The sequence below is a fragment of the Hordeum vulgare genome, chromosome 7H (genome assembly GCF_904849725.1).
Source record: "Hordeum vulgare subsp. vulgare chromosome 7H, MorexV3_pseudomolecules_assembly, whole genome shotgun sequence".
Classification (NCBI taxonomy): domain Eukaryota; kingdom Viridiplantae; phylum Streptophyta; class Magnoliopsida; order Poales; family Poaceae; genus Hordeum; species Hordeum vulgare.
In genome coordinates, this window is record NC_058524.1 from 82384044 (window position 1) to 82456132 (window position 72089).

Here is a 72089-nt window from a genome sequence, read left to right on the forward strand (position 1 = left end):
CAATATGTCCATACGGTTTTATAAACAAAGGTACACAGAGAGATATGTTATGTCACTAGGTAAGAAACATCCTCTGGGAGAATAGTTAATTTATAAGTTCCCTTTCCCAGGATATCATGTTGACCATGATCGTGAAACCTCAACTCCGATTAATGCGAGAGGAAAATATTGAGGGTTTAGTTCAAGGAATGTTCCCAAACTCTGTGGTCTTTAATGAACTGAAATTTTCACTTGTGTCGTTGCCGACCAATTATATTCTTAAGATGGCTAGCTTTCGACTTCACCAAGTCTGAGGTACTAACCCGGATGACCCGGAAGTAACAATCACAGAGGTGCCCCCTTTACCCCCTAGCTGAACAATCAGGAACGTAGGGGGTAAGCATAGGAGCGAGGCAACCGAGCTTGGCCAAAATCTTAAGTCAAATTGATGAATATTTATGGCTTTATAACGATGATTACGAAAGGCGGCACTCACATATTGAGTACAGATGTTTTTATGCTATATGCTATTTTGACTCCATTGCGACTTTTTATAATCTCAAAGTGGCCCATCGCCGGCTTCCACCCCTTTGTAGATACTACACAGGGTGTTCCCGTACTAACAAGACAACCCTTAGCCGACGTCTCGATGCCCACAGGCGGTTGTGTTTAGTGGAAATGAATCAATCAGATATTCTGGCATTATAAATTTCACTTAGTCATAGGAGCTTTTAAGTAAGGAGGCAAGTTACTAGCCCCCGGTTAGTGTTCGGCGCCAGCCAAGGTCAAGCCATTAACACTTTGGCTAATTTTATGTAAGGCCCTCGGTGTAACCTCTATCGGTCTATAGATTGATAGAGTCATCGGGTCACGGACCAGCTTGCGCTCATTGTGGCAGTCAGCTTTTGGCTTTCTCCACTCACGTACTTGACGAGTCAAATTGGAAGTACAATCGAGTAGTCCTCCCTTTGCACACCTAGCCGGTTGATACGTCCCAAACGTATCTATAATTTCTGCTTGTTCCATGATCTTTTGGGTGACATTGTTATATGTTTTGCCACACTTTTGTATCATTTTACATATATTTGGACTAACCTACTAACTCAGTGCACCCAGTGCCAGTTTCTGTCTGCTGATGTCTATTTTGCAAGGGATTTTACCCAATTTTCCGAAGCCCGAAAAATTCTAGAATTATTTTTTATAAAAAATCAGCGAAACAGAAGCTTCCGGATCACCGAAGATGGGCTAGAAGGGAGCCACGGGCCTCCGAGGCGGCCTACTAGCGCGGCCAGGCCCTAGGCCGCGCCAGGAGGTCGCCTGGGTGGGTCCCACCTCCTCCGGTGCCCTCCTTTGGACTTTATTTATAGTCTCGAGAGGAAACCCTTAAACAACTTCTGGAATCGTGAATTTCTCCATCGTTCCACCGCCGCAGCGCTTCCGAGATCGAGGCATGAGGAGACCTCTTCCCAGCATCCTGTCGGAGGGAGGACTGACCTCCGGGAGCTTCTCCACCGCCATGGACGCCTCCCGGACATGCCGTGAGTAGTCCTCCTTGGACCATGATTCCATGACCAGTAGCTATGTGATGTCTTCTCTCCAATCTTGTGCTTCAATGGTTAGTCCTTGTGAGCTGCCCTACATGATCAAGGCATCTATGTAATTCTCTTGCTATTGCTATGCTCGGTTTGTTGGGATCCGATGGATTATGAGATTATGTTCAGATTTTTATGAGTTATATATTTGATTATCCTTTTATATTACGTTCCTTAGTGATTCATGCATGTTCTCTGTTGCTATTTATTGCTTTGGCCGAGTAATAGATTGTAACTCCAAGAGGGAGCGTTATGCATGATTGTGGGTTCATGCCCCTCGATGTCTAGCTTGAGTGACAGAAACATGAGACTAGGGGATGTGCTTGTTGCCACCAGGGAGAAAGCAACGGTGCTTGTGACCACGGTTGCAAGGATGGTTTACCTTACGCATAGTTCGTTAATGCACTGGTCCGTTGCTTTGAGTTTACACTTTGGGTGGGGCTCGCAACTTAATACCGACGAGATGTTTTGGATAGATATCTCAAGGTGGATGATTAGTAAGTAGATGTTGATGAATAAACGGTCTACTTGTCTTGGCTTACTGCCCATTACTATTGAACCTCTAACTATCAAGTAGCATAATTAGCATTGCGGTGCGATCATAATTCTGTCAATTGCTCAACTATGATTTGTTTACCCAAGCATAGTTGTTTATCGTCTTTTGGGAGAGAGACATCACTAGTGAACATCATGTGACTCCGGTCCATATCACCATCATTGTTTACACCTCCACCATTTACTGCTTTCATTTACTTTTCCATTGCAATCACTATTACTATTCCCGCTTGTGTTTTGATCCTTTGCAAACTACAAGGCCGGAGAGATTGACAACCTCTCTATACCCATTGGGAGCAAAGTTATTTGTTGTGTGTGCAGGTCCACGTCTTCTGCTAGCGCTAGGGTGGAAGACACCTACTTGTTGAGCCTAGGAGTCCTCCTGGTTCGATAAACCTTACAGTCTCCATGTAAAGGAAATCTATTGCTGACTACATCTCCACCTTTCACTTGGGGTAACCAACAAGGGGCGAGAAGTATATCCATCAACCCGTCATCAAGCAAATTTCTGGCGCCATTGTCGGGGACTCCAGTCTTCAAGATAGGGAAGTTGCATACTATCCTTTACCTTTGCTTTTTAGTCTTGTTAGTTTGCTTTCTAGTTTTTGCTTTAGAGTCTTATACCAAAAAACACAAAAAAAAATAGTTACTTTGGTTTTAGTTGTCAAGCATGTTAACGTTTGATGCTTGGAAGGAATCTGAGGTCCTAGATTTCCATCAAAGGAATGGAGAAAATATGAAGGGAGCATGGGGTAGAATTTCTGAAGCACACAAAAGAATTATGCCTTGGATACCTATCAAAATTGTGCTTGGAAATTTTTATCATGGTCTCTTTATATGGTGCAGACACTCTCTTGATATTATAGCTAAAGGAGATTTTTTAGAGTGTGACGAGGCAAGAGCTCTTGATATTATACATGGTCTATCTAATAATCTTGTTTATAATCATGGTTATGACACTATTATAGATAGACTTGCTACTATTGAAGGGAAAATAGATGCTCTAGACTTAAGAGAAAGAGAGAAACCCATGGTTGATAAGGAACAAATTTTGAAAATAGATGATGACTGGGAACCTTTTGTTAGAATTAGCATCTCTAACCAAGACTTCCTTGCTTATTGTGATATTGGATCCATGGTTTCTACAATGCCAAAAGTTGTTTATGATTCTCTCTGGTTAGCCATGGAAACTTTTTCATCTTATCATGAACATGCTAATGGTAATATTTCTGAAATCCAGGGAAAGGTAAAAGATGTCCAGGTTACATTCTCTAAAATGAATGTAACGGTTGATTTCTTCATAATGGAGCCCAACAAAGGGAATATAGTGCTTGGAAGGGACTTCCACCGAGCCATGAGAGGCTTCATTGATGTAGGTAAAGGACACATACGCTTATGTGGGAAAGCGAAAGGTACGTACCCGTTCCCTAGGAAAAATAAGGATGAACTTGTTGAGGATCCGTTTGAAGGTTTTTATAATTCCGATGACCTCGGAGAGTCTTGATCCTCCTTCTTGCATTATGCCTAGCTCAAAGGCATAAAAGAAAGTGCTTGTTGGGAGGCAACCCAATTTGTTTTTACTTTCTATTTTAGTGGTTTTTATGCTTATAACTATTGTAGCAACATCATTGTATCTTTATTTTTAAGCTTTGTGCCAAGTTATAGCCTCCGATTGCAAGAAAGTTAAAAAATTGTGACATGCTGTCCACAAACAGATTTTGTCTGCTTGACGAACAAATTCGCCAATAATCACCAGATCATCTTTTTGATCTGATTTTTTTATAGCATGCTATATATAATTGCGTTTCTGGCATCTATTATGAGTTTTTTTTATTTGAGTTGCATAAGTGCCTCGAATAAATTATTTACTACCTTATTTACTACCCGTTGTTCTGTTTTTCAAAGATTCTGCCATGTTTTGCGTTTTCATTGTTTTGCAAATCCTAAGCTTACTTTTTATTTGCAAAAACCTTTTGGAATTCATAAGAAGCAGTAGATTTTCATGAAAATCTTTATTTCCAGCGAGTAATGAATTATTTTATTAAGGGAACTAACCACCCGAATCAGCTTATGATGAGTTTTGTATGAAGGGAGTTTTCAAGTATGCGATGGGAGATGATGAAAGAAGATACATGAGTGTCAAGCGCTCAAGCTTGGGATTCCCCCATGCACCCCAAGATATAATCAAAGGAGACTCAAGCGTCTAAGCTTGGGGATGCCCCCGTGCATCCCCTTCTCTATCAACAATCATCAGTTCGTCCATCTCCATGCTATATTTTTATCACTTCATATGATATGTGATATGCTTGGAGCGTCCTAATATTTACTTTTTAGTTTGTTTTAGTTTTTCTTGCTGTTCATAACAAGTCGGAACCTAGCCTACCTTGTTTGGGAGAGAGACATGCTCCATTCCACTCTAGAACACAACATAGGTTTTCATGCTTATCTTTTTTGTGTGTTCTTCATCTTTTCGTAGCTACTGTCATGCTTAGCTCTTAGTTTTCATGCTTATCTTTTTAAGAGCTATTATTTAGGTTGCTTCTGGAACTCTCTTGAGTTATCATGCTTATCTTGTTTAGAGAGTTGGCTCGTTGCACCGTGTTGTGTGTCTTGCATGAGTAGGTAATTGAGGTTGCTATTTAAGTATAGTAGTAACTTGCAATAGTTTTGAGGTATTGATTTGAGTAATGTTTGTACTATTGGTGCCAAGAGCTCTAGCCTAAAACAACTGCGAGAGTCTACGGAGGGCTCCACCCATAAGGTGTCCATGAAGAAGCGGCCTTGTCTATTCCACTACGGCTTCCATCCACACAGTACTAGGCTCACTCACGGTAGATCTTCACGAAGTAGGCGATCTCCTTGCCCTTACAAACTTCTTGGTTCAACTCCACAACATGAAGTAGGAGGCTCCCAAGTGACACCTAACCAATCTAGGAGGCACCACCCTTCAAAAGGTAATATATGCGGTAGAACGATGAACTCCTTGCTCTTGTGCTTCAATGATAGTCTCCTCAACACTCTATCACTCTCTCACAAATTTGGCATGGGTAGGAGAGATTGATTTTGTGGAAAGCAACTTGGGAAGGATAGAAATCAAGGTTCAAATGGTTGGAACGGAATCTCTTGATCTCAACACATTAGTAGGTGGCTCTCTCAGAAAAATGAACCTGGCAAGTGTAAGTGTATTCCGAGTGCTTGCTCTATGAATGAGAGGTGGGTGCAGGGGTATATATAGGCACTCCCCCCCCCCCAAATACAACCGTTACAACATTATTGCCCAACTCGATGACACCAAAAGGAATCTTGGTGGTACCAAGTTGCACTAAATGTGGCAACTTTGAATTCTTGTGAGACCGATATAGGAATCTCGGTGGTACCGATACGATGACCTAGACCAGTTTCCAAATCTCGGTGAGACCGATTACAAACTCGGAAATTCCGATTCTTGAAATCTTCTCAACAGAAAGTTGGTCACTCAATCTCGGTGACACCGATGTGAAAGTTGGTGGTACCGAGATGGTATGGTTTGACATAGGATATGTCAAGTGTAAAATTGGTAGGGCCGAATGGAAATAGTTGGTGGCACCGATATTGTTGGTTTGGCTTTGGACATAGATATTTTGTGGGAGAATGGCTGAGTATGTTTGGTGGCTACCTCTAAGCACTTCAGCAACCAATTCATCATAATACCTCACCCCCTTTTAATAGTATTGGCTTTCCTATGGACTCAAAATTATTTCTCGCAAATGTAAAATGAGGAGTCTTCTTGCTTGAAGCTTGAGCCAATCCTATTCCTTCCTTGCATCAAGGGGATTCTCCTCACAATCCTATAGCCAAGGCATCTTTGGTCTTTTCTAAAATATACTTGGATAAGATCGTTTGTCTAATGATGCATATGTTGTGATTGATTAATAAAACCACCTTAGGGAGCAATTGTGCTTTCAGCTTTCCGAGAATGCTTGGGGTATAGATTGTATGCACCGGAAGTGCAAGAACTGTCCATTTGCTTGGCGAGGGTGGTACACGGGGCTGTTAAATATTGCACTGTCATACTAGAAGCCGTGGCCTCACAATATCTTTGGGTATGACACTCTTTCCTTGGAATGAGAGGTTCTCGCAATGATATCAACGTGCTTCAGCGTTCTCTTGCAAGGCTCGCAAAAGTCCACTGCCCGGATGTTAACTTTGAGGTCAATGGTCTTTATTATAACAAGGGATACTACCTAGCTGATGGTATTTATCCTCAATGGTGAAGACAATATGCAACCGAGAAGGAGAGAAGAAGCAAACATTTGCCCAAGCACAAGAGAGTGTCACGAAGGTCGTGGAGCATGCTTTTGTTGTGTTTCAATTTTGATGGGATATCATTTGACACCCTTAACTCGCATGGAGCACCAAGAAGTTTTAGGAGGTGATGATTCCTTGTGTAATCATGCACAACATGATCGTGGAGGGTGAGCGTGCTAACAACATATACAACAAATGATTTGAATATCAGGGTAAAAATGTTGTGCATGAGCACCAAGAACCGGCAACGTTTAAAAAGTTCAGTCAATCCCATCGTAAAATGCATGATTGGCATATTCATATGCAACCCCAAAATAACTTGATTGAGCACATATGGAATCACATTAACAACCAGTAGAGTATCGGTTTATTTCCTTTTCATGCATTCAAGACAATTTTAATTGTTTTGTAAAACTATTTGCAATTTGTTATTATTCACATGTAAGACCATTTGATTGTAAAACTACTTGCAATGTTTTGATTTATTTCGTTGTGAAACTATTTTTACAATGAGTATAGTTCAAGAAAACTATACATAGGGCCTCCAGCCGAGCGTGGCGGACCATATTTGTCATCCGCGTTGGACATAGTGCTAGCGCATCGAGAAAAACAACCGAACGCTATTTTTTTCTTAATTTAAATAAATAAAATACGGACAAAATAGATGTCTGCTTTGGGGTCAATCCTTTCGAGTTGGCCTAGAGAAAATACAATGCAAGGATTAATCCTTCGAGTTGCTAGATGTATTCGAACTGCGCAGAATCACGTGGCGTTTTGCACTTTTCTATTTTCTCCAGCCAGGTTTTTTTTTTCGTTGTGAGTTTCTTCATGACCGATTTTTTTGTTTTGTTTTCTCCTTTCTATTTATTTTTTCCTTCATTTTTTCTTTTTATTAAGTTTTTTAAATGCACATTTTTTTCCAAATTGATGAACTTTTTAAAATGTTGATGCACCTTTAAATAATTTGACTTTTTTTTCAACATTGATTAACTTTTTACAAATCCGATGACCTTTTAAAAAAATTTGATGATTTCCCCCAAATCGACGAGCCTTTTAAATTTTGATGAACTTTTAAAAATTGATGAACCTTTTCAAATTCATGATTTTTTGGCGCATTTTTTGTTTTATTTTAAATGCAATCGAGTGACTAGAGGGAAATAAAAATGCAAAATCCACATGGGTTGGCCCACCAGCGTCGCCGCATGGGCACTAGGATCTCGGGCCCGTGAAGCGTCGAATAGGAGCTCCCGAATCACCTTGTGGAGCCATGATGGGCCATGGTGGCCTCGGTCGGTGGATGTCATCGGGCTTGCCGGCTTGGGGTAGGCATTCGAACAGTGTCCCGACACCCCTTGACAAGGACTTCTCAAACCTAAACCATGATCGAATGAGTTCAGGCAAGTGCGACTCCATGATCGGGTTGTCTATGTCGAGCACGGCGGTGGCCGGCGGCAGAGTGTTGTGGCAACACATAGTAGAACCGCGATTCGAACTGGGACAGGGTTGCGGTTTTCCAGATGGTACCGACACGATGGTCTGCTATGGAGGTGGAGCGGGGGTCGAGCTCCTTCTTGGTAGTTGCGGCCCTCAAGCATCGCCCTTGACGTTTCACGAACCGGACAGTGCAGGTTGGCTTGTCCAGGTCCTGCAGAAAGACGAAAATAGTAAAAGGCTTCGATTGATTCATCATGACGATGGCAATCGAGTCGGAGAGGGCGGGCTTTGGAACGGAGATAGTGGCGGGAATGTGAAAATGTGCGGGCTCTAGGTGAGGTTTTGGGTAGAATATATGTATGAGAGTCCGATGTGGCGAACATGCGAACTCTCTGAGAGCTCTTCTAATTTGAGACCGACTTTCATGATTTTAAAAGTTCAAACCGAGCCGACCTGGTTTGAATGATCAACGTTGTGGGCTTTAAAGTGTCCGGACCATTTGATCCGAATATATGCAAACGGTTTTATGATCCGCGTTGAAAGTGTCCTAACAAATTCGTTGCCAAAATCCATCGTTGTTCGGCACTGAAATAATAGGTGTATGCGGTCTTCGCCCTCGTTCATGGTTTCTTTTCAAGGAAACATCATTGTTGGCACTTGAAGTAAGGTCTTCGCCATCTAGTCCTTCGTCCCCCCGTACACTGCTTTCCTTTTCTCCGCAAATAGCAGTACACTTAGTAGGGAGATAGGTGCAGGAATCATTTAAAATTCTGCTGGTAAACAGTCATGTTCGTGGAGCAAAGAAACACCGCGCGTCTTGTTTTAAAATGCCTCAAAACCAACTCCGTTCAACAGCTGTACCACTGAACGCTCCGTACAAAGCCAGGTGATAGCCGAACGGACAACTAGCGAAAAGAAATCAGGAAGTGTGAAAAAAAAAGGGGGGGCAGGTCAGAATTGCTCCGTAGAGCCGAGCTGGAGATGGTTGCTCGGTTGGATATCCTTTGGGAGCGGCAGCATTGCTCGCGACGAACCATTCCGGATCCCAGCGCGCGTCGGATCGGTGCTTAGGCGTTAAGCTGGATCAAAGTACTGGCGAAGAAGTGCGTTCAAATGAATTCGGCACGCTTTGCGTGGTGGTCCAACAAAGCAAAGACTACTAACGACCCAGGCATCACCAATAATGCCCTTGTTAACATCCATCCATTCCAAGAGACATCTAATCGAACCCGCACGCTCTGACAGCAGGCCATTCCGAAACCGCGAGCCATTTTTTTTCAATCAAACAGAAAGAAAAGGATCGATGGAAAGCTCGGGAACCATGCATCCAGATGCTGGCTCCCGCGCTAGATACGAGTACAAAAACGCACGGACAAACCAAACCAAGGAACCAGTACACCCCGCGCACCTGCTCGCGCCAGCGCTGGCACGCGCGCGCATGCACGCCCTTTGCGGAGCACCGGCACGAGCACGACCAGGCCATCAGCCGCCCCTACCTCGCTTTAAGCAGCTCATGCCGCGCCGCCCTGTACGCGCCCACCCTCGGGCACGGGGCGCTCTGGCTCTGCCGCTGCCCGAGCGACAGGGGGACACGGACGCGCTGGAAAGCGCCCGTCCCAGACCGCCTGCCGGCCGGGTCCTGATCAGGCGTGCGGAGCGCGCACTGTTGGCCGGTCGTTCCTCGACGACGACCCGTGAAAGATGAAAGAAAGGGTGCGTAGGTGCGTCAGTGGGTGGTTGGGCCGGGCGGGGTCGCGGGTCTCGCGACCGGTGGTCCGACGGCGGCGACGACGGCAAACGGAGCATCCATGCACGCAGTCACGCACGTGTACACAGAGACGTGCCGCCCCATGTCAGCGCTGCTATATCCGCTGTGCGTTGGCGTGGCCTGGGCGCGAGGGGACACCGTACGCGCGCCGGGCGGCGCTTTCTTTATCGCCAACAGGCGAGGCGACCGTCCCTCGAAGCGTTTTTTCTGACTCCCAGGTGCCAGCGAGCGTGCCGTGAACGGCGTGAGGGAAATAACGTGCATGTGTGTGAGTTCAGGTGACGCGGAACGCGGGCGTGCCCGGGGTGGAGTGGAGATGTGTGATGCTACGAGCGCCACGATGATCTGTACCCGTGCACACCACGCATGGGACTTTGGGTCCTCTGTACGGCTGCGCCCGTCGGTTCCGACGAGGACCCATCGACCTGCCTTCGTTCTATGCACACACACCTTCTTCTTTTGCGGGGAGTTGCACGAACGCCTTGCAAGTTGGTGATTTGCTACTAGTATCTGAGAATGCTGGGTTTCCACAAATGGGATTAACTAACCCCATCCCACTTACTACCTCCGTCACGCCTTGCAAGTTGGTGATTTGCTATTTTTTTTATAAAGACCATATATGTTAATATTGCGAAGATATCAACTACACACGACCTCTGCAACAACGCAATGTCCTACTGACATGACGGATGTACACAACCAAAAATAGAAGAAAATGCTAAAACAAAAAAGTCATGCTATAGAGTTTCAGTACTTGCAGCAGCAGCACAACGACCACCAAGACAACACGTGACGTCCAAGTACTTCAAAAAACGACGCCTCCAAAAAAGAAACAGCGCATTAGCACCGTAGTCGCCCGATCGAAAATCTTGATTTTTCATCGTGAAGATAATTCCCACTCTCAAAACAATGTCTTGAACAAGGTCATTGCCAGACACAACCAAATAAGGTTAGACCTTGGATTTTCATCCTAAAAGAAAGGACCTTAAACTTCACCTATGATGTTTCTCCCACTTACATACCACTGCTACAAATCTCAAAACTCCAAGCAAATTCCTCAACGACGTAGGCTATAATCACGGTTACTAGTCCTTCAACCTCGCCTTTCATGACATTCTTCCTCTTTGACTTTATCATAGAGTAAAATATCTCCTGATGAAAACAAATAGCACAGCTTCGCGCCTCTCCCTCCTTAATGGAGAATCAATGGACACGATCAAATTCCAGCCGATCCAGCAATCTCCAGGCATAACACGCACATGGGAGTCCGCCAACGAAGCCTTCCGAAACCCACCACTCCGACCATATCAGAAGTATGGACATCAGGCAGATCTTTGTCTTGGTGATTTGCTACTATCTGAGAATGCTAGGTATCTAGGTAACCTATGCACGACACACACAAAAAAAGACTTTGCTCCTATGTAGTATCACTGATGTGCCGTGGCTTCCAATGCTGGGTTTTATTTTACGTTGGGAAACATTTTTGGACGGCGCGTCGGCCGATCGCTTCGGCCGCCCCTGCGTGCGTCGTGCGATCCTGCGCGTGGGACGTTCCTTCCTTTTTGATGCGAGACGTTATTTTTATGTAACTGTTTTTTTTTTGCTACTACCAATAGAATTTTTGTTACATTTTGTTCATAAAAAAAGCTACATCCATGTTTAGTTGCAACCCGAGTTCGTCGAATTTTTTTCTACAATACGTGTTAATTTTTGCTATAATCGGTATTATTTTTTGGTACAATCGTTTACTAAAAAAGTTGCATACACGTTCGAGAGAGTTGTAACCCGAGTTCACCGGATTGTTTTGCTATCACGCTTCATCAGCGTTGTTTTTTTTACTACGACCACATTGATATTTTTTTGCTACAACCATATTTTTACGGGAGCTGCTACGAATGAACCGATTGATTTCCCTAGGAAATCAGTCAGGTCGCATGCCGTTGGATCCATCCTGTTAGAGCCGTTCGATCAGTCAACGCTAAGACCGGCCCTTCTCATATCGGCAGCCCCTTCCCCTTGCTGGCAGCACAACGATCCTTCACCGTCGGCGTCGGCGACGCAACACCGCGCGCAACGCCACCCCGCTCTCCATCGCAGCACCCAACCCCGCCGGCCAAGCTCTCCACTGCATCGCAACTCCAGGCTGCCGGTGAAGCTTCAATGCAGCCGCCGCTGAAAGTTCCATCGCAGCCTCTAGTGAAGCTCCATTGCATCACCGGCCCGTGCATCACAGCTTCGTGCCATCGGTGAAGCTTCGATGCAGACGTCGCAAAAGCTCCATTCCAACACCGCCCGCTGCATGGCAGCTCCGGCTGGACGGTGAAGCTTCATTGCAGCCGCTGGCGAGGCTCTAGTGCAGTAGCCAATGAAGCATCATTGCAGCAAATGCGCGCTGCATCGCAGCTCCCGGCTGCCGGCGAGCGCTCCATCGCAGTACATAAGGAGCCGCCCGACGAGAGCTCAGCACCACCGCCCGCGCGACCGCCATTAATTGCAGCGCCAGTGCCCCCCTTGCTCCCAGCGTCCACGACGGCTTGCAGCAGGATGCTTTGATTTGGGGAGAGCTGCGATGCAAGTCAAGAGTCAGCTGGTGCTTGTGTGGGTGGGGCATCCCGTGTGGGGATAGGGACGAAGCGGTGTGCGGACCGGAGCGGGACACGTGCCGTCCGCTAGAAGAGGCTTACGCCGCGCTAGAATCAACCGGCTGTTTTTAATCGATTTCCTATTTTTACTGCATCCGTGATCGAAATTTGCTGCATCAAGGATTTTTTTGCTGCATGGGTAAATCTAACGGTCAAATCAGATTAATCCGACAGATCGGACGGCTGGCAGACCACTGCCCTTTTACGTTTGCCATTGCACGAACCGTTTGCAAGATTTGTTTTTTTACGGTTAAACAGAACTGTGCAATTCAAACACATTCTCTTGACCGCAGCCGACTGCCGCGCTGAACCGAACCAATCATCCGCCAAATGCCCATACTCTACTACCCAATCACACACACACACGCGCCCCCACTCCCCGCTCACCCCCACCATCCGATCGCCCACGCCCCGCGGGCACCGTACGGCGCCCAACGCGGCCCGCTCCCCGGCACCAGCCGCGAAGCTCCCTGCTGCCGGAACGGCCAATAAATAGGACGATTGCACACGCCCGCATCGCCACCACCACGCGCACGCGCACACGCACACGGCCACCATTAGTTTTCTAGGAGTAGCATACACTCCGAGCTAAGCAAGCCGTCATGGCCGCGGCGGGCAAGTCCAAGGAGGCGGACGCGGCGCGGTGCAGGAGGCACCCGAGCCACCGGCACGCGGCGGGCGTGTGCCCCTTCTGCCTCAGCGACCGCCTCTCGCGCATCTCCGCCGCCAACGACGCCTCCGGGTCGTCGGCGGCGTCCTCGCCGCGCTCGTCCGGGGACGCGAGCGTCGCGTCGGCCCAGACGGCGCCGCCGCCCTGCCGCGAGGCCCGGCGGGCGAGGCTCGGCATGCTGATGCGGCAGGACCAGCCGGGGGCGGCCGCGGGCGGCCGCCACGGCAAGCAGGAGGCGGCGGAGGCGGAGGAGGAGAAGAAGAAGCCGGCGAAGAGGGGCAACTTCTGGACCCGGCTGCAGCAGGCGAGCTGGTACAGGAGGGACGGCTGCTCGGTGGCGCACTCCAAGGCGGCGGCCGGGAAGAAGGGGGGCGCCGCCGCGCCGCCGCACAAGCGGGCGGCGTCGCTGTTCTGAAGCCCCGGCGGGCAGGAGGCCGCGCGGCCGGTCAGTTGAGCGACATTGGCCCGGTTGGTTGGTTGGTCGGATGGATTCCGGGTCGTGTGTGTGCTGTTCCAAACTCCATAGCCTACGTGGCCGGATGGATGGATGGATCACCTGCTCGTCTGGCTGGCTGGCTGGCGTCTTCCTCGCTGTTTCTTTCTCTCGGGTTTGTGCCCTGTGGCTGTGGGTTTGGTGCGCGGTTGTTGGAAGGGTACTGGTAGCCGTGTTGGATTGGATGGAAGGACAGCCTAATGGCTTGTCCATTTTTGTACAGATCGGTCTCCAATGAAAGAGCTTGCGTTCGACTCGATCGCGCTGTTTGTTTGTTCGTTTCCCCGTCGCGATCGAACCGGTGGATGTGTTTCTTGTCGTTGATGGTGAGATTCACTAGCTCCGTAGGTTGCAATCTGACAGCGAGTCCGTCGCAATTTATAGTTTTTTTCTTTCTTTTTTGCTCAGAGGCAGGCACATGGGAAACAAAAACGATGAACTCCTAGAGCTCCGAAACATCAAAACTGTTTGCAACCGTCCTGTTTTCTTGAACACCAGGGACGAGCCATCATCGGCATTTTCGAGACCATCGCAGAGCTGGTTCAAGTTCGATGTTTAGTTGAGGCGAATCTGTGACCTATATACAATTCTACTACGACCCCTTCGTTTTCCCTTTGGGAATCCTGTATACCGTACCTAGGTTTTCCTACACCTTCTGTAACAACATTTCCGAGGGACTATACATCCTGTACCTCCCTTCTATCCATACTCTTAGCTTCGGACATGTCACAGTTCCAAAACAAGAAAAACTTTGGACATGTCAATTTGTCAAACCACCTGGTCGATCATCGAATGGCTCGATCCGTTTCGAGGGCGCTGTCATCCTCGTCAAGGTACTCCACATCAACCCGCGGGTTGCTCGAGTGCCGTTTCAGCCCCCGGAAGATCTCGTCCAGCGAGTCCGAAGTCGACGAGCTCGTGCGCGACAGGCTCGAAGGAAGCAGCCTCTTGGAGCTCATGCTCGACCTGAAGCTCCGAAACCCCGCCTTCATCGAGGCCCATCGCGACGCGGTTCCGGCCGATGGGTCTGGTGCCACGCTGGCAGGAGGAGATGGGTTTTCAGAGTCCCCTGCTTCGAGGAAAACAGAGGCGGGATGCGTCTCCTCTTTCACTTGTTTAACTGATAACTGTTGACTGGTGGGTTGTCGTTCTGTAATGGATGAGTATTTGTGGTCAGCGTTGACACCGTATTTCGCCTGGGCTCCTCCTTCCCTCTTGGGTGAATGTGGAGCTGCTTTTATCACCACCACCTTTTCTATACCCTGTGGAGAAACAGATAGAAGAATGAGATAAGATTAAGGTCTCCAAACACCCCTAAGATTTAACAATCATGTTTAGAGAATAAATCGTACCTGCAGCATGTTTCCAGATTCGACGTCTTCGCTTACAGAACTGAAGTTTCTTGCCAATGGGGTGGCCTGCTCGCCGAGCTTGCGCGCCTGTTCAATCCAAGATCTTTCTGCAAACGAAACAAGCATATTCAGGCAAAATATCATCAGATAGGAAAAGCTAGTGACTGAGCAACAACAGGCTTGACTGAAAAGAGGATTGATTAAAGATTCGATCAGTCAAACGGGAAACAACAGATTGTTTATGTTGCTTCCCTTGTCGGAAAAAGAACAGCATGTTGCTACCAGTCCAGTTGCAAATTTATTTGCTGAAGAATACCGTATTGAAATCCGTCAAGATACACGAGCGTCTTACCTTTCTGTAGAATCATCACTCCAGATGGATCAAATCCGTTTGTATCCTCTTCTTCCTCAGTCCAGAATTTGAACCGTTTCCAGCTTCCAAATATTTCAAACAGATATCCAAAGAAATTGCCCGCGACCAGTATAGTGTAAACAACCATAATGAGTGGATATATTCTGTTGAAGTTTCTCCCAAAGAAAGGAACTGCATCATCAATGCTCCCCATCCTCTGCATAATAGTACAAGAGATTATTAATGCAGCAGTTAACTACCTAGCAGATGAATTTCCAGCAGTTAAACAGTAAGCTTGTAGAATAGGGAAGTAGCAGAACTTTTCCATCAAATTCAAATATGAACCAATACTGTGTTATCACCTAGACACAAGAATATCACAACTACTTACTGCGTATTAAGGTAAACAGTAGCCAAACCTTTTTTTTTCTTCCCATGCGCAGTTTTTTTAGTAAAATGAAAGCTAATGGGACTATGGAAGTACTGTTGAATGGAAAGTCTGGCCGTCTGGGTACGATTTGCGCTATAGCAGGTGTATTTTTTAGTGTTACTCATTTGTACTGCTCAGATTTGTGCCATAGGGGACAAGGGGCTTAGGGTAGTTTTGCCCCCATCCTGGGATGTCCACTGAATTGCGTGTAATCTGTTGTAACCGTCTCCTCTGAGACTGACTCTCTACCTTTTCAATACAAAGAAACGCACTCTCTGCGTTTTCTCGAAAAAAAAGATTTGTGCCATAGGTGGAATTTGCCAGAAACAGCTGCATGTCCCCGTAATTTTCTTGGTTAGAGTTTCCCTTTTCTCCAACAAAATGGGAAACATTCAAAGACTATTGCTACTTTTGTATTCCCTACACATCGACAAAACCTATTCATGAGGAAGATTGGTTAAAATCTACAAATTCGAGTTATAGCTATTACTACAAAAGAGTGTGGTAAAAATCAATGCAGCAAAGGAACATATAAAAACTATTACCTTCTCAAAAGTAGTTCTAACATCACCACCAAGATGAACGAGATTCAGAAAGTTGTAAGAAATAGCAGGTGCGTATCTTGCAACCATTCTGAAAAAAAGACATTTGATGCAAAACTTATGATAGTGTGCAAAAAAAGGTTGGACTGACGTGCTTGAAACATCGAATAGCAGGAAAGGAAGACTTACGAGCAGATCATAAGCAGGCTCACAGGGCTAGTTTGTCCTGGAGTCAGTGAATAAACCACCATCATCCCTATCCTAAAGAGCGGATAATATGTGCAAATGCACATATACATCAATGGAGCAAATGCAACAACCTGTTAAGTGGTATTAGCAGGCAAGGCGTTAAATTAGTATTTTAAAGGTCGTTTCTTGGATGATGAATTACAAGCAAGTAAAAGGTATATGCATGTGGTAAACAGTCTTGCAAAAGAAGTATGTGGTCATTGCGTGTTTTTTCTTCCAAATTAATGACAAGTGCACCTTCTACAAATTTGTTTTATTTTCCTGCATAGGTACACCTTTTCCCCCAAAAGATGCACCTAAATGTGTTTCATTTTGTTGCATAGGTACAGCTAAAACAATAGAAAAAAATGGTGATTATCGGTGATCATAGATAACAAACTTCCCATAATTTGGCTGCTCGCTGGGGGAAATATTTCAGATTCTACTTCAAACACAAGGAGGCAATGCTACACACTCAAATTAATCAATTTCTTACCTGGACTAAAACTTCTTGCTTTCCTGCAGCATTTATAAGAACGGAAAAAAGTGACAAATGGACACCAGTTGGCAGCAAAGTGGCCTCAGCCAACAGTATGGCAGCTGAGATGCAACCAAGGAGAACGGAAAGAACTTTCAGGAGTCGGTTTAACAGTATACAGCGCCAAATGAACTCTGAAAATGTGAAGGTGTCCGCAAGTCAGTTCCATGAATTTTGGACAGGCCAGGGAGATTAACATAAAATTACTGCTGTGTAGGAAAGCACTGTGAAATATCCATTGGTATTGGACCTATGATAACTTGCGTGCGGTTCAAGCTTTATTATGTGAAATTTACATGCTATGAAGATTGCCAGGGACAATGGAGGTGTGGCAGGGAGGGTGGCGCTTGCTTGATCATCTCCTTTTCGCCTCTCTCTTGCCTCACTTTTTAGGTAGTTCCTTGGTGTATCTTCTCCCTGTCATCTGTGAACTATGATGATGTTTGCCTAAAACTATGCTTAGTAATTAGTACTCCCTCTATCTCCAAATGTAAGACGTTTTTTAACACTATTATAATGTCAAAAACGTCTTACATTTTAAGACAGAGGGAGTTGTTGGTAGCTTTTGCTGGGGTTGATACTCTGTCTTCCCTCACGTGTTGTAATAATGTCACTCAGTATGGTTTCATTTCTATGGAATGGAGTCAGAGACCTTTTCCTTTAATTTTTGTTTATGTGCTAAGGGGCTTTTCTCGGTGCAATCTGTGTATGCGTATCTAATCAATTCCAACTTTCACTTCCATCGCAAACAAATTTGAAAATTTAAACTCCCTCTGAAAGTTAAAATATTCTTGTGGTACTTGAGTAGGGTAGTCATAATAACAAATGGTAACTTGGATAAAAACAATTGGATTGGTAGTAATTACTTCTATCAAGAGGAAGATTATATTCAACACCTCTTCTTTGTAATGATTGCCCTCAGCTTGTTTTGCATGGCTTTTAACATTGCTTCAACTGGTACTGTAGTTCATATTTTTGAGGATTGGCTAAGAGGGCAAAGTGGGGTCTTGAATTCTCCTATTTTGCTCATCATTTGACTAAAAGAAATTATCTAATCCTGTGAAGGTCGGAAATTGCTAATGAAGCTCGGGCTCGAGACTGAATTTTGAAAAATTAAAAAATCAACCTTTTAAGTTTCAAAAATTCTGAAAGAAATTGCACATGTTTATAGGGATGTATACTACATGTTTGCCATGTTTCATGATGAAATACGTGTTCATGTGAGCTGCACACAAAGAAAACAAAGCCATGAATTTCTAGCACATGTACTATTCACTATAAAAGTTCATGATTTGTTTGGTAGATCACGCCAAAAGTATTTCATCATGAAAATTTAGATACATGAAGTATATATCCCTATTTATATGTGTACTTTTAAAAAAAATATGAGACTTTTTTTTTTCAATTTCCGCAAAATTTTGAGCTCCTTGGAGCTTGGAAGCCAAAATTCTCACTCACGTACGGCATTTTCAATTGGTACACTGGTAAAGAGTAACACAAGATGTTCCAAATCTAGATTGTAGGAATATACCTATATGGTCAAGGAAGGATCCTAGTGTGCCTGTTCGACTTTCCCTTAAATCTGATACATATTTCCTGTAAAAACAAACAGAAAGTATGCATGCTGATTAATGTGGTGAGGGTAATATTAACAAATATATTCTGCCGACATTTTAAGAATGTCTACAAAATGACACACAATTGGGTGTGTGTCCGAGAAAATACAAGTATAGGTTATTATATTATTTACTGCTTTCTCCTACATGATAGCAAAGCCAACCAAACTTGCTTCATATATATGCAACAGTGCAATACCCACTAGGCCACTATCATCATCCTCAATGCAGCAAGTAATCGAATCAACTGACAATTTAGCGGCGGTGCAAATAGCACAACAATCTCTCCAACATAGGCTACCACAGTATATGGTTGAACAGAGCAAAACAAACATCAAATATTTGAAAGATTTCTCTGTATCAAGACATTAACTACCAATTTTATGCACAAATTGACAGTCTGACACAACCATTTATCTGTAAAGTAGAAGTCAATACACACCATGCATCTGCATCATGTTGTTCATAATTTGTCACTGTGTCTTCCAGTTCAAGGGCTTCCATGACAGAAGTCGTATATTTGCTGCAAAACAATCAAGTACAGTTAAATCGTTACAATTAACAGCAGCAAAAATATGGTCCGGAGGGTTGTAACCAAACTTGCTCTCCTAGGAGGGTTGTAACCAAACTCTATCTGTTCAATGCAACGAAACGCAAAATCTCTTGCGTTTTCTCGAAAAAAAAAATATGGTCCGGAATTCTACAGAAAATGAGACTCTACAGGGATGTGAATTTTTATTTTCGAACTTCAGCAGTTATTTACAAGAATTTACTCATAAATGCACAGTAAAAGATACTAAGATGTACTAGATTAGCGTATTGTACCTTTTACACCTACAGTACTCCTCATGAGCTATCCTAAGTCTACGTCGAAGTGCAGCCATTGTTTTTTCGTCAGTATCATAATCCATATCATTTTCTGCTAGTTTGTTTCCACCAGAAAGCTTGAACAGTGGGTCATCTCTCAGCTGAGGAAATATATTTGAGCCTGTGAGTTGTTATGTAATTAAAATATGTAAATATCAATTTGTAGCGGTACCTGGGCATCCATACCATTTGAGCCAGCATATTATCAATAATATCCATAAAAGGCTTTAGTGGGTCACGCTTGGACATTTGACTCGATGTGGCTTGAACAACCTTAGACAAGGAAAGGAGCATGCCTTAAGCAGAATGCAATGGTCATGAGATGACAATTTTAAGAACCCAGAGAAGTACATACAGAGATTGTGTTGCAATATTCTTGGCGAGCATTATCAAGTTTTACAGCCATCTTTGCAATCATGTGAGAGAGAATTTTTTGGCGTCGAGTCCAATCAGCATTTCTCCATATATCCTTTGGAATTTCGCTCAAGCCAAAACCAAGAAGAAAGGCACCTGTCACTAGTCCAAAGGTATTTGAGCATGCCATCGCAAAGCCCAAGATAGCACCACCCCTGCAAACAATAGCATTTTTTCAACTTCACACATCACACAGTGAAGAAAAAGTTGAACCTATTCTCTGAAGATCACAAATTGGAGTTAGGACATGAAAACAATGGGCGAGAAGGATTGAAATAGTTCAAACTGGATAAAGTTCAGACAGACAGAAGTTCTAACAGAGTGCCTATTTGTTCCACTAGAGCACACCCAAACAGATCAAATCAAAAATCACACACATGAATGAAGTACATAGAAATATTGGATGGGTCGTACAATATGTAAGTTCAGTTCAAACTCGAAACATGAGTACATACCAATCATGATGCATGATTATGATCAGAACTATTCCAGAAAAGCCGATAGCTCCCACAATTTCATAATAGAGCAAGTTCGCTCGGATACTGGTCTTAAGCCTTTCTTTAACTGTGAAATCTCCAGCATCCTCATAGCCTTTAATGGTAGGAATGATAGCCCTGTTCAGATGAACATAATTTGACATGAGAATGGTGTAGAATTTAGACAAACAACATAACTACTGGAAAGAGAGTTCCGTAAGAAAAAGGGGTTCTACCCGAAAAATCATTGGGGGATTAGGGAGATTTGGTAAGTACCTATAATAGGAAATCACGCAATTAAGAAAAAAAGCAACATCAACAAAAGGATGACATGATTTTTTATTTCATGCTGCCTACAATATACTCCAATAAGACCAGCTCCAAAAGAATTTAAGGGATGCCCAATAGTCAATATAATATGCAGTCATGTTCAGATAAGGATGTAATATAGTTAAGCTGACCGAAATGTTTGGTCAAATCATTAAACTATACAAACCAATGAAGCAGCATGGGCTCAAGAAGGCTAAGCAAATGTGCCATTGACCGATTCGGCAATTGAAAACCAAGGCAGCAGTTTCAGACGTTACATGTTATGAAAAGGACATTTAAAGTTTTCACCTCATTGTTTTCTCGAAAACGTTTTCACCTCATCATTACCAGTTAACACATGAATCAACACAAGTTATCGTGATCAGTAGCATACCATGCTAAGACAAATGTGCTCCAATAAGACCAGCTCCAAAAGAATCCGACGTCGCCCTTTTGGTTGCCGGTAATTGTCTGTAGTTGAGGTAATGGAATGGGAGATCAGAACACGGAACAATGGTAGTACAATAGAAGAGTCTACATCAGTAACCATCCATAAGTACAATGTAACAACAGTACAGCACTTTGTCGAACGGATTCACGCACGCTGGCATGCGGCTCATCAAAATCTCTGTTCTACAGCGCACCACGATCCCCCCAATCCCATGCCGCTTCCCAGGCCGGCAGTTGTTGATGCCGAATCCGCACGCACAGGGAGGAACAACCTAGTAGCTTCTCGATACGCCGAAATGACAATTATACTACTGTACCAACTAGTAGTAATCGCACAGGCACAGCAACAGTGCAACACCGAGAGCGAGGAGCAGCAAGCAAGCAAACCGAGATAGAGGGGGCGGTGCCGCCGGGATCGCACCGTGTAGATGTCGGTGGGGACGAGGATGACGAAGGAGAGGGAGCAGAGCCAGGCGTAGCCGACGGTGGCGAGGACGTGGAGCGGCACGGCGGGGCCGGCGAAGTAGCGGAGCGTGGCCGCCACCATCCCCACCGTCAGAGGCAGCGCTATCAGGTAGAAGACCCACATCTCTCCGCCCCGCTCCGGTCACCGGCCGCCGCCTCGTCTCGTGTCGCGTGCCTGCGTGTGGATGGGCGGAGAGCGGAGAGGCCGAGCGGGACGAGCTGGTGCGGCGTGGCCGTGGCCGCGCGCCACCGGTTAAAAAGCGTGGGCGCGGAGGCAGCTCGGGAGGGAGGGAGGAGTTGGTGGGGCCGGACCCGTTCAGCGGCTTACGTGGCCCGGCGTGGGCCCGTTTCCTCGGCCCGCTGAGGTAAGCACGCTGCTGCACGCAGCCCGCCCTTTCCTTTTGGACTTGGACCGCTTCCCAGTCTTCACACCGGCGGGCTGTGTCCAAAAGAAAGCTACTGACGGGCAAAATGTCTTGGCCCAATCAAGCTCGCAGGAAGAACCACACTGACGCAGTCAGTCATCATAATAAGTACGTACGGTCGTTTTCGGGTAATTTGGCAGAGCGATTAACAAGCGTTTTTGCAGATACAGAACGCGTCAAGAGAAGCATGGCAGCTGCTGCTGCTGTGCAGGATGGACGCACGCACGCACGCATCATCATTCGTTCATCGCCCCCGCGTTAGTTGACAATCGAAACGCGTGCTCGGCTGCAGACTGAATCAACATGTACACAGATATAGTACTATTGTCTGTCTAAAAAAAAAGATATACTAACCGCAAAAAAAAGATATACTAACCGAAAAAAAAGATAGACTGTTGTCAAGTTGGTTGGTTTCACCTACCTGTTATTAGCAAGAAGAAGAAAAATTAAGAGATGACTTTGGATCGTCTGGTCTCGAGTCTTGAGGACAAAACTGCAGCCATCAGAAACATCGGTTGATTTGTGAATGCGGGTGCGGGAATTGGATGGCCAGACGCGCTCCTAGGCATCGTTTGGCGGTTTTGTTTGTAGTTCAGATTAGTAAAGGTGCCTCTAGCTAAACACGCTTGCCCATAGTTTTTTACACGACTCTGGTTCATGGTTTGTAGCATGGTGACACTAGACGGATCTTAACATATGAAGGCTTAAGGCTTTGACCTGGGTTTGGGCTAATCTCCCTTGTTTTCTTATTCTATTGCAACTTTGTGGCGGTTTTAACCAGGCCCGCCAAATGAATGCAACATTCTTCCTTGCGAGCAAGGGTTCTCCTGTTTGGCGTGCAGGACGGCCATCTCATATTTAGCGCTGTAAGAGCCAAATGCAACATGCTTCCTACGTCCTAAAATAAATGTCGTTAATTTAACACAAAGTCGGTATAATTTTATAGTAAATCGGCGATACTTACTTTGGGACAGAGTAAGTATTTGGTAGCGGGCGCATCCCCCTCGCTTTGCTAGTTGCAGTGGGCCGGCCCATCCGTCCATTTTTCTTGTTAACCTTTTGTAAAACTGATGCGATGTAAGTGAATTGAACCCGCGTCGTGCTAGTTTGGTATAAGCTGCGATAAGCAACAAGCCAATCTCATCTCTAGGAATAATTACAACTTTTATTTCTTTTGTTTATGTCCCAAAACGTTTTTTCCCAGTTCGCTGGATGGTTCTTATACAGTTTCCCCTTTTATTTTTGTATCAAATAAGTGTTTTTTAATTGGACCAATTTTAAATCCAGCAATATTTGTCAATTTTTTTCTTCTTCTGAAATTCAATTTTTTTTATAGAATTGATGAACTTTTAATTTTTATAATTTATTCTAAAAATCAATGAACCTTTTCCAAGTTTGTGATTATTTAGAAAATTATAACAACCTTTTTCAAGTCTGTGATTTTTTTTCCGAATTAATGATCTGTTTTTCAAACTTGTGTGATTTTTGAAAAATTGAATAACATTTTTCAGACTTGTCAATTATTTTTCTTAATCAGAAAACCTTTTTGAAAATATCATTGGAATTTTCCTGATAATATGATTTTTTTTAATATCCGTGAACATTTTTTCAATTTTCATGAAATATTTCGAAATTCTAAACTTTTGTGAAATTCTTGAGCCGGCTTTCATTTTTTACAAAAATATTCAAATTCACGTACTTTTTGAGATTGGTGAACTATTTTTAGATTCGTCAACTTCTTGAATTTATGTACTTTTTAAAAAAGTATATATTTTTAATTTTCATGAAATTTCTTTTGGAAAAGCCAACTGTTCAGCTGGTTAATCGGTGAACAGCAGGAAACCGGTGGAGTTAGCTAGGAAACCCGATGGAGCGAGTCAACCGCGAGCGAGCAGGGAGCCAGGGACAAACCGATCGAGCGAAAACAAGCTAGTTGGCTAGTAGGGCGCTGATTAGGAACTCCCGGTCGCCCATAAGCGACCTGACGTGTACCTCCCTGCACCCGCTAGGTACATAATTTAGGCCGGCACAAACTAGCCCTATCTTTGTTCTCCTTGCTGGATTTTCTTCTTTCTTCATATTTCATCAATTACTTTTTTTTACATTTACATTTTACCCTTTTCTTTTAATTTACGTTTTATTTTTTTCCGTGTTTATTTCCCAAATTTCATGAAATTTTCCTGAAGTCGGGGAAAACATTTTTCCAATTGAAAATTTATTCGTTATTTTTTTCAAATATACATCATATTTCTGGAATTTCGAACAATTCTAAAATTAACGAACATTCACTGTTCATGAACAGTTTTTAACCAGTGAACATTTTCCAAATAAGGGTGAGGTATTCGAATTCAAAATATGTTCATTAAATTAGGAAAATATTCATCATATTTTTGATATTGCGATCATTTTATAAGTTTATGAACATTTTGCAAACTTCACAAACATTTCTGAAATTGCGTAATTTTTTGGGAACTTCTGAACATTTGTTTTGCATAGGTGAACCTTTTTTTAAAGTAGGGAACATCATTTGAAATTCAGTTACATATTTTGTTTTTGGCAATCTTTTTCTGAATGCATGAATAATTTTTGTAATTTTTGAACATTTTTTAAATTTTGGGAACAAAATTTATGAAATTCCCGAGCATTGATTTATATATTTTGAGCATTTAAAACAAATAATGAACATTTCTTGAAGACATGAGCATTTTATTTTTAAATCACGGACATTCGTTGAATTGATAAACATTTTTCTAAAGTAATAAACATGTTTTATTCACAATTTTTATGTTCAAATTCACACACGTTTTTTCAAAATCATTAGCACTTTTTTTAAATCAATAAATTTTATAATACAAAAATATTTGAAGAAGAAAAAGTAAAACAGGAAAACAATAAAAGTTGATTTTTTAAAGAAAACTGGGGGTCGTCCAGCCCGCTCATGCGCTGGCCCGTTCGCTAGCGCGTAACACGCCAAATAGGATATCTGAGCGAGATGTACGGTCGGCTCGCCTGAAGCATTTTCCTTGCGGGTCATCTGTGGGATGGTCGTCTCTGAGCGCTTTTTTGGGATTTCTTTTTTAATTTTTTGCACGTGTTTTTGGCTTTTTAGATTGTTTTTTGCGGTGTTCCGTTTTTTCACCGGTCGTTCTTCGTTTTTTTTATGAAAATAATACTAATTTTACTTTTGCGAAAAATTATTTTTTTAGGTTTTTTCACGAGAGACACGGTTTTGCTTTCGCGAGAGGCATGCTTTTACCTCTACGAGAGGCATAGACGCGCCTATCGGAAACGAAAAAAACGTGTTTTTTGTTTTTTTGGCGACATACACGATTTTTCTTCCGCAAGAGGCACGGTCGTGCCTCTCGGAAAGGGAAACATGTATTTTCTATTTTTTTGCAAGATACACGGTTTTTCTTCCGCGAGAGACACGGCCGCGCCTCTCGGAAAGAGAAAAAACGCGTTTTCTATTTTTTTTACAAGAGGCACGGTTTTGCCTTTGTAATACGCACGCCCGTGCCTTTTGAAAACGGAAAGGTGCTTTTTTTAGAGAGGCATGATTTTGATTTCGTGAGAGGCACGGTTTTGCCTTTGTGGAAGGCACGGCTGTGCCTCTCAGAAAGGAAAAATGCAAAAAAAACGAGTTTTTTGTTTTTTTCTATTACGGGATGCATGGTTTTTTTGTCTGGTTTTTTTTCTGAAAAAAAGTTCTTCAAAAACTATCAACTTAGGATCTAGTTTTCAAGATCTCGATGCCAAAAATTCAATGGTGAAAACGATTCAAAATTTGAAAGCACAGTTAGGAGATAAAACATTTTGAAAAAACAAATCTACAAAAAAAGAGAAAACTTCCAAGGTACGACAAGTAGCATGCATACAGTGCGCCACTTGTTGCGACCTAGGGATTAAAGTGATCTTTGAAAAGAGTACTTGCTAATTAGTGATTTCACACATTCAATGGTTACGATCGTTTGCTTTAGTTGTTTTGTTTTCTTTATTTGTTGTTTCGATTTTCTTCGGCTGTTCTTTGTATCTTCCTTGTTTTTCTTAGGTTTTTCTTTTTTCTTTGTTTCTTTCTCATTTTTATTTGTTTTACCTCTCTTTCCTTTGTTTTTTCATGGGTTTTCTCTGTCTCTTTCCTGAGTTATATTTTTTTATTTTTATTTTTCCATTGGTTTTCTTTGCTTTCCTTTTTTGTTTTTATGGCATTTCTTTGCCTTTTGTTTTTGAACAAACATCTACTATTATTTAGTACAATTTATACATTTGTAGTGCACATATGAAACAATTTTTGAAACATGTTGAACGTTTTCAGAAACACAATGTACATTTTAATTTTATTACATGTTTTGTACAACCTTTTGAAAAACATGGTCAAGATTTTTCGAAATACACGTTTCCATTTGTTTAGTTAATTTTTTTCATGTCATTTTTTTTTGAAATGCAAGATCATTTAAAAAAAAGAAAGATGCATTATTCATCGGTACTCTGATCCATATTAATTGTCTTAGATTTGTTTAGATACGAATATATCCTGACATGTGTTTGTGTTAGATACATTCGTATCTAGACAAACCCAAGACAAATAACATGGATCAGAAGCAGAAACAAACATTTTATAGTGTAAAATCATTTCTCCATTGTATAAAAATTTATGAAAAAATTCACATTCATTTGTTTGAAACACAAGAATTGTTTTTCATGTCATGAATACTTTTTAATGATATAAACATTTTTCAAACGGGGTTAACATTTGTTTTCAAAATTGAAGGTAGGCTGCTTACGTCTCACTACTCTATTCGTTCTTAAATATAAGTTTTTTAAAATGTTTCATCAGGAGAGTACGTACGGATGTATATAGCCATACTTTAGAGTGTAGATTTACCCATTTTGTTCCATACATAGTATCTTAGTAATTTTTTTAAAAAACTTATATTTAGAAACAAATGAAGTATAAGTAAGTCATAGACGCACACCATCCATCTCGAGATCTAAAACATGCATATCATGGAACTGGACCAGGACAGATAAGTCCAAGAAGGACTGGTTCATGCCAACTGAAAGATGATGGGTATGTCAGAAATCCCAATGATGCTAATACACCGGGCTTTCTAGGAAACACCATTGTTTTTCTAGTCGCATTTAGGTGGTTTTGTGGCAAGCATTATGCAATTACCTTGTTCCAGGGTACAGTATGTGCCGCATATTGCGAGGCACATGGATGCCTTGCCTACATGGCGACGGTTGCGGGCTGGCCTAGTACGATGTGCCTCGTCTTGTTCACGTCATCCTTATTTCGTTCATTTATTTTTTTACTTTTATTTATATTCAACATAAGTGCATATAATTCAAAAAATTAAATTTACTTAGTAAATTTCAAAACACAATTTTTTAACATAGTATAAATAAATTATTAGCTTGGTTTTAGGAAATGTAAAAGTGTTCCCGCATTTCAAAACGATGTATGCTATTTTTCAAATGTGTATACAATGTAAAAGAAAATGTTTGCTAATGTAAAAATAAATGTCTGGTGTTGTTAAAAATATGTGCATCACATTTGATGGAAATATTCAAAATGTCTCGTGTTGTTAAAAATATGTGCCGTCATTTGTGGCAACTAGAGAATTTCCCTTTTTTCTTAGATTCATTTATTCAAAATGCTTTATCTTTTGGACTGTGCGTCCATATACCGAATCGTTTTAACCGTTAGATTTCTCGCCCTGAGATGTTCTAAGCTAGATCACATGTTAATAGGTTTTAACAATTTTTTTTCATGTAGAAAACTCAAAAGACAGAAACTGAAAAGCCCCAAAAAACAATACACAAAAATTGATTAAAAAACGACAACAAAAAAACCAATGACATAAGAACGACGGAAGAAAAAACTCGAAGTTGAAAGCACAATTGTGATTTTTCACCTTTTCGTTTTCTTTTTTGAGGGGCATAACCGTACTACTTGCGAAGGCAAATATGTGCTTGCACGAGGATCAAATATGTTTTTCTTGTGGAAGCACTATTTATTCTTTTGTAGAAGCACATTTGTGCTTTCGCGAAAGCAAATCTTTGCCTCCACGAAAATAAAATTTGTGCTTCTTGTGAAAGCACATATTGTTCCCTTTTCCAAGAAGCGCATCTCTTCGTGGAAGCATATATTTTTCCCTTTCCAAGAAGCACAACCCGCGAACCAAATCTATGCCTCCAGGAGAAGCAAGTGTGTGCTAGTGGATCCATGCCGGTTTCCACTTGATTGCCATTGAGCATTTTTTTAAACTATATGGAACTAAGTTGTTTCTCAAATAAGAAGAAAGTTTTGGTTCACTTACAATTGGTATGCCTTGATGTTAGGAATCTTTGCATAGAAACCAATTTTATTCCTATGAATTCACCAAAGATCTAATCTAGGAGATGATAGCAACGACTGGGAGAGAGTTTACATACTCTTGTAGACCGAAAGCAGAAGCGTTTAGAACGCGGTTGATGTAGTTGTACTCTTCATAATCCAATCCGATCCAACACCTCACAAATGACACATCCAAGATGTGCACACGTACAACTCAGTGACGTCTCCTCCTTCTTGATCCATCAAGTGAGAGAGCTAGGTAGATGAGATCTATACTAGCAGCACGATGGCGTGGTGGTGGTGGTGGGACTCCAAAAGAGCTTCGCCAAGGGCAAATGGAGCAAGGAAGTGGAGAGGGCGGCAACCAACGGTTTAGGTGTGTTGCGCCCGACCCCCTCTCCTCTCTATACATAGGGGGGGGGGGGTGAGGGGACCGACCAGCCTTATCTCACATCCAAGGCAAGGGGCAACACCCAAGGGGTATCCTTGCCCTCCAAGGCTTGGGGCGCCCCCTTATGGTTTCCCCTCCCCTTGACCGCATGTGCCTTGTCGGGTGCGGTGACCATGGCCCTTATTGGACAGGGCACCCCCTTAGCCCATGTTGGCCTCCGGTGGTAGGTAGGCCCCATGGTGGGACCTCTAAAACCTTCTAGAACCTCTTGATACAATATCGTAAATTCTCGAACTTTTTCAAAACCCTAAAAATCACTTATATGAAACTTCACCTCTGGACTATTCCGATGTTCCTCATGATGTCACGGATCCAATCGGAGACTCTAAACTATCTTTTGACTCACAATACGAATATCCCAATACTGCCCTAGCATTACCAAATGTTAAGTGTGTGACCTTACGGGTTCCATAACATCCAGGCATGATCGATATACCTCTCCGGTCAATAATCAGTAGCGGGACTTGGATGCCCATAGTGACTCTGATACATCTCTAACTATCTATAATTTTTGTTTATTTCATGCTAATTATATATATATCTTATATACTTTAGAGGTCATTTTATATCATCTTTGGGAACTAACCTATCAACCCAGTGCCAAGCGCGAGTTCTTGTTTTCGCTTGTTTTTTCATTTACAAGGAAATCAATACCAAACGAAGTCCAAACATGACAAAACTCTACAATGATTTTTTAGACCAGAAGGGACCCTATAAGGTTCGAGAGGATACCAGAAGACCTACGGGAGAACCATGAGCTCACATGGCGCGCCCTGGGGGTAGGGCGCACCATCGAGCTCGTGCCCCCCCACGTAACACTTCCTGACCTAATTCCACCTCTATATATATTCTCAAATATTCCTATAACATCAAGGGGAGCCCTAAAACACTTTTTATGCCGCCACAAGTCTTTGTTCCATCGTGATCCCATCTGGAGGCGTCCATTCGGTACACTATTGGAGGGGAATCGATCACGGATGCCACCTACATGAACCTTGCTGCCTCCACGATGACGTGTGATAAGTTCACCACATACCTATGGGTCCATAGATAGTAGCTAGATGGTTCTCTCTCTCTCTCTGTGTGTGTGTGTGTGTGTGTGTGTGTGTGTGTATGGTCCTCAATACCATGTTCTCCTCGATCTTCTTGGAGATCTATCTGATGTAATCTTCTTTTGCGGTTTGTTTGTTGGAATCTGATGAATTGTGAGTTGATGATGAGATTATTCATTGAAGTAGTTGAGTCTTTTCTGAACTTTATTATGCATTATTTTATAACTATGTATTCTTTCTCATCCATGAGTCTTCTTTGGCCAATTAGATGATTAGATCTTTAGAGGGAGTGGTGCATGGTAGTGGGTTCAATCTTGCGGTGTCCTCGTCAAGTGACAAAAGGGGTAGCGAGGCACATATTTGTATTGTTGCCATTAAGGATAAAACATAGGGGTTTGAACATATTGCATGTCATACTTTTTCTACATCACGTCATCTTACTTAATGCGTTAGTCTGTTTGTTATGAACTTAATACCTAGAGAGGCAAGCATAGAAGTGCTCTCAAAGTGGAGTAATAGTAGTAGATGTAGAATCATTTTGGTCTATTTGTCATGGCCATGATGCCTAGATGCATGCATTTCCATGAATAACATCATAACTATGCGCTTTTCTATCAATTGCCCAACAGTAATTTGTCCACCCACCTTATGATATGTCCTTGAGAGATATGCGTGTAGTGAAAAATATGGCCCTAAATCTATTCCATATAATCACATAAGCTCCATTTACTTCCTGTAATTTATTTACCATTTATTTTTTTATTTATTTTATCTACCTAACACTACTAGATTTGATCCTTGCATTTAACGAGTACAAGGGGATTGGCAACCCACTTGCCCGCGTTGGGTGCAAATATATATTTGCTCTTATTTGTGTAGTAACCATTGACGGTCTATTGTGTGCCTCTCCTATTTGTTCAATAAACCTTGGTTCTCACTGAGGTAAATACTTGTTGGTACTCTACTACATCATTACCTTCCTCTTCAAGGAAAACCCAACACATCTACAAAGAAGTAGTAGGATTTCTGGCACCGTTGCCGGGGAGAATAACCAATCAACTTCAGGCTCCTTCACACACATTATCATTTACTTGTTATGCCTTTTATTTTATTTTACTTGCTATTTTAAAAATAAATAAATAAATACAAAATATTTATCTTGCTTTCTTGTCACTATGACTCAAGAAAACACCAACTATGTGACTTTTTGAATACTAATAATTATGATTTTATTAGTACTCCAATACAACCCACCACTAGTGCAAAGTCATTTGATATTAATGCCGCATTGTTAAATCTTGTTATGAAAGAACAATTTGCTGAAAATCCTAATGAAGATGCCACATCCCATCTTAATACTTTTGTTGAATTATGCGATATGCAAAAGAAAAATATATGTGGATAATGATATTGTGAAGTTGAAATTATTTCCTTTCTCACTAAGAGATAAAGCTAAAACTTCGTTTTCATCCTTGCCTCGTAGTAGTATTGGTACTTGGGATAAATGTAAGGATGACTCCATTACTAAATATTCCCCCTCCCAAGATAATATCTCTTAGGATCAAATCATGAAGTTTAAACAACATGAGCAAGAACATGTTGCACAATCATGGGAAAGCTAATGATTAGAAATTGCCTCGCTCATTGTTTGAATTTATGGATGATTAAACAAAAATTTTATGCTGGATTAAACTTGGCTTTGAGAAACATTCTAGAGTCAACTTCAGATGGAACATTTATGGAAGTAACATTAGGGGAAGCCACAAAGCTTCTCGACAACATAACAACAAATTACTCCCAATGGCACACTTAGCGTTCTCCAACTGGTAAGAAGGTAAACTCTGTCGAAGAAGTTTCTACTCTGAGTGAAAAAATGAATGCTTTTATTAATATACTTGCTAGTAAAAATTCCCATGTTGATCCGAGTGATGTTCCTTTATCTACCTTGATTGAGTAAGTGATTCTATTGATGTGAATTTTGTCAATAGAAATAATTTCAACAACAATGCTTATAGATGGAACTTCAATCATACACCTTACATTGGGAATCCCTCTAATAATTATGTTAATTCCTATGGAAATTCATAATACTAATAATAGGATACCTTCTAAACTTGAGAACAATATTAAATAATTTTTTTAGTTCTCAAAAGATTTTTAATGCCATGGTAGAATAAAAACTTCACAAGATGGATGGTATGGCTAGACACATGGATATAATTGCTCATGATGTGGAAACTCATAAAATTAAAATCTTGCCACCTAAGCATGATATTAGTGATTCAATAAAATCTATCCAAGTCTCCATTAATGAAAGTAAAGATAGAACCGCTATGTTGAAAGCTAAGCAAGAATTCCTAGAAAAGGCTACCGCACCCGTTTTTTATCATAATCACGACGAAGATATTAAAATGAATGGTGTCTAACCTATTGAATCATTGTTTAGTAACATAAAAATTGATGAAAAAGGGACTCGAGATGAGTCAACTTTATCTAGAGGGCGTCACAATTGTTCGGAGGGTGATGGTACTAATGAAAAATAATATCAAAGGTGGGTTTGAAGAGGTCCAGACTTTAGATAGAGATGTGACCACTAATTTAGATTGTAAAGGATTCAATTTTGATAATTTTTCTTTGTTTGAATGTATCTCTCTATTGCAATCCATGATAAATTCACCGAATGCTTACAAACAAAATAGATCCTCCACTAGACCTATTATTGGTTATATTTTAAAAGCTAAAAAGGAAAAACTAGAGTTGGAAGTCTCTATCCCAAGGAAATTATAAGATGAACATGAACCTACTTTAAAGTTAAGATTAAGGATTATGAATGTAGTGCTTTGTGTGATCTAGGTACTAGCATCTCTACTATACCAATATCTTTATGTGACGTTCTAGGTCTCACTGATATGGAAGAAGGTTTCCTTAATTTGCATCTTGCAAATTCAACTATTAAGAAATCATTGGATAGAATTAATTATGTTCTCATAATTGCAAATAGAAATTATGTGCATGTGTATTTCATTTTGCTTGATATTGAATGCAACCCGTCTTGTCCTATAATACTTGGTAGGCCTAGACTACGAACCATAGGTGCGGTTATTGATATGAAGGAAGGAAATATAAGGTTCCAATTTTCACTAGAGAAAGGAATGGAAAACCTACCAAGAAAGAATTAAACCACCTTATGAATTTTTTATGATATCCACCTAAGGAATTAATTTGAAGAATGATAAAACGTGAAACTTTGCATTATGCCTAGCTAGGGGCATACAAGAATAGCGCTTGTTGGGAAGCAACCCAATAGTTATCTTAAGTTTTTTGCTTTTACCTTCTATTTTTGTATGATGCATAATTGTTGATACTATAATGATTATGTTTTAATTATTGTTTGTTCCAAGTAAAGCCTTTGGGATGATTTGGATGATAGTAGAATTGATTCGGTGAAGAAACAAAAACTTTAGTGTACACTATTCAATTTCTCTGATTTTATTGGAAAAATGTTTTTGATTCGATTTTTTACACAATATTTCTATAAAAAATCGAGGTTGTCCTAATTTTTCATAATTTTCGGAGTTACAAAAGTATGGTTTTAGTTCAGACCATTACAAACTGTTCTGTCTTAGACAAATTCTGTTTTTACTTGCATAATGCCTTTGTTTTAATGATTCTATGGATTGTATGGGGGGTATAAGTCATGGGAAAGTTAGAATTTTTATATGTATTAAGCAATAATAAATATGAACCTATTTACAACAGTACCTAAGTTTATGATTTGCCTATTATACTAACGGATCTCAGGGCACCTCAAGGTAGTCTTCAAGGAATACCTAGGCCTCTAATCTTGGGGATGCCCCGGATGGCGTCCCCTCTTTCGTCTACAATCCATCGGTATGTTACTTGAAGCTATATTTTTATTCATCACATGATATGAGTTTTTTTGGAGCATCGTGTATTATAGTTTGTTTGCTTTTTGGTTTGCCACAATCATTGCTTGCTGGGCACATCTTTTGAGAGAGAGAGACTCATCATAATTTATTAGAATGCTCTTTTTTGTTTCACTTATATCTTTTGAATTAAGACAATTATGCTCATTTTCTTCACTTATATCTTTAGAGAACAGCGAAAATTGTATTTTGTAAAAATCCTTATCACTCTCATGCTTCACTTAAATCTTTTTGCGAGTCTCTCAAATAGGAAGTGGTAATTTGCACTGGTTATATGTTTAGTCAGAAAAAGATAGGTATACAAAAGGGATATAATAAAACTTGCATGTAGATCACTAAATGCGAAATGTATGATCAACGATATTGGAGTTATAATAGGGAGGCTTACTAGCTTGTGGAAACTGATTGGTAGGAATAATGATATTAATGTTTGTGATCGGCTATTCATTAAAGTGTCGGCCGTGGCATGACCGACAAGTTGGAGTGTCTTGTATCCTTGATTGAAACCTTTGTGTGCTGCCTAGACTGGGGCGCGTGATAGTTAACTCCTCCCAATCTCCTCCCCAGGAGTATGCAATAAGTGCTTTGCTTAGAGAGAGCTAATAGAGGACACAATAAGTACATGTGCTCCTTGTGTTTAATGTGGGTTTCTGGATTGCTAGCCTCCTCCGTACCATGCATTGCGTGTTATCACCTCAAGATTGGCTCATACTTCACCGGTGCATCCCAACCCCATGACAAGATATAGTTTATCACACATAGCCCATGTTATATCTTCCTCAAAAGAGCCACCATACCTACCTATCATGGCATTTCCATAGCCATTCCGAGATATATTGCCATGCAACTTCAATCATTCTTATGATGTGAGCATCCATAGTCATTTTGCTTTGCATGATCATATGGCTGACATTATATGTGTGGCACAACCACCATTCATCATTGTATACATGTTATGCTAGTATCATTGCACATCCTGGTACACTACTGATGACGAGATGATGTATATACTTCTCGCACCCCATTGGTTACCCCAAGCGGAAGGTTGAGATGTAGTCAGCATCAAGTTTTCCCTCACACGAAGACTGTAAGGTTTATCAAACCAGGAGGACTCCTAGGCTCAACAAGTAGGTGTCTTCCACCCTGGCGCTAGCAGAAGGCGTGGACCTGCACACACACAAATAACTTCGCTCCCAATGAGTACAAAGAGGTTGTCAATCTCTCCGGCCTTGTAGTTTGCAAAGGATCAAAACACAAGAGGGAATGGTAATAGTGATTGCAACGGAAAAGTAAATGAAAGCGGTAAATGATGGAGGTGTAAACGATGGTGGTGATATGGACCGGAGTCACATGATGTTCACTAGTGATGTCTCTCTCCCAAAAGACGATAAACAACTATGCTTGGGTAAACAAATCACAGTATAGCAAGAGAATTACATAGATGCCTTGATCATGTAGGGCAGCTCACGAGGACTAACCATTGAAGCACAAGATTGGAGAGAAGACATTACATAGCTACTGGTCATGGACCCATGGTCCAAGGAGGACTACTCACGGTAGGTACGGGAAGCGTCCATGGCGGTGGAGAAGCTCCCGGAGGTCAATCCTCCCTCAGGCAGGGTGCCGGGAAGAGGTCTCCTGACACTCCCGATCTCGGAAGCGCCGAGGCAGCGGAATGATGGAGAAATTCACGATTCTCGATCCTGTATGGGGTTTTCCTCGTCAAGGGGTAAATATAGGCGAAAGGAGGGCACCGGAGGATGTGGGACCCACCCAGGCGGCCTCTTGGCGCGGCTAGGGGGTAGGTCGCGCCCACAGGTCGCCTGGGAGGCCCCTGGCCCCTCTCTGGCCTATCTTCGGTGATCTGGAAGCTTCTGGTATGCTGATTTATATATATTTTTCTCAGTATTTTTTGGGCTTCGGAAAATTGGGTAAAAGCCCCTGCAAAATAGACACCAGCAGACAGAAACTGGCACTGGGTGCACTGAGTTAGTAGGTTAGTCCAAATATGTGTAAAATGATATAAAAGTGTAGCAAAACATATAACAATGTCACCCAAAAGATCATGGAACAAGCAGAAATCATAGATACGTTTGGGACGTATCAACATCCCCAAGCTTAATTTCTGCTCGTCCTCGAGTAGATAAATGATAACACAATAATTTATGTGATGACATGCTAACACACATATAAGAACTTCAAAGTAAAGCAAGTAAGATATGCAATTCAAGTCAAGACAATAACAAGTAATAGTTTATATCTAGTATTGAAATTAGCAAAGTAAGAACATAAAGGTGCAAGAGCTCTCGCTGTCCGTGACTCGAATGTCTCCGAATGGTGTTTGCGTGTAAGAAGTGGGAGATGGGCTGAGATCATAAAATAATTTTTTAATTGAGAACTCAATCTATTAAACCTCACACTTGGTCTCCTGCGGAATCTTATTTTGACTCATCCCCAGACCACTAGTCAGGCACAAGTTAAAATGATCCTCTCCCTTTTGACTTTGAGCACTCATGCAATGGATGAGCGTAAGCAATATATGTTGGCACTTAGGATGGCAAATAGAATAATGATGGGGAAGGAAGACAAAAAAGGTGTGAAAGGCTCACATCAATGAGGACAATCATAGGCGAGAGAAAGCCAAATGATAGATATGATATGACGAGTAGGGATTGCCATGTAACGGATGCACATATGAGCTAAGGTAAGCTTTCCAATGGAACTAGCGGGGGTGCATCCAACTTGTTTGCTCATGAAGACCTAGAGCTCATTTGAGGAGGCTCATCATTGGAATATGCAAACCAAGTTCTATAGTGTAAGGGTCCCCACATAGTTATGCATGAATGATAATCTCTTTGTAGTACAAATATAGCAATGGAGTACGAGTGTGGATCTTTCAAAAGGAATAGTAGTGTTGCCCCCTTCTCTTTTTTTCTTTTTTTCTTTTATTTTTTGTGGCCTCTTTGGCTCTTTCTTTTTATCTCTCATTTGTCCTCTTTGGAATCTTTTGTTTTGTCCTCTTTGGAATCTTTTCCTCACTTAAGGGAAACACTCTATGTTTTACATTAATAAAAAGAAGATCACCACACTTTATAAGAAGTACTCAACATAAAGACAAGTGAAAACTATCATGATGTATGCAAATGTATGCCTCTGCCAGTGTAGCAGGATATGCAATGATACTAGCGCGCATGTAGCAATAATATGGGCAAGACCCAACTATCATGCGGCTCTATGATCAAGCAAAAGCATGTATGACATGAAGATCAAGTCATGAGATGGTGGATGTTGCATGGCAATGTATCTCGGAAAGGCTATGGAAATGCCTTTATAGGTAGGTATGGTGGCTGTTTTGAGGAAAGATATAATGAGGCTTATGTATGACAGAGCGTATCATGTCATGGGTTTGGATGCACCGGAGGAATTTGCACCAACTCTCAATGTGAGAAAGGACAATGCACGGTACCGAAGAGGCTAGCAAAATATGAATGGTGGAAGTGCCAACAATTGAATACCCACATTAGTCCGAAGAACTCGTACACTTATTATCGGTAACTCTTTATCCAGTTAGGAAATTCACAAAGAGACAAGTAACCAGAGGAGGAGTGTTTGAGGGTTTGGTTATCCTTGCGCATCCTTGACTCATGGTAACGTGAGGGTACTCTATATATTCCAACCCCTCCAGAGGTTAGCGATCAATTTAGTAGCTAGAGTTCTCAACTAATTTTTAGTTTCTGAAAAACACACAGATTTCCCAAAATACGACACCTATCACTAATAGGCTCAAGCTCTTGGCACCAATAGTCCAAACATTACTCAAATCAATACCTCAAACCTATTGCAAGTTACTACTATACTTAAATAGCAACCTCAATTACCTACTCATGCAAGACACACAACTCAGTGCAACAAGCCAACTCTCTAAACAAGATAAGCATGATAACTCATGAGAGTTCCAAAAGGAACCTAAATAAAATCTCTTAAAATATAATCATGAAAACTAAGAGCTAAGCATGACAATAGCTATGTAAAGATAAAGAACACACACAAAAAAAGATAAACATGAAAACCTATGTTGTGTTCTAGAGTGGAATGGAGCGTGTTTCTCTCCCAAACAAGGTAGGCTAGGTTCCGAATTGTTATGAACAGCAAGAAAAACTAAAACAAACTAAAAAGTAAAGAGCGGGACGCTCCAAGCATAGCACATAACATATGAAGTGATAAAAATATAGCATGAAGATGGACGAACTGATGATTGTTGATAGAGAAGAGGATGCACGGGGGCATCCCCAAGCTTAGACGTTTGAGTCTCCTTGAATATTTCTTGGGGTGCATGGGTTCATCCCCAAGCTTAAGCGCTTTACACTCCTGTATCTTCTTTCATCATCTTCCATCGCATACTTGAAAACTCCCTTCATACGAAACTCATCATAAGCTGATTAGAGTGGTTAGTACCCTTAATAAAATAATTCATTACCTGCTGGAAATAAATATTTTCATGAATAGCTACTGTTTATCATGATTTCCAAAAGGTTTTTGAAAATAAAAACTAAGCTTAGGATTTGCAAAACAATGAAAACGCAAAACAGGGCAGAATCTGTGAAAAACAGAACATCATGTAGTAAATAATTTATTCGGGGCACTTCTGCAACTCAAATCAAAAAACTCAGAACAGATGCCAGGAAGGAAATTACATAGAGCATGATGTCAAAGAACTTCAGATCAAAAAGATGATATGGCGATTTTCGGCAAATTTTTCCGTCAAGCAGACGGAATCTGTTTCTGGACAGCATGTCATAATTTTTGAACTTTCTTGCAATAGGAGGCTATAACTTGGCACAAAGCTTAAAAATAAAGATACAATGATGTTGCTACAATACTAAAAAACATCAATACCATGAAAACTGAAAGTAAAAACTCAAAGTAAAGATAACAAGGGTTGTCTCCCTAGAGTTCTTTCTTTATAGCCATAAAGATAGGCTTAAGATTTGAATGATGCTCTCATAGGAATAAGAGTTGTAGAACAAAAGAGAACATCAAGAAGCAAATACCAAACACATTTAAGTCAAAATGCTTCCTATGCATAGGAATGTTGCAATATAATAATTCATTGAAGCACAAAGCAATAAGCATAGGAAGGCAAAACAAGTGTAACTTCAAAACCTTCGACATAAAGAGAGGGAACTTGATATTATTGAAATATCTATAAGCATATGTTCCCTTCTCATAATAATTTTTAGTGGGATCATGAATACACTCAACAATATAAGTATCACATAAAGCATTGTTACCATGATCCACATGGACTTCATGAAGAGGATAAAACTTGGAGTAAAAAAGAGACTGAATCTCTTCCCAATCCCGTAGGTGAGAATCATCTAGTAGCCTATACCATTCCAATGCTTTTCCTTTCAGTGACAAGGCAAATAATTTCCTCATGACTCCATCTCTTGTCAAACCTGAAATCGTAAACAAGTCACAAAGTTCTGTAAGTTTCAACAAATGAATACTAGGATTGACTGTTCCATCATAACAATCATTTTTAATTATTTCAATTATCCCAAGTGGTATTTTGAATGGGATACATTCAGTAGGTGTAGTAGACTTCTCTACCACGGGTGTGGTAAAGCAGCCTTCCCCAAGCAGCGAACTAAGAGTGCAGTTTTCCATTAAGCCTAACAAAACATCATGTTGAGAAGGGGGCACTTAGCAACAAGCAAGAACACAACAACTAATTTTTTTGTGGTTTTTGGTATAAGACTCTAAAGCAAAAACTAGAAAGCAAACTAACAAGACTAAAAAGAAAAGGTAAAAGATAGCGTGCAACTCCTCTATCTTGAAGACTGGTGTCCCCGACAATGGTGCTAGAAAACTTTGCTTGATGACTAGATGATGTATATACTTCTCGCACCCCATCGGTTACCCCAAGCGGAAGGTTGAGATGTAGTCAACAACAAGTTTTCCCTCGCACGAAGACTATAAGGTTTATCGAACCAGGAGGGTTCCTAGGCTCAACAAGTAGGTGTCTTTCACCTTGGCGCTAGCATAAGACGTGGACCTACACACACACAAATAACTTTGCTCCCAACGAGTACCGAGAGGTTGTCAATCTCTCCGACCTTGTAGTTTGCAAAGGATCAAAACACAAGCGGGAATAGTAATAGTGATTGCAACGAAAAAGTAAATGAAAGCGGTAAATGATGGAGGTGTAAACGATGGTGGTGATATGGACCGGAGTCACATGATGTTCACTAGTGATGTCTCTCTCCCAAAAGACGATAAACAACTATGCTTGGGTAGACAAATTACAGTTGGGCAATTGACAGAATTATGAATGCACCGCAATGCTAATTATGCTACTTGATAGTTAGAGGTTCAATAGTAATGGGCAGTACGCCAAGACAAGTAGACCGTTTATTCATCAACATCTACTTACTAATCATCCACCTTGAGATATCTATCCAGAACATCTCTCTGGTATTAAGTTGCGAGCCCCACCCAAAGTGTAAACTCAAAGCAACGGACAACTGCATTAACGAACTAGGCGTAAGGTAAACAATCCTTGCAACCGCGGTCACAAGCACCATTGTTTTCTCCCTGGTGGCAACAACACATCCCCTAGTCTCATGTTTCTATCACTCAAGCTAGACAACGAGGGACATGAACCCACAATCATGCATAACGCTCCCTCTTGGAGTTACAATCTACTACTCAGCCAAAGCAATAAATAGCAATGGAGAACATGCATGAATCACTAAGGAACATATTATAAAAGGATAATCAAATATATAACTCATAACAGTCTGAACATAATCTCATAATCCATCGGATCCCAACAAACCGAGCATAGCAATAGCAAGAGAATTACATAGATGCCTTGATCATGTAGGGCAGCTCACAGGGACTAACCATTGAAGCACAAGATTGGAGAGAAGACATCACATTGCTACTGGTCATGGACCCATGGTCCAAGAAGGACTACTCACAGCAGGTCCAGGAAGTGTCCATGACGGTGGAGAAGCTCCCGGAGGTCAATCCTCCCTCCGACAGGGTGCTGGGAAGAGGTCTCGTGACACTCCCGATCTCGGAAGCGCCGCGCCAGCGGAACGATGGAGAAATTCACGATTCTAGATCCTGTATAGGGTTTTCCTCGTCAAGGGGTAAATATAAGCGAAAGGAGGGCACCGGAGGAGGTGAGACCCACCCAGGTGACCTCTTGGCGCGGCCAGGGGGTAGGCCGCGCCCACAGGTCGCCTGGGTGGCCCCTGGCCCCCCTCTGTCCCATCTTCGGTGATCTGGAAGCTTCCGGTATGCTGATTTTTATATATTTTTCTTGGGATTTTTTGGGCTTCGTAAAAGTGTGTAAAAGCCCCTGCAAAATAGACATCAGCAGACAGAAACTGGCACTGGGTGCACTGAGTTAGTAGGTTAGTCCAAATATGTATAAAATGATATAAAAGTGTAGCAAAACATATAACAATGTCACCCAAAAGATCATGGAACAAGCAGAAATTATAGATACGTTTGGGACGTATCCACCGACATTTGCTACTTGTAAACTGCGTTGGGATTTCCCCCAATAGGAGGGGTGATGTAATATAGTAGAGATAAGTAATTACTTCAGTGATAACCAAAGTTATTGAACCAATAGGAGAATCACGCAAATTCCTGTCGTCAGAACCTACACACACAACACCAAAGACTTGCACCCAACGCGGGCCAGTGGGTTGTCAAGCTCCTTGAACTCGTTACTTGCAAATGATTGATTCTGATAGATAGATAATATAAATAACAAAAGTAAATAAAGTGCATCAAGATAATTTGTGTTTTTTGGAAATAGGATTAAGTAGACCCCGGGGCATAGTTTTCACAAGAGGCTTCTCTATCGAACATAGCACACGATGGGTAAACAAATTGTTATTGGACAATTGATAGAATAACACATAGTTATGACATACTATTCACAACAATGATTATGTGTATGTAGGCATCATGTCCATAAACAAGTAGACCGAAATGATCCTGCATCTACTACTATTACTCCACTTCGAGAGTGCTTCTATGCTTGCCTCTCTAGGTATTAAGTTCATGACAAATAGAGTAATGCTTGGAGCAAGATTACATGATGTAGACAAAGTAAGACAAGCAATATGTTCAGACCTCGTTGTTTTATACTTAGTGCAACAATACAAATATGTGTCTTGTCCCCTTCTGTCAGTGGGATATAGAGCACCGCAATATTGAACCCACTACAATGCACCACTCTCACTGAAGATAAATCAATCTAGTTGGCCAAACCAAACAGATACATCAGAGAGAAATATGAAGCTATAATAATCATGCATAATAGAATTCGGAGGAGACTATTACTTTCAATGAATAATATGATCATAAACCCACAATTCATTGGATCCCAACAAACACACCACAAAAGAGGATTACATCAAATAGACCACCGCAGGAATCGCGACAAACATTGTCGGAAATATGCCCTAGATGCAATAATAAAGTGGTTATTATCATATTTCCTCGATACTTAATGACTGATGGTGGTTCACATTTTATTCATGGTGCTTTTCATAAGTTGCTTGCATGATATAAAGTTAACCATAGAATTGCATCCCCCTATCATCCTCAATCTAGTGGTCAAGTAGTAGAATAAACCAATAGAGAAACAAAATTAATATTTCAAAAGACCGTCAATGGCTCCCGAAAGAATTGGTCTAAGAAATTAGACGATGCATTGTGGGCCTACAGAACAGCTTATAAAAATCCTATGTGTATGTCTCCTTATAAAATGGTTTATGGAAAAGCATGTCATTTACCTCTTGAGTTAGAATATAAAGCTTATTGGGAAATTAAAGAACTCAACTATGATTTCAAACTTGCTGGTGAAAAGAGGTTATTTGATATTAGCTCATTAGACGAATGGATAACCCAAGCTTATGAAAATGCCAAACTATTCAAAGAAAAAGTTAAAAGATGGCATGAAAAAAGAATCCAAAAGCGGGAATTCAAACTCGACGAATATGTTCTATTGTACAATTCTCATCTAAGTTTTTTGCGGTAAACCTTCTGTCCAAATGGGAAGGACCATATATCATCAAAGAAGTTTATCGGTCTCGAGCCATTAAGATCAATAATCCCGAAGGCGCTAACCTGAAGGTGGTCAATGGACAAAGAATAAAGCACTATATTTTAGGTACACCTATTAATGCTGAAACAAATATTATTCAAACCATGACACAAGAGGAACACATAAAGGAGACCTTCGAGAACACTCCAGAACCCTTAAAAGGAAGAGGTATGTGATACGGTAAGTAAATGGACTCCGAAAAATCCACAACATTTTTTGTGTTAGTTTTGGAATATTAGAAAAAATAGTAAATTAATAAACAAATGGGAAGGCAATCTAGGTGCCCACTAGGCACCAGGGCGCGCCAGCCCCGTGGAACGACCGACCTGGTAGGTAGTGGGCCCCTTAGGAACCTTCCCAACTCCATTTTCTTGTAGGACAAGTATTTACCTGTATAAAAATTATTTATATATATCTCCCAATGATTTGACCCCGCTACCATGGAGAAATCCTCTGCTCTTGTTTCGTGTTGTTTTTCCTAGCAGATCTGAAATTATGTCGTCTCAAGATTCAGAGGAAGAGAACTACGTCGCTGATTTCATCGCAAACCCTAAGGTCTACGGAGAGGTGGATCACTAGGACTGAACTACGGAGGAGGAGGAAGATGAGGATATGAAGGAAGCAAATGGGGATAGCTCCGAGGACGAGGAAGATCCACTGCCTCAACCTGGAGATATGCACGTGGAATTCAAGAAGTCAAGCCTCCCCAACAAGTACAAACCTAAGGTCCAATTTATCCCTTCCTATTTTCTGCAGGAGAGGAAAGCGACATTATGTGAAATGATATTAATGCTGGAATTAGAGAATGATGGTCTGAGGGAGGATAATTTCATCCCGAGACGCAAGTTGGAGAAGAAAAATACACCACCACTACCACTTTCATCTTCATCACCAAAGAAGGAGACTTGAGTACTCGGGTATGGGGACTCCCCTTGGATTGTGCCAATCTTGGGGGAGGTGCCCCGGTATCGTATCACCATCACTCTTATTATATTCATCCATCTTAGTCCGATCTTTAGTCATTTCATGGTTTAGTCAAAGAAAAGTTTAATACGATCTATCTTTTGAGTGTTAGTTTCGTGATCTATCTATCTATGTAATCGAGTGAGGGTTATATAATAAAGTTAGTTTGAGTTTTTTGCTTCTTTACTTTCTTGTTGCAATCAAAATAAAGGAAAATAATGAAAAAGATCATATGCTAATCTTATAGTAAGTAGTGACATCAGATAAGGAAAAGTATAAGTTGTAAAATTTGTTGAAGGTTGACAAGCATAGCATTGGTTGGTGATGTAACACATGAAAGAATTAATAAGGGAAGAGAAGATTTACATGCAAATACACTATCCTTGACATCTTTTATGACTCTGAGCCCCCATTAATTATAATATGCCAAAACTGTTGACGTTGGACAAGGAAGACAAAATAATGATTTATGTTTGTTCACATTCACATAGAAGTTATATTGTTATAGATCCTCTAACATGTGGTGCTTGCCCAATATCTTTGCTAGCCAAAACTCCACACTAAGTAGAGATACTACTATGCATCCAAAACCTTAAACCCAAATCCATGTTTTAAGAGTCCACCATATCTACCTATAGATTGAGTAAGATCCTTCAAGTAAGTTGTCATCGTTGCACAAGGTAATAAAAATTGCTTCTGAACATGTTCGATCATTTAGTGTAAGGGAAATTAAGCATTGTACGAACTTGTGATGGCAATAATAAAAGTGATAAACCGCATAATAAAGGCTGCCACCATAAGAGGCAATATAACCTAACGTTCCTTTGCACTAAGGGATTTGGCATACAACCAAAAAGTGCATGACAACCTATGCTTCCCTCTGTGAAGGGCCTAACCTTTACTTTTATGTATTTAGTTTTATGCAAGAGTCAAAGTATTCTTCACTACTCTCCTTTATCTTCTCTTTGGCAAGCATCATGTGGCGGTGAAAGATCTAGACATATATATCCACTTGAATGTGGGTGCTCATGAGTTACTATTGTTGACATCACCCTTGAGGTGAATACTTGGGAGGCGACACTTTAAGCTCCTATCCTTCTATGTGTCCAGTTGAAACCTTTTGCTCATATGTATGCGGTGAGTGTCGTGGGTATAAGTCTGACAGTAGATGTGTAGGGTACGAAAGGATGGGCAGAGCCTTAGCTACGGCGAGGTTGTATGAGTTCAGGCCCCTCTACGGTGGAGGTAAAAGCCCTACGTCTCAGTGCTCTTGGGAGCTTGTTGTCGAGTGGAATATGGATTACAGTGAATTGCTAACCCCTGCACCAGTGGAGAAGGGTGGCTTATATAGAGTGCGCTACCCTTCATAACGGTTCGGTGCACAGGGGTGGAGTAGTGGCGAATAATTGCATACGTTACAGGTAACATATGTCTTAAATGCTAATAAAGGTACATGGAAACGTATGACCGTTGTCCTCCAGGGGGGTTATGATGTACAGAGTGGAATCCAGTCGGTAAGTTTGATACGCTCCGAATGCTCATCTCCGACTGGATGATGGAGGAATCGTCACCGACTGGATGATGGGAAGTCCTTAATTCAGTCGGAACTGACTAAGGGCCTTGTCCCTTATGAAGGGTGGTCCTTGGGTAGGACCCACAGGGCAGGCCTATGACCCTACCCTAGGACTATAACCCCATCATTAGTCCCCGAATGGATTGGGGTTGGAACGACGAAGCGATGCTTGGAGTACGGATCCGACTGGTACGGATGCGACTTTGGCGTTGTTTGCCTCGATCCATTTTATCTTCTTGACTAGTGATCCGAGTGGATGTATTTGTGAAACGAACCGTCAGGGACCGAGTGCTTCCGCGGTATCTTTTGACGTGACCAGTCAACTGACAGCGGCGGATTTTCCGGGATCCTCAAATTTCGGTTGCCGCGCGCTCGGCGGGGATGACGACATCGTAATCGAGTAATATCTACCGCCTCGATTTCCGTGCCTTTATCTCTTCCACTAATATCGCAGCAACCGGTCGGGGGATAAGATTTCGGGGCCACCTGCTAGTGACCCAGTCGGAACCTTATTTAAACCTCTACAGCGAGGGTTTTTCGTTGCACTCGCCTGATAGCTCGCACTTGCCCCGCTTCTCTCGTCACTTCCTGCGCATCTCAAGCTCCTTCCTTCTCCTTCTCCCCCGCGGGTCTGCAACCTCCACCATGACAAAGGGGCAGACGAGCAAGCTCGAGGCGCGGAAGAAGAAGGGGAAGGCGGCGGCTCCTGCTCAGCGGCGGCAACGAGCACTGCCGGCGGGTTGGATCGAGGGGGATTTCCTCCCCTCCACGGTGACGGAGGAGGACATGCTGGAGCTGGTGGAGCACGGCATGATCGAGCACAAGACGTGGAGGTTGCCGGCGGAGGGCGAGACCGAGCCGGCGCCCCAGGAGGGGGAGCGTGTCTTGCTGCTCAGTCACGTGCACCGAGGCTTCTCTCTGCCTCCTCACCCCTTCTTCAGAGGTATAATGAACCACTTCGGGGCACAGCTCCACCATTTTTCTCCCGACGCAATAGCTCATCTCTCCGCCTTCGTCGTGCTGTGCGAGTGTTTTATCGGCTGTCCTCCCCATTGGGGGCTTTTTAAGCACATCTTCTCTGCTAGATCTCAAACCATCAAAAGGCTGAGCCAGTTGGATGACAAAACTCACCTCCTCCAGCTCCGCGGAGGCTTAGGCTTCTAGAAGAAAAGTAAAAGTAGCTATCCCGCTCTTCAGTTGTCTGAATCCGTTAGGAACTGGCAGTCGACTTGGTTTTACTGCCAGGACGTTGCTGGCCCGAATGCCGCCACTGGACTACCACCTTTTAGCTTAGACCGACCGGCTCCGCCTAGGCAGCTCGTGCTCACGAAGATGGAGAAGATCCAGATCCAGCCTCTGGTCGATGCGCTTGTAGAGGTCGTCCGAAAGGGAGTCAGCGGCATAGATTTGCTGGAGGTTTTTCTGGGTCGGCGTATCCAGCCTTTGCAAGCTCGACACCACGCCATGTGGCACTACACGGGGCCTGAGGACTCCACTCGGACTAACCCCGAGTGCGTGACCGGGGAGCTGGTGGCGTCGTGGGTCCTCAATATCACAGGCGCCTGCGATAATCCCAGAGGATCTCGGCGAGTGAAGCCCTTCCGTGCAGACAACCCTCCTCCGAATGAGGTGAGTATAACTTGTCGAGTGCACCCAATTGTCTTGGGTTTATCGCTTTTTCTTGTATTACTGTCCGACGTCTGATGTTGTCGACTGTATCTCGTGCAGGCGTGGACCAACTGGTTTTCTCCTGTCTCGAACGGGAATCCGGCCAAGGAAGAGGAAGGTAGCCAGGAGGGCAGCGTGGAGAGCGTTGAGTACGTCTCCGACAGTGGAGAGACGGAGGAGGAGTCCGGAGAAGAAGAGGGGGAAGATGGGGAACAGAGCTCGCCACCTCCACTCCTAGAGCCTTGAACTAAACACCGTCACGAACCCGCGGCTCCGTCGGCTCCTCCAGCGGCCTCGAGTGCCCCGCCAGCTGCTCCTGTGGTTCCGAGTGCCTTGCCAGCTACTCCCGTGGTTCCGAGCGCTCGGAGCACAAAGAGGACCAGGGACTCTGCTGCTGAGCCCGCGGGCCAGCCCTCTAAGGTGGCCAAACCGAGTGGATCCAAGCCTCGGAAGGCTTTGCCGCGGATGAGGATCGTCGTCCTCGTCGCCTCAGCGTAAATGTATTCTTCTATCTTCTTCCAGTATTTGATTGGCCTCACGCTTATTGGTCGAGTGAATTTTACTCGACAGAGCTGCCACCTCTGCCACTTCTCTGCCACGCCAGGGGGACGATCCCATGGATACGGACAACGTCGTCACATCCCAGCAAGGTACGCCGTGGCGACTCCGAGAGCTTACATTATTATTTCACGAATTCCATCTTTGGTCTTGCCTTTTTCCTGTGATCTCACGTCGTTCGGTCGGGTTTCCTTCAAAGGCGATTCCCGTGGAGGAGGACGACCAGGAGAGGTCCGAGCAAGCTACGGTGCCTGTCCTTGAGGCTGTTCCACCGGTTACTACTCCTACCATGGACGCGCCACCGACTGAGACAATGCCGTCGACTGAAACGGCACTTATCGCTGCTGAACCGACTGGAGCAGGACTTGGGATGCCCAAGGAGTCTCTTGTGGTGCCAGGTCCGTCGACTGTCCACTACGACGCCCGGCGCCTCCTGGAAGATTAGGTGGGAGCTGCCAAGGAGGCCATGGTGCAGGCGGAGTTGATGGCGGGTGATGCCAAGAGAGCGTACGACTCCATTGCGTCTGTGTACAAGCGAAGCTTGGAACTCTGGGACGATATCCGAGTAAGTGGGCTAGTAAGTATTTACTTTCCTCTTGTAACCCATTGGGTGTTTAAGCAATGTACTCGGATACAGTAGGATTACTTTGCAGTGGGTTCACTCTTAGTGAACCCAGTGGGTGCAGTCCCCGAGACTTCTGTCGAGTGCTTGCACCGGCAGTTGTCTTTATATACATTTTCTTTAACTTGACCAGATCAAAACTAATCTGTTGGAATGTTACCGGTGGGGGCACTCCGAGTGCACCTACTGGATGAGTCCCCGAGAGTAATTTCACTCAAGTCGGGTAGTAGTAACCTCATAGGCTTGTTTTTGTTATGTATCTCAATAGGGCAGACCTGTTTGAGGTTCATGCTAGTGGGGTCACTCTCAGTGAACCCACTGGGTGTAGTCCCCGAGACCGCTGTCGACTGCTTGCGTCGGCAGGGGTCTGAAGAACTTCGAGTTTTTATTTTTGTCCTTGTTGAATGTGTCTGACCGTCTCTTCGCGCTGACTTGCAGAAGACTTGCGAGATGGGATCGGCGTACGACACCTTGAGGGATGAAAAGATTCAGTTCGCTGCGGAACTGGATGCAGCAATGCTTGCCTTGGCTGGTCTGAAGGGTGTTGTGGCTGAACGAGAGAAGTCCTTGGAGGAGTCTCGTGAGGCAAACAAGGCATTGGCGGCCGAAGTGGAGAAAATGGGGAAACAAAGGACCGAGCTGATGGGACAGATGCAGGTGTTGAATAGGCGGTGCATAGCACAGGAGAATTATGTCAGTGACTGGGCAAGGAAGATGATTGCGCTTCTCGGTGGTAAATTCTGCTTTTCCGAGTGCTTCTTGACTGTGTATTTCATTCTGTGCTTCCTTTTTGCTCGTCCTGTCTTTGCAGATTTTTGCATGGACGCTGAGGCTAAAGCAGCTGGCGTTGAGCGGTCGATTCTTCTGAACGTTCCACTCGGCGAGGACGCCAATCGAGACATGCTCCGAGCGCACATTCGCCTGGGCAAAGTGGGACCTTTCATCGGTCGACTGAGAGAGGTCGTCGGCCGAATCGACAAGGAGCTTTGGCCTGAAGACGAGTCTCGGCAAGAGATGGAAGGTTTGATGACTCAGCTGGAGGAGGTCCCGAACCGAGTGCAGGCGTGGAAGAAGTCTGCGGCTCGCTGTGGTGCGGATGTCGCTCTGTCGCTGGTCCGAGTGCACTGCAAGGAGGCTCGCGAAGAGAAGCTGAAGGCGTTGCAAGTCGCCAACACAAAAAAGCTTCGATTCGAAGATTTCATGGAGACCTTCCTTGGGAGCGCCACTCGCATCACAGACGGGATCGACCTCGACACTTTCGTGGAGCCTGCCAGTCCCAGTGCTAGTCCTGATGACGTTTAAGAAAACTTTTACCTCGGTATGCCGAGTGTTAGTTGTATGAAACTTTGGCCACTGCTGTTGACCGTCACATTCGTGGTTCGGTGTGGATAAGCTTGATCTACACCGAACCAACTATCTTTAGGCGAACTTTGAATTTGAATCGAATCTTTTGCTCTTCTTTTGCCAAAGAGTTGTTGACACGATTTTGGCTCATGGTTTTTGTTTGGTGTTTCTTGGTGAAGCCAATGGAAAACATGTGGAGCATGTAATTGTCAGTTGTCTTGACATCTGCGTGAACCTCACTGAGGGTCTGTTGAGTCTCCGAGTGGATCTATAGGATACACTCGAAGGCAATTGTGTACTTAGGCGATTCGTAATCGCGGCTAAGTCTTCGAGTGCGACTGTAAGGTCGTACTCGGAGCGAGTTGTTACTCATGTAATTGTCAGTTGTCTTGACATCTACATGAGCCTCAATGAGGTTCTGCTACTCGTGTAATTGTCAGTTGTCTTGACATCTACATGAGCCTCAATGAGGATCTACTAAGCCTCCGAGTGGATCTGTGAGATACACTCGAAGGAAGCTTTCTATTTAGGCGATTCTTGATCGCAGACAAGTCTCCGAGTGCGACGTTTAGTGCACATTTGGAGAAAGTTAGTACGTAGGCGATTCTGGGTCGCGTCTAAGTCCCCGAGTGTGACGTTAAGTGCCCACTCGGAGAAAGTTAATACTTAGGCGATTCGTGATCGCAGCTAAGTCCCCGAGTGCGATGGTTAGTGCACACTCGGAGAAAATTTGTACTTAGGCGATTCTTGATCGCAGCTAAGTCCCCGAGTGCGACGTTTAGTGCACAGTCGGAGAAAGTTTGTACTTAGACGATTCTTGATCGCAGCTAAGTCTCCGAGTGCGACGTTTAGTGCACACTCGGAGAAAGTTTATACTTAGGCGATTCTGGATCGCAGCTAAGTCCCCGAGTGCGACGTTTAGTGCACACTCGGAGAAAGTTTACACTTAGGCGATTCTGGATCGCAGCTAAGTCCCCGAGTGCAACGTTTAGTGCACATTCGGAGAAATTTTATACTTAGGTGATTCTGGATCGCAGCTAAGTCCTCGAGTGCGACGTTTAGTGCACACTCGGAGAAAGTTTATACTTAGGCGATTCTGGATCGCAGCTAAGTCCCCGAGTGCGACCTTTAGTGCACACTCAGAGAAAGTTTAAACTTAGGCGATTCTGGATCGCAGCTAAGTCCCCGAGTGCGACGTTTAGTGCACACTCGGAGAAAGTTTATACTTAGGCGATTCTGGATCGCAGCTAAGTCCCCGAGTGCGATGTTTAGTGCATGCTCGGAGAAATTTTATACTTAGGCGATTCTGGATCGCAGCTAAGTCCTCGAGTGCGACGTTTAGTGCACACTCGGAGAAAGTTTATACTTAGGCGATTCTGGATCGCAGCTAAGTACCCGAGTGCGACATTTAGTGCACACTCGGAGAAAGTTTTTTTTAAAGACCGGAGTCTGCGAACGCGGAAGGATTTTGAATCTGCAAAAAACTCAATCTGCTTTGTATTACTTCAACGATACTTGTTCTTTACATTGCTTCAGTCGACGATCACGTGTAGAAGCGCTTCAGGAGATCTCCGTTCCATGCTCACGGCTCGTCTGTTTCCCTGTCGAGGTTGTAGAGTCGATATGCTCCGTTGTTCAGCACCTTGGAGATGATGAAGGGTCCTTCCTAGGCGGGAGCCAACTTGCGAGGTCGCCGCTGATCCACTCGGAGTACCAAGTCGCCTGCTTGGAAAGTACGACTCTTGACGTGTCGCGAGTGAAAACGCCGCAGATCTTGTTGATAAATGGTTGAGCGAGTCAATGCCATCTTGCGCTCCTCCTCTAGAAGATCCACTCCGTCTTGCCTTGCTTGCTCTGCTTCAGCTTCAGAGAAGAGTTCAACTCGTGGAGCACTGTGAAGCAAGTCACTTGGAAGGGCTGCTTCTGCTCCGTAAACGAGGAAGAACGGGGATCGCCGTGTAGATCTATTTGGGGTTGTGCGGAGACCCCAAAGCACCGAAGGCAGCTCGGTGACCCATGCGCCGGCGGCATGTCCCACTTCTCGCAGGAGTCGAGGCTTCAAACCTTGCAGAATAAGTCCATTCGCCCGCTCTGCTTGCCCGTTTGTTTGCGGATGCGCCACAGATGCAAAATCCACTCGGATACCTTGGCCTGTACAGAAACATTTGAATCCGTCAGAGTCAAAGTTTGTTCCGTTGTCAGTGATTATGCTGTGAGGTACCCCGAATCTGGAGATGATGTCCCTGACAAACTTGATGGCCGTAAGGGCGTCGAGCTTCTTGATGGGTTTGGCTTCAATCCACTTTGTGAACTTGTCGACTGCCACCAACATATGTGTGAATCCCCCTTGGCCTGTCCTGAATGGACCGACTGTATCTAATCCCCATACTGCAAACGGCCAAACAAGAGGGATTGTCTTCAACGCGGATGTTGGCTTGTGGGACTTGTTAGAGTAGAACTGACAACCTTCACACCGGTCGACCATATCTTTCGCCATTTCATTCATCTGCAGCCAGAAGAAGCCAGCTCTGAATGCTTTGGCGACGATTGCCCTCGAGGAGGCGTGATGAGCGCAGGTTCCCGAGTGAATTTCTTCCAGGATTAACTGTCCCTCCTCAGGGGAGATGCATCGTTGAAGGACGCCTGAAACGCTTTCTTTGTACAACTGGCTATCAATGACAGTGAATGACTTTGACCTGCGGACGATCTGTCTGGCTTGGACTTCGTCTTCTGGTAATTCTTGCCTCACGATGTATGCAATGATTGGCACAGTCCAATCGGGGATGACAACAAGAATCTCCATGATCAAATCAACCACAGCAGGTACTTCGACTTCAGTCGGATCTGTCGAGCTCTTTGGTTGTACTGGTTCCTCTATGAAAGGATCTTCTTTAACTGAGGGAAGGTGGAGGTGCTCGAGGCAGACGTCACTCGGGACTGGTTTCCGAGTGGATCCGAGTTTTGCCAACTCATCAGCTGCTTGGTTTTTCAGTCGCGGAACATGGTGGAGTTCTAGACCTTCAAACTTTTTCTCGAGCTTCCTCACTGCATTGCAGTATGTGGTCATGGTGGGGTTTCTGACGTCCCACTCCTTCATCACTTTATTAACCACCAAATCCGAATCGCCATAGACCATCAGGCGACAGACGCCGAGTGCGATGGCCATGCGCAGTCCATAAAGGAGAGCTTCATACTCTGCCTCGTTGTTGGAGGAATCAAAGTGTATCTGCAACACATACTTGAGTTTGTCACCCTTTGGCGATATGATCACAACGCCAGCGCCGGAGCCATTCAACATCTTGGACCCATCGAAGAACATTGTCCAATGAGGCGAGTAGATGTGGGTCGGTTGCTGTTGTTCTACCCATTCTGCTATGAAGTCAGCCAGAGCTTGAGACTTTATAGCTTTCTTGGCCTCGAACTTGATGTCGCAGTACAAAATCTCCATTGCCCACTTCGCCACTCGGCCCGATGCGTCCCGATTGTGGAGGATTTCCGACAACGGAGCATCAGAAACGACAGACACCGAGTGGTCTTGGAAATAATGAGCCACCTTCTTCGCAGTTATGTATATCCCGTAGATAAGTTTTTGATAATGGGGATACCTCTGCTTGGAAGGAGTCAGGACTTCGGAGACATAATACACTGGCCGCTGAACCTTGTATGCTTTGCCTTCTTCTTCTCGTTCGACTGTGAGAACAGTGCCGACGACTTGATTTGTAGCCGCGATGTACAGAAGAAGGGGTTCTTTACTGAGCGGAGCAGTAAGAACCGGCTGGGTGGAAAGTAGGACTTTGAGGTCATCGAATGCGATTTGGGCTTCGTCTGTCCACTCGAAAGTATCTGATTTCTTCATGAGTCGGTACAGAGGAAGTGCCTTCTCGCTGAGTCGACTGATAAACCTGCTCAAAGCCGCTAGGCAACCTGTGAGCCTTTGAACATCGTGTATTTTGACTGGCCGCTCCATTCGAACGATGGTCCCGATCTTTTCGGGGTTGACATCGATCCCTCGTTCGGAAACGAAGAAACCAAGTAACTTTCCGCTGGGAACACCGAATGAACACTTGGCTGGGTTGAGCTTGATATCGTACCTACGAAGGTTGGCGAATGTTTCTGCCAAGTCAGTCAGCAGGTCGGAACCTTTGCATGACTTGACTACGATATCATCCATATACGCCTCCACATTCCGACCGATCTGGTCGAGGAGGCATTTTTGGATCATGCGCATAAAGGTTGCTCCTGCATTCTTCAAACCAAATGGCATAGTGATCTAGCAGAAGCACCCGAATGGGGTGATGAAGGCTGTTTTTAATTCATCGGGGCCATACAGACGGATCTGATGATAGCCCGAGTAGGCATCAAGGAATGACAAACGCTCGCAACCCGCAGTCGAATCGACAATTTGATCAATGTGGGGAGCGGGAAATGGTCTTTCGGGCAGACCTTATTGAGATGCTTGAAGTCGATGCACATTCGGAGAGACTTGTCCTTCTTGGGCACCATGACGACATTGGCGAGCCACTCGGAGTGGTGTACCTCGCGAATGAAGTTGGCTGCCAAAAGCTTAGCCACCTCCTCTCCGATTGCCTTCCTCTTATGCGCGGCGGACCGACGCAGGCGTTCTCGGACAGGCCGAGCCGCATGATCCACATGTAGTCGGTGCTCAGCCAACTCCCTGGGTACACCTGGCATGTCAGCGGGCTTCCATGCAAAAATGTCCCAGTTCTCACGGAGGAATTGGATGAGCTCGGCTTCCTATTTAGGATCGAGGGTGGTGGAGATGTTCGTCGGGGCAGCGGTGTCGTCCGTCGGGTGGATGCCGACCTTCTTCGTCTCTCCTGCCGACTGGAATGCAGAATCCGAAGCTGGCTTCTTCGAACGCATCAAGTCAGCGAGGTCGACTGTTTTCTTGTACTCGTCAAGCTCGAGGACAGCCATCTCCTGATCGGCAATCCTCGATCCCTGCTGCAGACACTCCTCGGCCCGCTGCCGATTGCCGGTGATAGTGATCACACCTTTTGGGCCTGGCATCTTCAGCTTCAGGTACACGTAACATGGACGGGCCATGAAACGCGCATATGCCGGGCGGCCCAGAATTGCGTGGTATGCACTCTGGAAGTCTACCACCTCGAACGTCAGCTTTTCCTTGCGGAAGTTCTTGTCGAAGCCGAAAACGACGTCCAACGCGATTTGGCCGAGTGACTTGGCCTTTCGTCCGGGGACGACTCCATGGAACTGCATGCTGCTCTCGCTAAGTTTAGACATCGGAATGCCCATCCCCTTGAGAGTGTGAGCGTACATGATGTTCAAGCCGCTGTCGTCGTCCATGAGGACTTTGCGCAGTCGGACTCCTTCCACCACCGGGTCGACGACCAGAGCCTGCCTCCCTGGGGTGGGTACGTGTGCTAGATGATCCGACTGGTCAAAGGTGATCGCAGTCTGAGACCATTTGAGGAACGTGGGGTTGGTCGGCGTGGCCATGTTCACCTCTCTGTTCACCAGCTTCAGTCGACTCTTGCTCTCAACGTCAGCAAAAATCATCAATGTTGCATGGACTTGGGGGAACAGATCCTCCTTGTCCTCCTCATCCTGTTCATTGCCCTTTTCACTCGATTGCCCTTCGCCAAACCCCTGGATCAGGAGGCGACATTGCCGAGTGGTATGCTTCGGATATATGGCGTTGCCCTCTTCATCCATCTTCGTGTGAATTGGACATGGCTGGTCCAGGATGGGGTTTCCGAACTGCTTCTTCTTGGGGGTGAACTGAGCCTTCCCCTTGCCCTTGAACTTGGCATTGGTAACGGCTCCGGCCTCTGCCTGCGGAGTGGACGGAGCTTTGTGCTTCTGCTTCCGAGTGTTGTTCCCATCTCCATCGGCGACTGCTTTGTGCTTGCCGCTCCGAATGCGGTCTTCTTCTTCGCCATTTGCATAGCGTGCCGCTATCTCCATCATCTTACTCATGGAGATGTCGCCTGTTCGACCAAACTTCAGGTACAAATCTCTGTACCGCACGCCTGCCTTGAAGGCTCAGACTGCTTGGTGCTCTGTGACGTTCTCCACCGTGTGGTAAAGGGTCGTCCAACGCTGAATGAAATCGCGCAGGGGCTCATTCTGCTTTTGGACACAGTGCTGGAGCTCCACGAGACCAGCAGGGCGTTTGCATGTCCCTTCAAAGGTCCTGATGAAGACTCGGGCCAGATCTGCCCAGCTGTAGATGCTTGAGGGAGCCAACTGGTTCAGCCACGCTCGTGCCGAGCCGTCGAGCATCAGAGGGAGGTGTTTCATGGCGACGTGGTCGTCCCCTCCTCCGATCTGGACTGCCACTCGGTAGTCGTCCAGCCACGTTTCTGGCTTGGACTCTCCTGTAAACTTGCTGATCCCCGTCGCCAATCGGAAGTTGGGAGGGAGGTTAGCCGAACGGATGGCTCGACTGAAACACTCGGGACCAGAGACGATGGTCCTGCTTCCACTCGGACGGTCCATATCGTGACCATCACGATGGGCTCGGCCCCTGTCGACCCTCCTCTGGGCGATATGCCCCCTTGTGTCGGGCCTTGGATCATAAGTGTCACCGACTGAACGCTGATCATCATGATGTCGGGGCCCGTAGGGCCCACCCCGCAGAGGGGTGCGTGAGCGGCTACGATCTTCGCGATTCATGGAACGGCTGCCTCCCCTGTGTCGCTGATGAGAACCGGGGCTGTGAACTGAACGATGCGTGTTCGCGCGAACAGAACTATTGTGAATCCTGTTGTGCGGCTGGGAGACCGCCGAATTTTGCTGCTGCGCCGTGTGCAGTAGGGCACGGATCTGCTCGATCCCTCTGCGAGCCTCTGAATCAGTCGGCTGGAGGGAATCGGCTATCTTGGCGGTGGCAGCCAGGTTGAGGACGGGTGTGCGGAACACCTCCACGTTGCTCTGACGAGTGCGCCGACTGGCAGAACGGCGGGGTTGACGGCGAGCGCCGGAGGTTTCGCCGACCTCGTGCTCGTTCCGGCCGGTTTGGCAGGGGCTTTCATGGGAGTTGGCCATGTGCACTTCGGCTGCAGGCCCGCGACCCACGTACTCGGAAGGGAACTCAGTCGGAACTGAGTCCGAGCACTGGGACGGTGGCGCAACTAGAACCGACTCGAGGACCACCACTTGTGAAGATGCGCTCTGGCGCGCCTGGGCGTGTTGCACCCAACACTGGAGCCGCGGACGGCGAGACCGCTTGTTCTGGCGCGTGATAGGGGCGAAGGTCGACACCGGAGCCGACTGCTGGAGAAGAAGGATGCCGCGGGCGCCGGCACGGAAGTGCGTAGCCCCGCGACTGGGGAGCGCCTGGACGTCAAGAGGGGCATCCCGAAGCCATGCTGAATCGTCGACGATGAAGGAGAGAGCGCCGAAGAGGATCTCGCGACACATGCTCAAATCACCACCGGACGACATGACGAAAAGATGTAGTCGCAAACTCACCGAAAAGTCGCTTAGACGCCTGCCCCACGGTGGGCGCCAACTGTCGTGGGTATAAGTCTGACAGTAGATGTGTAGGGTACGAAAGGATGGGCAGAGCCTTAGCTACGGCGAGGTTGTATGAGTCCAGGCCCCTCTATGGTGGAGGTAAAAGCCCTACGTCTCAGTGCTCTTGGGAGCTTGTTGTCGAGTGGAATATGGATTACAGTGAATTGCTAACCCCTGCACCAGTGGAGAAGGGTGGCTTATATAGAGTGCGCTACCCTTCATAACGGTTCGGTGCACAGGGGTGGAGTAGTGGCGAATAATTGCATACGTTACAGGTAACGTATGTCTTAAATGCTAATAAAGGTACATGGAAACGTATGACCGTTGTCCTCCAGGGGGGTTACGATGTACAGAGTGGAATCTAGTCGGTAAGTTTGATACGCTCCGAATGCTCATCTCCGACTGGATGATGGAGGAATCGTCACCGACTGGATGATGGGAAGTCCTTAATTCAGTCGGAACTGACTAAGGGCCTTGTCCCTTATGAAGGGTGGTCCTTGGGTAGGCCCCACAGGGCAGGCCTATGACCCTACCCTAGGACTATAACCCCATCAGTGAGTGTTAGCAATCATAGAAGACTAAATGATGGTTGAGTATGTAGACTTTCTTAAAAGCTCCGATGTGACCTCTCCTGAAAATGTGATGAATTGCGTTACAAATTTGACTGAAAACATAGTTAGTTAGTTTTCAATAGAGTATATGCTTCATAATTAGATGTTGTGATGAATTGTTACTTGTTTATAAGAAGCCTTTATGATGAAATTTATATGATGAAAATGCTGTGATGAAGTATTTTATAAAGTTTTATTTGCTGTTATATTAATGAGAATGATGCTACTATGTCCGTATTTTGTTTTTATCGACACCTCTCTCTCAAAGCATGAGGTCATGATTTTCGTTATCGGCTTTTGTTTGAGGACAAGCGAGATCTAAGCTTGGGGGAGTTGACACGTCCATTTTGCATCATGTTTTGTTACCGTTATTTATAGTTTTTTATGCATTATACCACTTTATGGACTAATTCTTATGCCTTTTCTCTCATAATATGCAAGGTTTACACCAAGAGGGAGAATGCCGGGAGATGGAATTCTGGACATGAAAAGCTACATGAGAGATACCTATTCTGCACATCTCCAAATGGACTAAAACTTCATGAGGACTCTTTATGGAATATATAAGAAATATTGGAAGAAAGAAGTACCGGAGGGGGCTGCGAGGTGCCCACTAGGCACCAGGGCGCGCGTGCCCCCCCTGTTGCAGCTTGGTGGCTAGTGGGTCACCGGGCCCATCTCTAGTGACCATCTTCTCGTATATACTCTCTTTTGACCTTAAAAAATAGAGAGAGGACTTTCGGGACGAAGCATTGTCAATTTGTCGTCTTGAGGAGGAACCTGGGCACGAGCACTTTTGTCGTACGACGGAGCGATTCCGCTGGAGGAACTTCCCTCCCGAAGGGGGGAAATCAAGGCCATCGTCATCACCAACAACCCTCTCATCTAGGGGAGGCCAATATTCATCAACATCTTCATGAGCACCATCTTCCCTCAAAACCCTAATTCATCTCTTGTGCTCAATCTTGTACCGGAACCTTAGGTTGTACCTGGGGTGTGACTAGTAGTGTTGATTGCATCTTGTAGTTGATGCTTTATGGTTTATTTGGTGGAAGATTGATACGTCTCCAACGTATCTACTTTTACAAACTCTTTTTCCCTTGTTTTGGACTATAATTTGCATGATTTGAATGGAACTAACCTGGATTGACGCTATTTTCAGCAGAATTGCCTTGGTGCTATTTTTGTGCAGAAATGAAAGTTGTCCAAATGTCCTGAAAATTTACGGGGAGCAGTTTTGGAAAATATCAAAAATATCTGCGCCAAGTTCCACCTCAGGGGGTGGGCTAATGGGCCACAAGCCCCTGCTCCGCCACCACCCCCCTGGTGGCGGTTTGCAGGCTTGTGGGGCCCACAGGCACCTGCCGCCCCCAACTCCAGCTCTATAAGTTGTCTTTCGTCCCAGAAAAAATAAAAAGAGAAGTTTTCGTCGCGTTTTCGATACGGAGGCGCCGCCACCTCCTATTCTTCATCAGGAGGGCAGATCTGGAGTCCGTCTTGGGCTCCGGAGAGGGGAAATCCTCGCCATCGTCATCATCAACCTTCTTCCCTCTCCAATTCAATGAAGCTCTTCGTCGTTCGTGAGTAATCCATTAGTAGGCTCGCTGGGCGGTGATGAGTAGGATGAGATCTATCATGTAATCGAGTTAGTTTTGATGGGGATTGATCCCTAGTATCCACTATGTTATGAGATTTGATGTTGCTACTACTTTGCCATGCTTAATGCTTGTCACTAGGGCCCGAGTGCCATGATTTCAGATCTGAAATTATTATGTTGTCACCAATATATGTGTGTTTTAGATCCGATCTTGCAAGTTGTAGTTACCTACTACGTGTTATGATCCGACAACCCCGGAGTGACAATAACCGGAACCACTCCCAGTGATGATCATAGTTTGAGGAGTTCATGTGTTCACCAAGTGCTAATGCGTTGGTCCGGTTCTTTATTAAAAGGAGAACCTTAATATCCCGTAGTTTCCTTTTGGACCCCACTGCCACAGGAGGGATGGACAATAGATGTCATGCAAGTTCTTTGCCCTAAGCATGTATGACGACACACGGAATGCATGCCTACATCACATTGACGAACGGGAGCTAGCCACATATCTCTCCATGTTATAGCTGTTGCATGATGAATATCATCCAAACAAATCACCGACCCATTGCCTATGAGTTTGCCCTACTGCTGTTACTTGTCTTGCTCTGCTGCTACTACCATTGCTACTGCTGTTACTTGTCTTGCTCGTTACACTGCCGTTACTCGCTACTTTGCTGTTACTATTATGCTTGCAGATACTAATCTTTCAGGTGTGGTTGGATCCGAAAAATTCAGCTGCTAATACTTGAGAGTATACTCTCACCTCCTTTAGGCGATCTACAAATTTGGGTCGAATACTCGACCCTCAAAAACTGCTGCGAACCCACGCGCTGGTGGGCCATCAACAACATTCTTCCAGTTTCATTGCTGGGGAGTGCTAGCAACATTCTTCTGGTGCTGTTGCAGGAGAAGGTTCGTTGTCATAAGCATTCGTCCAGCTAACACTAGAGATTGCAGGATCAGCCCTTTTCTGGAGCCATTGCTAGGGAAGCACAACTGACGTCAGCACTTTTCTGGCGCCGTTGCCAGGGAGGTATTGCTATATTCTCTGAGTCACTTGGGATTTATATCTGCTGATAACTATGAAGAATCTGAAGGATCCGAAGACCAAAGTCTTGCCCTCAACTACGAGGGGAGGTAAGGAATTGTCATCTAGCTCTGCACTTGATTCACCTTCAGTTATGAGTAAGTTTGCGCCATCACCTCCTGCTAGAAATCTTGATATGTCGCCTGTGCTTGATGATGCTTGTGATACTACTGCTAGAGATGCTATGCTTGATACTATGCCTGATACTGCTAGAGATGCTATGCTTGATACTGCTTTGCCTGATGATGCTAGAGATTCTATTTTGCCTGATGATGCTATGCTTGATACTGCTAGAGATACTCCTTTGCCTGATGTTCCACTAGGAGTGTTCCTTGATGCTCATATTGCTAGAGTTACTGCCAATGCTCGTGATGCTTCTGAAACTGCCGATACTATTGAGATAGAACCTGCTTTTGCTCGTGCTAGATCTAGCTCTCCTAGATATGAATTGCCTGATATACCCGAGGGTTACGTTATGGACGGAGAGATAGCTGAGTATTTTCTTGCGTGTAAGGATGCCTATGACGCTGAGAAATTAATTCTCAAGTGGAAGGAAAAATCTCGGGAAGTTAGGATGAAAAATGATCCGAAATTTGCCACTTCGCCTATCTTTGTCACCGATAAGGATTATGAATTCTCTGTCGACCCTGAGATAATCTCTCTAGTCGAATCTGATCCTTTTCACAGTTATGAGTCTGAGACGGTCATAGCCCATCTTGCCAAACTATCCGAAATAGCCAACCTTTTCACTAATGAGGAGAAGATCCGCCACTACTATATCCTTAAGCTGTTTCCTTTCTCTCTAAAGGATGATGCTAAAGCCTGGTTCACCTCTCTTGCTCGTGGATGTGTGCGTAGTCCCCAGGAGATGGTCTATTACTTCTGTGAGAAATATTTCCCTGCCCATAAGAAGCAAGCTGCCTTGCAGGAAATATACAACTTTGCTCAACTCCAAGAAGAGAGTCTTCCACAAGCTTGGGGGAGGCTCGTCCAGCTATAGAATGCTTTGCCTGATCGCCCTCTCAAGAAGAACGAGATACTTGATATCTTCTATAACGGACTTACCGATGCCTCTAGAGATCACCTAGATAGTTGTGCCGGTTGTGTTTTTAGGGAACGAACTGTAGAACAAGTTGAGACCCTGCTGAATAACCTCTTGATCAACGATAATGCTTGGACTATTCCCGAACCACCTCCTATGCCAACTCCTAAGAAAAGAGGTATTCTATTCCTTAGTCCCGAAGATATGCAAGAAGCCAAGAAATCTGTGCAAGAGAAAGGCATTAGATCTGAAGATGTAAAAAATCCACCACCTATCGAAGAGATCCATGGTCTCGATAACCCGGTACAGGTAGTAGAAGTGAATTCTCTGCGTAGGTTTGACGAGAGTGATATTCCTTTTGATAAACCTGCTAGCCTATGCTTTGATGAATTTGACAACTTTGTTGCCAAACAACAGAGTTTCAATGATTATGTTAGCACACATTTGGAACAAAGTACTCGTATGCTTAGCCATTTAAGTGCTTGTGTAGACAGAAATGTCAATGCTCTGAAGCTTCTGAGTACACATGCCTCTATGATTACTACTCAGGTAGAACAAGTACTTAAAGCTCAGAATGACCTGCTCAATGAATTAAATGACAACTCTGTCAGAGTCATTACTAGAGGAGGCAAAATGACTCAGGAACCTTTGTATCCTGAAGGTCATCCTAAGAGAATTGATCAAGATTCTCAAGGAATCAATGCTGATACACCTAGTCATCCTAAGGAGAAGAAGAAGGATGATAGAAACCTGCACGCCAGTTCACCAAATACTATCATACCTGAAGAACCTAATGATATTTCTTCGACTGATGCGGAAACACAATCAGGTGATGAACATGAACCTGGTGACAATGTGGACAGTGATGTTCATAATAATGCTCAACCTAGCAATGATGAGGATGTGGAGATTGAACCTACGGTTAATCCTGATAATCCACGACCTAAGAGATATGACAAGAATGACTTTACTGCTAGGAAGCATGGTAAAGAAAGAGAGCCATGGGTTCACAGACCTATGCCCTTTCCTCCTAAGCCATCCAAGAAAAAGGATGATGAGGATTTTGAGCGCTTCGTTGAGATGATAAGACCCGTCTTTGTGCAGATGCGGTGAACTGATATGCTCAAGATGTCTCCGTATGCCAAGTACATGAAAGATATCGTGACTAATAAACGGAAGATACCAGATCTTGAGATCTCCACCATGCTTGCCAACTACACTTTTAAAGGTGGAACTCCTAAGAAACTTGGTGACCCCGGAGTGCCGACTATACCTTGCTCCATTAAAGGAAACTACGTAAGAACTGCCTTATGTGACCTTGGAGCCGGTGTTAGTGTTATGCCACTCTCTCTTTATCGTAGACTTGAGTTGGATAAGTTGACACCCACTAAATTTTTTCTACAAATGGCCGACAAATCAACTGCTTTCCCTATCAGCATTTGCGAGGATGTGCCTGCTGTGGTTGCTAATACCACTATCTTAACAGACTTTGTTATCTTGGATATTCCCGAGGACGATGCCATGGCTATCATCCTCGGAAGACCATTTTTAAACACTGCAGGGGCTGTTATAGATTGCAACAAAGGCAATGTCACTTTCCACGTCAACGGTAATGAGCACACAGTGCACTTTCCGAAGAAACGATATCCAGTACATTGCATCAATGCTATTGAAAAGACTTCATCGATTCTCATTGGGAGCTTTGAATGCCCTATTCCTCGTGTCAAGATGAAGTATGATTTGCTTGTTGGGGAGATTCATATCCCCATTGAGGTGACTTAGTGGCTATTCGAAAATTCTCCGTTCTCTCTTGTGATTCGGGAAGGTTTTGTCATAAGGACTTGATCAACCCCACTGACGAATTTCTTCCGATGACCATGAAACGGATGAATCAGAGAGTCACATACCTCTGCTTTGAGTCTTCATTTTCTTTTGCTTAGAATAAAAATGATGGAATTAGTTTAGCTTTTCCTGTTTTCTGTTCTAGCGTCCTGGAGAAAAATACCTCGAAAATAAAAGTTCTCCGATGGTCCTGAAAATTTAGTATGATTCTTTCTGGAATTTTTGAAAATTTCTGGGCCTGAGAGCTCATCAGGGGCCTGACCAGTGGGCCACAAGCCCCCCCACCGCCACCTACCCCCTGGTGGCGGGGTGCAAGCTTGTGGGGCCCACAGGCACCCCCTCCACTCATTCCAGCTCCCAGCCTCTTCTTCCACCTCCAGAAAAAATTGTTTCTCAGCTCAAACCCGTGTTCTTGCTCATTTGGCTGTGATTTTCGATCTCCTTGCTCAAAGCACCATTCTTCGAACCGTTTTGGGGAAATTACTCCTTGGTAAGTGACTCCTCCATTGGTCCAATTAGTTTTTGCTCTAGTGCTTTATCCTTCGCGAATTCTTGCTACCTTGGTGACCCTGTTCTTGAGCTAGAAAAGTTGATTTTAGCTGGTCCCAAGTAGTTTTAGCGCGTGATACGGTCTCTAGGCACTAGTAGGAGTAGTTGCTACAAGTTGGGTTAACCCTTATCCACTTTTCTTTCGAAGTCTCTAAAAATTTCAGAATTTTTTCAGAGCTAGAAAAAGGAAGAGATGAGGAGGTTCTTGAGAGGCTCTTCATGCCGTAACCACAAGGAGGATGAGAAGAACCACCCCAAGTACGTAGTCCCTCGAGTCACAGAAGTTCGAGCATGTGAGTGGCCAAGTGATGAATTTTTGCGCGCCGCCGAACTCTATGAAGACTTTTATTACTTGGTGGAGAACGCAGGTCTTACTGCGTTCGTTGAAGATAAGTGCCCACAATATCTCCTCCTCACCAATATTTTCGTTCAAAGCTTCAACTTTTATCCGAGGAAGAATCCTCCCATGGTTGAGTTCATGATTTACGATGTCCCCCAGTGCATGATGCTGCAGGATTTTTGCAATGTATGCAAATTACCTTATGTTGGGGATATCCGTGACCCTCGTCCATGGGACTTGGAGGATTTCATTGGTTCTATTGCTGTTGGAGAGGAGAGAGGAGTGTCTCACGCTAGAATTGCTAGCATACATTTTCCTGTGCTTCGGTACTTCTCACTATTTGTGGGAAAATGTTTGATTGGCCGTGGGGAGGCTGGATCACTTAGTTCTCCAGACCTTGTGGTTTTGCGCGAAGGCCTTTATAACGATAAGACATATAGCCTGGGCGCTATAGTAGCTCAATGGTTGAACCTGAACCGTTCTAAAGGTGTTGTCTATGGAGGTATCTATGCTACCCATCTTGCCAGACACTTTGAGATACCCATTAGACTGGGAGAGGAAGGAGAGATGCTTCTCCCTGAGAGATATCTGGATTATGACAGCATGGTGCGCCATGATTTTCTGGATAGAGATGCTAGTAGACGGATGATTTATAACCTGGTGTTTAGTCAGGGTACTCGGGAGACTATTACTTTGCCTGCTCCTTCTTTATTTGATCTTCATGCAGGCAGGTAGACTATTATGCCCGCAGACATCTACGCATATTGGGGCTTGGCCCAACCACAAGCGCCCACGCCCGAGCCGCCAGTCGAGTACCAGACGCCAGTTTATTAGTGGGAGCCGGAGGAGCTCACACAGCAGTGGCATCTGCAGTCTGCTCTGGAGTATCCTGGAGCTGGTTATTTCCCACCATGGGAGTAGACCAAGCTAGGCCAAAAGCCTAAGCTTGGGGGAGTACGTGTTCTCACCGACTTTACATTCATGCTTATGCTTTCGCTTTGTTAGCCGGTGTTTACACTTTGCCACCGTATTATCCATGCTAGTTTCTTTTCGTTTTCTTGTTTTCTTGTTTTGTGTCCTTTTGAGAAAACCCAAAAATATTTTTCTTTCTTCTTTTGCTTGTTGGGAGCTTTCCCGTGTAAATAGTTTTCTTTTTCTTTGTGTCAAGGTAGAAGATATTGGTTACAATGCTTAGTGGTTCTTACATGCTTACCTGTTTAGCTTTCAAAGAGCCATATTATTTTGTCTTCTCCTTTGTGTTTGCCTGCAGATTCAGCTTAGTCCAATGCGCTTATTATCGTTTTCATCGTTCGATCGTGCAAATGAAAGGCAACAATGATGATATATGATGAAGTGATTGAGACTGAAAAGCTGGTATGAACTCTATCTATTTTTTTGTAAATATGACTAGCTTGTCGACCCAGATTTAGCTTTGTTGTGAGAGAACCATGTTTGCAATGACAACTTAGAGATCATAGTTTCTGATGCCATGCTTATTTAGCTGAGAGCTTAGAATGGTTTGTCTTGAATGCCAACATAGATTTTGAGATGACTATGATGTAGTATGATAGGATGGTATTCTCCTTTGAATGTTTCAAGTGGCTTGACTTGGCGCATGTTCATGCATGTAGTTGAAACAAAATCAACATAGCCTCTATGATGTTCGTGTTCATGGTGATTTATATCCTGTTCATGCTTGCATTCAATGTTAGTTAAACTCATTGCATCTTGATGACTCTTGTCACTCTCTAGTTGGTCGCTTCCCAGTCTTTTGCTAGTCTTCACTTGTACTAAGCGGGAATACTGCTTGTGCATCCACATCCACAAACCCAAAAGTTTTTCCATGAGAGTCCACCATACCTACCTATTTGCGGTATCTACCTGCCGTTCCAAGTAAATTTGCATGTGCCATTCTCTAAACCTTCAAGAAATAATCTGTTTTGCATGCCCGAACCACTCCTGTGGTGACAGAGGGCTATTGGTATCTTCCATGCTAGGAGTGTTATCCTCGACATGTGTTTATTCACAGTCCTTCACGAGAAAGGGGCCGGTATTTGGGATGCCCAGTTCCATGCTTAAATTGAAAACATAACTGTAAAACAAGACTCCCCCCGGATTGATGCTAGTATGGACGGTACCCGAGGATTCGGCTAGCCGTGGAGTGTGATTGATTGGTGGCGGGGGAGTTAAAACTTTACTTTTCTGTTTGGGAACCGCCTATAGCATGAGTAGCATGGAAGATATTGAGAACTCTTGGTCATTGCGCTGACAATGAAAGCATGCCACCCAAAATTATTATCTCTGTTTTCAAAGCTTGAGCTCTGGCACCTCTACAAATCAATGCTTCCCTTTGCGAAGGGCCCATCTATTTCTTTTCCTGTCGAGTCATCCTCCTCTTATATAAGCACCAATTAGAGAGCACGTTTGTCATTTTTATGCTTTGCTTTTGATTGATATTGAGTATGACTATGACTGGATCTTCGTTGCTATGAATTACAATGTTTAGTCAGCCCTTGATCTTTGAAAGTGCTCTGCATTTATGTTTTGCGGTCGCAGAAAGAGCTAGCGAGATACCACCTATTCATATTGCTTCATGCTTGCTTTGATTGAAGTGTTGGTATTTGAAACTCATTATTATTTGCTCGTTAGCTGATTATGCCATTGATATTAGTTTACCGTGAGACCTTTGTGTCATTTGCTTATGTGGTTAACTTGTGATCTTGCTGAAATTCTGGTTATGAGTTAGACATAGTTACAACAACAAGATCAAACAGAGTTTGTCAAAGTTTTTCTTTCTTTCTCAGTTTGTCAACTGAGTTGCTTGAGGACAAGCAATGTTTTAAGCTTGGGGGAGTTGATACGTCTCCAACGTATCTACTTTTCCAAACTCTTTTGCCCTTGTTTTGGACTATAATTTGCATGATTTGAATGGAACTAACCTCGACTCACGTTGTTTTCAGCATAATTGCCTTGGTGTTATTTTTGTGCAGAAATCAAAGTTCTCCAAACGTCCTGAAAATTTACGTGGAGCAATTTTGGAAAATATCAAAAATATCTGCGCCAAGTTCCACCTCAGGGGGTGGGCCAGTGGGCCACAAGCCCCTGCTCCGCCACCACCCCCCTGGTGGCGGTTTGCAGGCTTGTGGGGCCCACAGGCACCTGCCGCCCCCAACTCCAGCTCTATAAGTTGTCTTTCGTCCCAGAAAAAATAAAAAGAGAAGTTTTCATCGCGTTTTCGATATGGAGGCGCCGCCACCTCCTGTTCTTCATCTGGAGGGCGGATCTGGAGTCCGTCTTGGGCTCCGGAGAGGGGAAATCGTCACCATCATCATCATCAACCTTCTTCGCTCTCCAATTCCATGAAGCTCTTCGTCGTTCGTGAGTAATCTATTCGTAGGCTCACTGGGCGGTGATGAGTAGGATGAGATCTATCATGTAATCAAGTTAGTTTTGATGGGTTTGATCCCTAGTATCCACTATGTTCTGAGATTTGATGTTGCTACTACTTTGCCATGCTTAATGCTTGTCACTAGGGCCCGAGTGCCATGATTTCAGATCTAAAATTATTATGTTGTCACCAATATATGTGTGTTTTAGATCCGATCTTGCAAGTTGTAGTTACCTACTATGTGTTATGATCCGGCAATCCTGGAGTGACAATAACCGGAACCACTCCCGGTGATGATCATAGTTTGAGGAGTTCATGTGTTCACCAAGTGCTAATGCGTTGGTCCGGTTCTTTATTAAAAGGAGAACCTTTATATCCCGTAGTTTCCTTTTGGACTCCGCTGCCACGGGAGGGATGGACAATAGATGTCATGCAAGTTCTTTTCCCTAAGCACGTATGACGACACACGGAATGCATGCCTACATCACATTGACGAACGGGAGCTAGCCACATATCTCTTCGTGTTATAGTTCTTGCATGATGAATATCATCCAAACAAATCACCGACCCATTGCCTACGAGTTTGTCCTACTGATGTTACTTGTCTTGCTCTGCTGCTACTACTGTTGCTACTGCTGTTACTTGTCTTGCTCGTTACACTGCCGTTACTCGCTACTTTGCTGTTACCATTGTGCTTGCAGATACTAATCTTTCAGGTGTGGTTGGATCCGAAAAATTCAGCTGCTAATACTTGAGAGTATACTCTCACCTCCTTTAGGCGATCTACAAATTTGGGTCGAATACTCTACCCTCGAAAACTGCTGCGAACCCACGCGCTGGTGGGCCATCAACAACATTCTTCCAGTTTCATTGTCGGGGAGTGCTCGCAGCATTCTTCTGGTGCCGTTGAGGAGAAGGTTCGTTGTCATAAGCATTCATCTAGCTAACACTAGAGATTGCAGGACCAGCCCTTTTCTGGAGCCATTGCCAGGGAAGCACAACTGACGTCAAAGATCATATGTTCAAATCTAATATTCTATTTAATACATCTCTGATAATGAGCATGTTGACCACTTATGAGTAGTTACTTTTGTTCTTGAGGCCACGGGGGAAGCCATGTTGCAAGTAGTCATGTGAAGTTGATATTCGTTCTATATTTTGATGATATGAATATTGTGATTCCCTTAGTTGTGTTATGTGAATGTCGACTACATAACACTTCACTATATTTGGGCCTAAGGGAATGCATTGTGGAGTAGTAATTAGATGGTGGGTTGCGAGAGTGACACAAACTTGAACCCCAGTTTATGCACTATTCCGTAAGGGGCTGATTAGGATCCCTATGTTTAATGCTATGTTTATAATTTATTCTTAATACTTTTCTCCTAATTGCGGATGCTTGAGGGTGGGTTAATCATAAGTGGGGGGCTTGTTCAAGTAAGAACAACACCCAAGCACCAGTCCACCCACATATCAAATTATCAAAGTACTGAATGCGAATTAACCCGACAAGACGAAAGCGACTAGATGAAATTCGCGTATGCCCTCAAGAATGCTTTGCCTAATATAAAAACTATTCCAGCCTGTCCTTTGCCACAAAAGGATTGGGCTACCTTGCTGCACCTATTGTTACTCTTTCTACTTGTTACTTGTTACAATTATCTTTCTACCGAACAACTTGTTAACGCTATTTTAGTGCTTGCAGAAATTACCTTGCTGAAAACCTCTTGTCATTTCCTTCTGCTCCTTGTTGGGTTCGACACTCTTACTTATCGAAAGGACTATGAATGATCCTTTATACTTGTGGGTCATCAATCCTCGGTTCTAAGCCGTAAAACATGGCACACTGAACGATAGATTAGTCATCAACTCGCGCCTGCTAGACGTTCACAATGTCCAGAGACGACGCAAGTGGTGCATCAAGGACATGAGTATTTTGTGCTGTCGCGAGGATAATCCTAAGATTACGGACCCAGTCGGCATAGTTACTTCCATCATTTTTCAACATAGCTTTCTCGGAACGCATTAAAATTCAGGGGAGCTACTGCACGAGCCATTGATCTACAACATAATTTGCAAAGACATTGACTAGGTTCATGATAATTAGTTCAAATCATCAAATTACTAATGAACTCCCACTCAAACCAACATCCCTCGGGTTGTCTAAGTGTTACATGATCCAAATTCACCAACCCAAGTCCGATCACCATGTGAGATGAGCTGGTTTTAATGGTGAACATATCCATGTTGATCATATCTACCATATAACTCATGTTCGACCTTTCTGTCTCCTGTGTTTAGAGGCCATGTATGTATATGCTAGGCTCGTCAAGTTTAACCCAAGTATTCTCCATGTGCAAACTGGCTTACACCCGGTATATGTGAACGAGGAGTCTATAACACCCGATCATCACGAGGTTCTTCGAAATGACGAACTTTTGCAATAGTGCATACTTGGGGAGAACACAATTTGATCTTCAAATTTAGTGAGGGGTCATCTTATAATGCCACCATCGTCCTAACCAAAATAAGATACATAAAAGATAAACATCACATACAAATCAAATAAATGACATGATATGTCCATCATCATCTTGTGCTTTCGATCTCCATCTGCAAAGCATCGACATGATCTCCATATTCACAGGCATGACACCATGATCTCCATCACCGTGTCGTCATGTAGTTGTTGCTCCCACTCTTTCTTCGAAAACTATTGCTAACTCATAGCGATAAAGTAAAGAAAATGGCATAAAATAAATTATAGATAACCCTATGGCTCTTGCCGGTTGCCATACTCATTGACATGCAAGTCGTGATAAATATTACAAAACATGATCATCTCATACATCACATATATTGTTGGAAATATTCCCTAGAGGCAATAATAAATTAGTTATTGTTATATTTCCCATGCCCTAGAGTAAATATGCCCGTTCGACACTAGATCGGGAAGGATCGTGATGAAGTTCGCGGGACGGATCGTGATGAGATAGTACGACTACGGCGATCTGAATCGCGGAAATGTTCCACTACATCAACCGCGTTATATACGCTTCCTCTTAGCGATCTACAAGGGTATGTGGATCTAATCTCCTCTCGTAGATGAACATCACCATGATAGCTCTTCGTGTGCGTAGGAAATTTTTTGTTTCCCATGCAACGTTCCCCTACACAAGTAACATACCGAAGGACAAAGGGAATGACATACGGGATTATATGAATCCTTGGCACTGAGGTTCAACCGATAAGATCTTCGGAGAATATGTAGGATCCAATATGGGCATCGAGGTCCCCCTATTGGATATTGACCGAGGAGTGTCTCGGGTCATGGCTACATAGTTGTCGAACCCGCAGGGTCTGCACACTTAAGGTTCGATGATGTTTTAGTATAGTTGAGTTATATGTGTGGTTACCGAATGTTGTTCGGAGTCCCGGATGAGATCACAGACGCCACGAGGGTTTTCAGAATGGTCCCGAAACGAAGATTGATATATAGGATGGTTTCATTTGGTCACCGGAAAGTTTTGAGCAATTCCGGGAGTGTACCGGGAGTGACGAATGGGTTCCGGGATTTCACCGGGAGGGCCCCACCAACCCGGGAGTGACCCCAAGGCACTAGGGTGGCGCCACAAGTCCTTAGTGGGCTGGTGGAGTCATCCCAAGGGGCCCATGGCGCCACATAAGAAAATACCAAAAGAAAATAAAAGAAAAGGGGAAAGAGGGAGGTGGGAAGGAAGAGGAGGACTCCTCCTTCCCAAACCGAATTGGAGGAGGAGTCCTCCTCCTTCATTGGCCGACGCACCCTTGAGGCCTTGTGCCTCAAGGCTATCACTCCCCCTCTCTCCTATATATATTGGTGGTTTAGGGCTGATTTGAGACACAAGTTTGCCACGTGCAACTCAAACCTATACCACATAGTTTTACCTCTAGATCAGATTTCTGCGGAGCTCCGGCTGAGCCCTGCAAGAGTAGATCATCACCACCACTGGAGCGCCGTCACGCTGGCGGAGAACTCATCTACTTCTATGTCTTGCTTGCTGAATCAAGAAGTCTGAGATCATTGTCGAGCTATACGTGTGTTGAACGCGGAGGTGTCGTCCGTTCGGCACTAGATCGGAACGGATCGTGGGACGGATCGCGGGATGGTTTGTGGGACGGTTCAAGGGACGTGAAGACGTTCCACTACATCAACCACATTTCTTAATGCTTCCTGCTGTGGATCTACAAGGGTACGTAGATCCAAATCTCCACTCGTAGATGGACATCACCATGATAGGTCTTCGTGTGCATAGGAATTTTTTGTTTCCCATGCAACGTTCCCCGACAGTGGAAACATGAGCTAGGTTCATGCGTAGATGTTATCTCGAGTATAACACAAAAGGTTTTGTGGACGGTGATGTTCGATTTGCTGCCCTCCTTAGTCTTTTCTCGATTTGGAGGTATTGTTGGATTGAAGCGGCCCGGACCGACATAACTCGTACGCTTACGAGAGACTGGTTTCATCAATTGACATGCAACCTCGTTGCATAAAGATGACTGGCGGCTGTCGGTTTCTTCAACTTTAGTTGAATTGGTTTTGACCGAGGCGGTCC

General features: G+C 44.0%; 2 protein-coding genes across 2 annotated transcripts; one reads left to right on the plus strand and one right to left on the minus strand.

Annotated features, from left to right (window-relative positions):
• Positions 1 to 12499: 12499 nt before the first annotated feature.
• On the plus strand, positions 12500 to 13677 carry LOC123412033. The gene has a single exon (XM_045104992.1). The coding sequence runs from the start codon at positions 12860 to 12862 to the stop codon at positions 13340 to 13342; it is 483 nt and encodes a 160-aa protein (XP_044960927.1). The 5' UTR covers positions 12500 to 12859; the 3' UTR covers positions 13343 to 13677.
• A 171-nt stretch (positions 13678 to 13848) lies between these two features.
• LOC123412032 (LMBR1 domain-containing protein 2 homolog A-like) lies at positions 13849 to 21670 on the minus strand. Its single transcript, XM_045104991.1, has 14 exons — positions 21416 to 21670; positions 20939 to 21015; positions 20215 to 20373; positions 19701 to 19914; positions 19532 to 19618; positions 19304 to 19446; positions 18921 to 19001; positions 18394 to 18458; positions 16821 to 16996; positions 16286 to 16416; positions 16100 to 16187; positions 15125 to 15341; positions 14773 to 14879; positions 13849 to 14682 (listed from the first exon to the last, which is right to left on the minus strand). Exons 1-14 carry the CDS (start codon positions 21581 to 21583, stop codon positions 14206 to 14208), a joined length of 2190 nt encoding a protein of 729 aa, XP_044960926.1. The 5' UTR covers positions 21584 to 21670; the 3' UTR covers positions 13849 to 14205.
• Between the last annotated feature and the right edge of the window lie 50419 nt (positions 21671 to 72089).

Coding starts and splice junctions, on each gene's coding strand:
- LOC123412032 (XM_045104991.1), bottom strand. CDS start 21,583: ATGTGGGTCTTCTACCTGATAGCGCTGCCTCTGACGGTGGGGATGGTG. Junction 19,002..19,303: donor GAGTACTGTAGGTGTAAAAG/GTACAATACGCT, acceptor ATTGTTTTGCAG/CAAATATACGACTTCTGTCA. Junction 15,342..16,099: donor TTAGAACTACTTTTGAGAAG/GTAATAGTTTTT, acceptor ACTATTATGCAG/AGGATGGGGAGCATTGATGA.
- LOC123412033 (XM_045104992.1), top strand. CDS start 12,860: ATGGCCGCGGCGGGCAAGTCCAAGGAGGCGGACGCGGCGCGGTGCAGG.